Below are 72089 nucleotides of genomic sequence, written 5' to 3' on the forward strand. Positions count from 1 at the left end.
TAAATTAATAATGTGCAGGGGGGCGGGGCTGAACATTTTCTAAGAAAAAAAAAAAGTAAGTTAAACAGCGCCAAGAGATTAAGGCGATTCCCCAGCAACTAAACACTTAGCCCTGGTTCACACCAGTGCGGCTTTGAAATTGCGCTACTTCAGCACAATTTCAAAGCTGCAGATCAGTGTATTTTGGACCTCCGATTTCACTGCGGCTTGTGACTTTATTTAACAGAAGTCAATGCAAGTTGCAATGCAATCGAAAAAAGTAGTGCAGGAACCTTTTTCAAAGTCGCTGCAACTCGAGTCACACCGATTTGAATGGTTCCATTGTCGGCAACGGGGTGCAACTTTGAACTGTCAAATCACATGACAAATCGCACTAGTGTGATTACAAACCTTCAAACCTTGAATCACTTAATGCAGAAAAGATGTGCCTCATTTGCAAGACATTATGGTAATGTGACTATAAATGCCAGGGAATTCCCTTCTACCAGATGAATTGAAGACGGAACCTGGATGGTTGGTGAAACATTTCCAATAATAATCTGCAAGCCCTGTTGTGTTACTATTACTTATGCTGGCCATACATTGATAGAAAATTGTTCATCAAAAACAAAAAAATCTGTTGAACGTGCATGCAATAATGCCTTCATTGTATCCATAGATGTCACCCAATTATCGGCATATTATCGATCGAAAACAACATAAACGGTAGATTTTTTTTTGTCAATCAATTACACGGTCTGGGGTTAAATTTTACACGCACATGTGCTGTAGATTTGTTTGAACTGTTTTCGATTGATTCCACTACTAAATGTTTTGAAAATCGTTTGTTTCGGCACAAAAAATCTGACACGGTTCGTTTTTTTTGGCATAAAATTTGCATTTCGAGAATCAAAATTTGCCCGCTAACATTTTGAAAGTCGAATGATCGAGCGCATTGAACGATTTTTCTAACCGTGTATGGCCAGCATGAGGCTAGGTTCACACCTGTGCAGGCGATTGCACCTATTCCCACAGCCGCAACCACTAGCACAGAAAAATGTCCAATATTCCTGATGGCACCCTCACGCACTGGAAACCGCTGCACGGTTTCCCGCACTGCGCTGGCGGTTTCAATGCAGGCAGAGTTTTTAAAGATGGAGCAGGGACCTTTTGCCTGCATTTACAGGAGACACAGCAGCCTTTTACTCTTTACATCATCTATGTACAGAACGCCTCCAGGTAGCCATATTGCATCTTACAGAAAATGACAGCAGTGCAGATTGATGAAGAAAGGTCATTTTTAATAACATTAAATAACAATATGACTTGTGTTGCAATTGTATATGATATATTATTATTATTATTATTTTTTTTTTGCTACTTTTTTTTCCCCATGAAAATGGAGTTACCCCTTACAAGCCTCGCACATGCAAACAAAGATGTACTTTTTTTTTGCTTTCAATTTATTTTTTATTGTTTCCGGTTTCGGAACTGCAAATGAACAGCAATAAAGACAGAGAGTACCGTATTTTTCGCTCCATAAGACACACCTGACCATAAGACGCACCTAGGTTTTAGAGGAGGAAAACAAGAAAAAAATATTCTGAACCAATTGGTGTCCTAAAATTTTTACCAGTGCCCATGAAATGCAGCCTGACCAGTGCCATAAATGTAGCCTGATAATTGCACATAAATGCAGACTGATCATTGCACATAAATGCAGCCTCTCTGTGCCCACCAATTGCAGCCTCTTTGCCCACCAATTGCAGCCTCTCTGCCTACCAATTGCAGCCTCTGTGTGCCCACCAATTGCAACCTCTGTGCCAATTGCAGCCTCTCTGCCCACCAATTGCAACCTCTGTGCCCATTGCAGCCTCTCTGCCCACCAATTGCAGCCTCTGTGCTCACTAATGTCAGCCTCACCATTTTCTGGATAACACAGCGCTCTCCTCCCTCTGTCCTCCGGCGCTCGCATGTCACTGAGCTGGGTCTGTGTGCAAGGTCCCGCCCCCCTAGACCGGCTCATGTGATAGGCAGAACACTGATTCAATCTATTATCACACGAGCCGGTCTAGGGGGGCAGGACATTGTACACAGACCCAGCTCCGTGACATACGAGCGCCAGAGGACAGAGGGAGGAGAGCGCTGCAGTCGCCGGAAGGCCAGTCCCAGCCCTGCTCACAGGGGCTTCAGATGTCTGTCCTCCGCTCTCCTGCCTCTCTTCTAGTGGTGGCGGGGGGGCGTGGCCATTGGCGGCAGTTCCTAGCATGCATTCGCTCCATAAAACGCAGAGACATTTCCCCACATATTTCTGGGGGAAAAAAGTGCATCTTATGGTGCAGAAAATATGGTAATAGTAGTGTCTTTTCTTGGAATATACTTTTTTTGTAAATCAAAATAATGGTGTGCTTTCATAACAGAAATAAAGGCGGTAACAATATGCACATGGAATCTTTGGCTTCGGGAATCTGGTGTGACACTGGCGGCTGAGGCGAACGAAAAGTGAAGCATATTCCTGGCTGTGACATTCTGGATTTGGAAGCCCTATGTGACAATGCTGTCAGCCAAAGAAATATTCCAGGAGAACAAGACAATTTATGCCAATTGGAAATCAAAGGGGAAAAAAATTACATTTCAAAAGTTTTGAGTAGAAGAAACCAAGCATGGAAAAGAAAAAAGTTACAGCGCTCTCTGCAGGGACAACTCAATCCATACACCAGGTCCACTTACAGGTGCCGAGGCTCGATGTGGCCCAACACACTCCAATGCAACAGTAGTAAGAAGAGCCGGCAAAACTGTAGTCCTTGACGTGTCGTTTATTGGTACATCAGAGTGACAATAAAACAAAGCTGACACGTTTCGACATTAGCCTTAGTTGTAGCTGCTATGACTAAGGCTATTGCCGAAACGCGTCAGTTTTATTGTCACTCTGATGTACCAATAAACGACACTTCAAGGGCTACAGTTTTGCCGGCTCTTCTTACAACTGAAGAAACAAAGCTGTCCAACCTCAGAGGATATCAAGCTAAAAACTGAGCTCTCAGAACTGAGAAATGTTATGCCTATAAGTAGACATGTCTTGCTCACTGCCTAGTGGCAATCCTCCTAGAAATAGGGCTAATACAGATCTGTCTTCACCCAATAATTAGGAAACACATACAGTGCCTTGAAAAAGTATTCATACCCCTTGAAATTTTCCACGATTTGTCAGGTTACAACCAAAACCGTAAATGTATTTTATTGGGATTATATGTGATAGACCAACACAAAGTGGCACATAATTGTGAAGTTGAAGGGAAATGATAAATTGCTTTCAAAATTTTTACAAATAAATATCTGAAAAGTGTGGCGTGCATTTGTATTCAGCCGCCCCGAATCAATACTTTGTAGAACCACCTTTCACTGCAATTACAGCTGCACGTCTTTTTGGGGATGTCTCTACCAGCTTTGCACATCTAGAGAGTGACATTTTTGCCCATTTTTCTTTGCAAAATATCTCAAGCTCTGTCAGATTGGATGGAGAGTGTCTGAACAGTCTTGCCACAGATTCTCAATTGGATTTAGGTCTAGACTTTGACTGGGCCATTCTAACACATGAATAAGCTTTGCCCTAAACCATGGGTGCTCAACCTGTGGCCCTCCAGCTGTTGCAGAACTAAAAATCCCATGAGGCATTGCAAGGCTGACAGTTACAAGCCTAATTCCTAAAGACAGTGGCATGATGGGATTTGTAGTTCCAGAACAGCTGGAGGGCCACAGGTTGAGCACCCATGACCTAAACCATTCCATTGTAGCTCTGGCTGTATGTTTAGGGTCGTTGTCCTACTGGAAGGTGAACCTCCGCCCCAGTCTCAAGTCTTTTGCAGACTCTAATGCCCTGTACACACGACCGGTTTTGCCGCCGGAATAAACTCCGACGGAATTCCATTCAAGTGGTCTTGCCTACACACGGTCAAACCAAAGTCCGACCGTCCAGAACGCGGTGACATACAACATGTACGACGGGACTAGAAAAAGGAAGTTCAATAGCCAGTAGCCAATAGCTTCCGTCTCGCACTTGCTTCAGAGCATGCGTCGTTTTTGGTCCGTCGGAACAGCATACAGACGATCGGATTTCCCGATAGGGATTGGTTCAGTCGGAAATATTTAGAACATGTTCTATTTCTAGGTCTGTCAGAATTTTCTAAAAAAAAAAAAGTCAGATGAGGCATACACATGATCGGAATATACGATGAAAAGCTTCCGTCTGACTTTTTCTGTCGGACATTCCACTCGCGTGTAAGCGGCATAACAGGTTTTCTTCTAAGATTGCCCTGTATTTGGCTCCATTCATCTTCCCATCAACTCTGTTATGTGCCACTTTGCGTTGGTCTATCACATAAAATCCCAATAAAATACATATACATTTTTAGTTAGTAACATGAGGAAAATTTCAAGGGGTGTGAATACTTTCCAAGAAAAATTCCCACGTTAGTTCATGAATATGGCTTCTCACTCTGTGAACCTTTTCATGTTTGATAACAGATAAAAGTTCTCCGCTGTGTGATTTGTTTGGTGTCTAGCAACTTCTGATTTTCCAACAAAGCATTTCCTCCATTCCTAACATGAATATGGCGCCTACCCCATATGAACTTTTTCATGGTTTTTAAAACTTGATTTCTGAGTAAAATGGCAATTTTTTTTACCCTGTGTGGGTTCTTATGTTCAAAAAGAATAGTAGTCTAAGTGAAACCTTTCCCACATTCTGAATATGAAAACAATTTCTCTCCACTCAACTCATATGAGACAAGATTGTCTCTCTGGGAAAAAAACTTTTCTCACCTTCCGAACACAAATATGGCTGCTGTTCTTTTGTGCGATTCCCATGATGTGAGATAAGATATAACCTTCTGGAAAAACATTTCCAACATTCAGAACACGTATAATTCCGCGTACACATGATCAGACATTCCGACAACAAAATCCTGGATTTATTTCAGACGGATGTTGGCTCAAACTTGTCTTGCATACACACAGTTGCACAAATGTTGTCAGAAATTCCAAACGTGAGAACGCGGTGACGTACAACTAGCCGACAAAAATTGAGTTCAATAGCCAGTGCGGCTTTTCTGCTTGATTCTGAGCATGCGTGGAACTCTGTGCGTCGGAATTGTGTACACACACTTGGAATTTACGAGAACGGATTTTGTTGTCGGAAGATTTGAGAACCAGCTCTCAAATTTTTGTTGTTGGAAATTTCGACAGCTAATGTCCGATGGAGCCTACACATGGTCGGAATTTCCAACAACAAGCTCACTTCGAACATTTGTTGTCGTAAATTCCGTTCGTGTGTACGCGGGCATTAGGCTTCGCCCCAGTGTGAATATGACTATATGCGACCAGGCTGGATTTTTTGGAAAAACCTTTTCCACATTCAGAACACGAATGCATGCAACCACCTGTGTGAACACTTTGATGGGCAACAAGATTTACCTTTCGTGTATAACATTTTCCACAATCATCGTAAGCATGTGGCTTTACTCCCATATGAACTTTTTCATGCCATTCACTCCAGTTGGAGGGAGAAGACTGCTTAATCCCTTTATGAGTTTTCTGATGAATAGCAAGATACAATCTCATTTTAAAACATTTTCCACATTCCAGACATAGATTTCTCATAAGTGTGACTTTTATTTTGTGAATGAGAATTAATTGTCACAGAAAAAAAAAAAAAAACACATTTCCCACATTCCGAACACAAGTGCAACTTCTCCTCGTACGTCTTCTGGTGGGACAGAAAATACTACTTCTGGGCAAAGTATTTTCTACATTCTGAACAGGAAAATGGCTTTTCTATCGTTTGAGTTTCGCTGGTGATTGATAAGCAACTGTTTTGTTTTAAAACTTCTCCCACATTCTGAAGATTAACACGGCTTCCCCCCATGTTAGATCTCTGATGTACAATAAAAATATTTCTCACTTTCAGAGCATAAAAATGGTTTGTCTCTTGTGCGAGTCATCTGACCCAAGATACATTGGTGTCTTTCAATAAGACTTTTTACACATTCTGAACATAAAAAATGACCTCTCTCCTGTGTGTGTTCCCTGATGTTTCATAAAACGTAATCTCCGAATAAAATATTTCCCACATACTGAGCATGAATACGGCTTCTCACCCGTGCAAGTTCTCTCTAATGTTCAAAACAGCTCGATCTTCTCGTAGGACACATACCACATTGTGAACATGAATGTGGCTTCTCCTCTGTGTGAGATTTCTTATGCTTAATAAGACTGGTCCTCCATGTAAAATATTTCCCACACTCTGAACATGAAAATGGTTCCTCCCCCCCGTGTGAATGATCTGATGTGAGATCAGGTAGCCTCTTTCAGTAAAAGATTTCCCACATTTGGAACATTAAAAACATTTTTTTTTTTTTAAAAAACCTCTCCCCTGAGAGGAATTTGACAATTAGCACTGTGAGGTGTTGGAAGATTTAGGTCGATAGAGTTTTCTTCTGAAAAATCCGATGTGGTGTCATCTTTTTCACCAGGTGGAGTGAAATTTGCATGTTTGTCCTTGTCATTCCTACTGTGCTGTCCATCTAGAGGAAATAAAAGTATTAAAGGATTAATTCACCAAAAAATTGCATATGCAGGTAATGGCGCCTATAAATAAGAACAAACTGTGTAGCTTTGGCCAAAGTTGAATCATGCCCTTGCATTAGGTGTAGACCATTTACATACGTCATAAAGCCTGGCCAGAAAAACCCCAGAGATGGCATCTTCCTGTCCTATCCTTGTTGCTAGGACGTTGCTAAGACACTCCCAGCCATTACTGCTCACCCCCACGATCACAGGAGCGAGGCATACCAGTAATACCTTATTTTGGACTGAAAAGGATAGATGCCCATGATAGAAATAGAAGTCACATAAATGTTTACTATATTTGTATGTATTATACGATTATTGTGATATTGTTTTCTCATAGATGGATTAATCCTTCAAGAATTAAAGTGATATTATAGACACATTTTTTCCTGTTTTTTTAAATAACAAACATGTCATACTTACCTGCTCTGTGTAATGGTTTTGCACAGAGCAGCCTGATCCTTCTCTTCTCGGTTCCCTCGCCAGCGCTCCTGGACCCTCCTTCCTGCCAAGTGCCACCAGAGCAAGCAGCTTGCAATGGAGGTGTGTCAATTCACACACAGAGCCGTCCCCCCCCCCTTCCCTCATTGGCTCACTGGCTACCGCTACTCTTAGCCAATAAAGAAGAGTCCCTGGAGAGCCAAGACGCTCGTGCTGGAGGAAGATTGGGCTCAGGTAAGTATTAAAAAGTGTTACTAAACCCAGAAATATAAAAATAGTTCATCCGCCCGAGCGCGCCCCCCCCCCCCCCCCCCAGTGCCCACATCTTATAAATCTTTTTACATTAAAATACTGCCACTATATACCTTTTTGGATGATCTGTATACCACGATTACATGATAAACTGCAGACTTTCTCCAGTGCTGAGAGTTCAGGAAGAAGGAGATTTCCACTGCAGCCTGTATAGACACCCACATGTGTGATGTCAATATCATGTGACCTGGCTAGCTCTGATCAACAAGTAAATATGTTCTTCAGCATAAAAGACACAACTGAGCATATGAAGGTCCGCTACTCTGCCTGTGTTAGCTGACTTCCCCAGATAGACAGTACAGGAGGGGGAGGATCTGTGCATACAGAATAAAACAGTCTTTTTACACAATGCAGAGGATTAACCCCTTAAGTTCCACATTGAGTATAACAAGCATGCTATGCTGCATATACAGACTGATTTTACTGTTGTGGGTTTAGTAAAACTTTAAGGGGGGCTGACACACACACGTTTTTTTTACCTTCATGTTCATCCATTACAAACACTTTAACCGCTTCCGGACCGCCGCACGCCAATGTACGTCCTCACTTTGAGAACTGATATTGTTGTTATGGCAGCAGCTAGCTGCCATAACCCTGGTATCCCCGTGTTCGGCCGGCAGTCCAGTACAAGATAAAAGTGGTCTCTGCGGCGGATTCGCCGCAAGATCACTTTTAACGGCGGCGGGAGACGCCCCCCCTCTCCTGCGGTGATCCGGTGTCCTCCACCGCTTACGGCGGAGACAAATCGGATCCTTCCGGGGGGTGTGCATGGAAACGAGTGAGGGGAAGATGGCCCCCACCCGTCTCCAAGACACTGCAGGGCGGAAGCAATGTCAAAACGTCACTTCCGCCCATAACTCTTAAAGGGACAATTTTTTTTTTACATTTTTTTAAATTACTTTTTTTTTCTTTTCTTTTTTTTTTTATTGCGTTTTAGTGTAAATATGAGATCGGAGGTCTTTTTGACCCCAGATCTCATACTTAAGAGGTCCTGTCATGCTTTTTTTCTATTACAAGGGATGTTTACATTCCTTGTAATAGGAATAAAAGTGACACTTTTTTTTTTTTTTAAACAGTGTAAAAATAAAAAAAGGTAAAATAAATAAGAAAAAAAAAAATTTAAATGCGCCCCGTCCCGCCGAGCTCGCATGTAGAAGTGAACGCACACGTGAGTAGCGCCCGCATATGAAAACAGTGTTCAAACCACACATGTGAGGTATCGCCGCGATCGGTAGAGCGAGAGCAATAATTCTAGCCCTAGACCTCCTATGTAATGCAAAACATGCAACCTGTAGATTTTTTAAATGTCCCCTAAGAAGATTTTTAAGGTTAAAAGTTTGTCGCCATTCCACGAGCGGGTGCAATTTTGAAGCGTGACATGTTGGGTATATAACTTTACTGTTGTCTTATTTTTTAATTCAAAATTTTTTTTTTTTTTAAAGTGCACTTGTAAGACCGCTGCGCAAATACGGTGTGACAGAAAGTATTGCAAAGACTGCCATTTTATTCTCTAGGGTGTTAGAAAAAAAATGTATAATGTTTGGGGGTTCTAAGTAATTTTCTAGCAAAAAAAACCAAACTGTTTTTAACTTGTAAGCAACACATCTAAAAAAGAGGCTCGGTCCTTAAGTGGTTAATGTGTCTTATATTTGGCCCAGCCCTGAAGAAGCAGTGAAACCACGAAACACGTTGAGAAAGATTGACAGTGCTATATGGGTAGTCAATCAACATAACGTATATGTGTTTTTAAACAACTATTATGGAGGTTTTATGTATTTCGTTATATTTCTGACAAAGTGAATTTTTTTTCCTGTTTGCCAGTTTCGCCCTCCCATAGGTCAGAGTATTACTACATTCCTGTGTCTGCAATGGTTAATAAAGAAATCTTTATTCTTACAAAAAACAGTTGAAATATTCAAGATGAAAACACAAAACATATTACTCACCTGCAGGGATAAAACTCAAGTAACTCTAAGGCATAACAGTTGGAGATGCAATGAAGATAGGTTTCCCATTTAGGACATTTAGTGCCTATGATCAGAAATCCAACCCTGTAGGTCAGTTTCTTCTCCTTCAGATGGTCCAGCTTTCTATCGTTTACACCACACTTCCTGTATAATATAAAGTAGAAGAAGTCACTTCCCGTTTCTTGTCTGTGTTAGTGAAAGATTCTTGCACACATTTTTCTTTTCCCCCCTTGGGTAGCATACGCCACACCACTCCAATGTTCCTGTCTCAGTTCTTAACCGGTTGACTTCCAAAAGGTTTTACCCCCTTTAGAACCAAAGCATTTTTGCTATTCAGCACTGCGCTATTTACCATATTTATTGGCGTATAACACGCAATTTTTCCCCCTTAAAATCAGGGGAAAATCGCGGGTGCGTGTTATACGCCGATCCCCTCACTGACTGTGAGCGGAGGAGCGAGTGCCGCCGACATACATACATAACCGAGTGTACTCGGCTAGGTTCGGCTAGCTCCGCTCACAGTCACGCCCAGTCCCGCCCTATGATGGACATAACACAGGGACTGGTCATGACTGAGCGGAGCTAGCCGAACCTAGCCGAGTACACTCGGCTATGTATGTATATCAGTGGCGCTCGGCTCCGCCCATAGGACTACGAGAGGAGCCGAAAGCAGCCGAGAGACACAGGACCGTCTCTGTGTCTCTCGGCGGCGCCATATTTAAAAACTGCAGTGACACTGACAAGTCTGTAGATGACACTACAAGGCTGCAGATGACACTACAAGGCTGCAGATGACACTACAAGGCTGCAAATGACACTACAAGGATGCAAATGACACTACAAGGCTGCAGATGACACTACAAGGCTGCAGATGACACTACAAGGCTGCAGATGACACTACAAGGCTGCAGATGACACTACAAGGCTGCAGATGACACTACAAGACTGCAGATGACACTACAAGGCTGCAAATGACACTACAAGGCTGCAGATGACACTACAAGGCTGCAAATGACACTACAAGGCTGCAAATGACACTACAAGGCTGCAGATGGACACTGATAAGGCTGCAGATGGACACTGATAAGGCTGCATTGATGGGCATTTAACTGTATGTTTCCTTAAGTTTTTTTCCTTAAAATTCCCTCCTAAACTTGGGGTGCGTGTTATACGCCGATAAATATGGTAACTGGTAATTGCTCGGTCATGCAACACTGTACGCCAAAGAAATTGATATCACTTTTTTTTCACACAAATAGTGCTTTCATTTGGTGGTATTTGATTACCACTGGGTTTTTATTTTTTATTATATAAAACAAAAAAAAAAAGACCAAACATTTTGAAAGAAAAAAGGATATTTTCTACTTTCTGCTATAAAACCTTTCCAATAAAAAATCGAATTTCTTAAGTTTATGCCAAAATGTATTCTGCTACCTGTATTTAGTAAAAAAAAAAAAAAAAAAAAAAAAAAAAATCCAAATAATGTGTATATAAATTGCTTTGTGTGAAAGTTATAGCATCTACAAACTATGGTATATATACTGGAAATGACTCAGCTATAGACGCTATATTGGTAATGGCGGTGATCAGCGACTTATAGTGTGACTGTGATAGTGTCTTAGGGCCAGATTGCCTGGCACCCTATCTGGGAGGGTCACTGATGTTGCTAGTGACACTAATACAGTGATAATACCGTACACGGACACTGTACTAAGGACAGTGGCTGGGAAGGGGTTAACATTTAGGGGCAATCAAGGGGGTTATCTGTGTGCCTAATGAGTGCTGCTTTACCTTTCTCTCTAGCTGTTTTTTTCTCCCTGAAACAGCCAGATTGCTGTTTACAAAAGCAGAGAACTATTTGTACTGTGAACACAGAACTCTGTGTGATTGGCCACAGCTGATCAGCTGACTTCAGCCAAAATCATTGGCTGAAATCAACTGCCAAACATGTGCACACGCCCCAAACCCAGAAGCAAGCTGGCAACGTACCAGTACCTTGTCTGGCCTGCCTGTGCCGCAGTAAATCTATTGTAGGTGGGCAGCAAGCAGTTAATGTTGCATTCCCTTACACTGTGGCCTCTTCTTCCTTGTCTATCTTGTTCTGTCTGTCTGCCATTTTTCTCCAAATAGTGTTCCCCTTTGTGTACTTACCTGCTTTCATCCTGTTCTCAAACTCATCCCATTCTCTCTCTATCTCAGGGTCATTGTTCTTTGCTTTCTTTCCCTGGTTTTTGAATGTCTCCCTTGCTTGTACCCGCTATGCTTCTTCTACCCACATTTTCTTTTAAGTGTCCCTCTTCTGCCCAAAGTTCTTTGTGCCTCCTATCAATCCCTAATGCTGCGTACAGACGATCGGATTTTCGGCCCGCAAAAGACCGATGAGAGTTTTCCGTCGGAAAATGTGACCGTGTGTATGCTCCATCGGTCTTTTGCTGGTGGAATGCCAGCCAGCAAAAAATTGAGAGCATGCTCTCAATTTTCCGGTCGGGAAAAGTTCCTATCTGAAAATGCAATCGTCTATGGCAATTGCGACGCGCAAAGCCCCTAAGCATGCTCGGAAACAATTCGACGCATGCTCGGAATCATTGAACTTAATTTTCTCGGCTCGTCGTAGTGTTGTACGTCACCGCGTTCTTGACGGTTGTAATTTCAGCAAACTTTTGCGTGACCGTGTGTATGCAAGGCAAGCTTGAGCGGAATCCCGTCGGAAAAGCCGTCATATCTTTTTCCAACGAGAAGTCCAATCGTGTGTACGCGGCATTAGAATCTCTTCAATATCACTCTCTCATTCAGCTAATGTAAGACATTTTTACAAAACGTATAAAAAAAAAGGTAAACAAAAAAAAAAAAAGAAAGAAATTCAAAACTAATCTGTGTGAGGAAAGTTTTAAGTGACATTAAAGTTCAGTTAAAAATAAATAATAAGCATGTTATACTTACCTGCTCTGTGCAGCGGTTTTGTACAGAGCAGCCCCAATCCTCTTCTAAGGTCCCCCACTGGTGTTTCTGGCTCATCCTTCTGCCAAGTGCCCCCAGAGCAAGCAGCTTGCTATGGGTGCTCCCGATCCACTGCTCTGTGCACCCCCTCTCTCTTCTCATTGGCTGTGATTGACAGTAACGGGAGCCAGTGCTGTCTCAGCCAATGAGGAGGGAGAGTCCCTGGAGAGCTGAGAATCACATGCACATTGCTGGATCGTGAGTTTTTAAGCCTACTTTTGGTCTAAATAAAATTCTCGTTGTTGAAGACTTCATTCTAACTTAAGTGAACATGCCTATACACTATTTAGGATTATCTGGATCCCTGATGCCCAGCCTGTGTTTCGAGGGTCACATTCAGCCCTCTGGACTTCTACAGACACTGATCTGTGTTTCCCTATTGCTCGGTTATAATAGTGATATAGCGGACAGCTAATTATAGGAGGTAAAGGTATTCCCTTCCCCCACAGACACACGTATACGAGGGATGAGTATATGTGTGGCGGCAGGGCAGGGAATGCATCTACCACCTCTAATTGGCTGTTCGTTTTCACAGCTTGCCAGGGGATAGCTTAGGTGGGTTTGGACTTGTGTCTGAACACACTTGAGCTCATCCCTGATGCCTACAGTCTATAACCATTGCATGTATGATACTCACAGTCTCTAACCATTTCTTTCATCATGCCCACAGTCCCTGACCATTTCTTGTATCATGCTGTTGTATGTCTATGGTCTCAGAGATTGAATATTCAAATTTTATGTGTGGCCCTTTGGTGATATGGGGTCTGCACTTGAAGCCCCCATATCAAGAAAGTTGACTACCACTGATCTAAATGGAACTGAAGACCACACAGACCAATCCCTCATGCCAAACAGATGCCTTTATTTTTACCTATTCGGTTTGAGGTTCAACAAATGCAAGGCTAATTTGTGTGACAGGATAAATGACTGCATCACCTGTGATTAAGAAATAACTAGCTTAAAGTGGTATTAAAGGTTTGCCCTTTTTTTTCACTTGCTTACTAGGAACTTAAACCCCCCTCCTGTCTAGACCAATTTTCAGCTTTTAGCGCTGATGCACTTTGAATGACGATTGCGCGGTCTGACAACACTGTACCCAAATGAAATTTTTATCATTTTTTTTTCCCACAAATAGAGCTTTCTTTTGGTGGTATTTTATCACCTCTGCGGTTTTTATTTTTGTTAAAAAAAAAAAAAATTAAAAAGACCGAATTTAAAGAAAAAAATAAATATTTTTTTTATATTTTGTTATAAAATTTTGCAAACAGGTAATTTTTCTCCTTCATTTATGTACGCTGATGAGGCGGCACTGATGGGCACCGATAGGTGGCAGTGATGGGCACTGATGGGTGGCAATAATGGGCACTGATTGGTTTCACTGATAGGCAGAACTACTAGGTGGTTCTGATTGGCACCACTGGTGGGCATTGATAGGTGGCACTGGCAGGGGGTACTGGTGGGCACAGATGAGGCAGAATTGCCTCTCTCTTCGGGACCGATGTCCCTTGCAGATAAACCGGTGATCTGCTTTTTTTTTTCTCCTCACGCTGTTAGTGTGAGGAGAAAAAAAAAAAACGATTACCAAGCTTTTGTTTACATCATGTGATCAGCTGTTATTGGCTGAGAGCTGATCACGTGGTAAGGGTCTGGGATCGGCCACTTACTCGGATCTGCGATCACCTGAGTCTCAGTGACTAAGTGACCTGCAGGGTGTGCGCGGGGAGCATGCAAAGGGGAGGCGGCGGAAATTCAGGTCAGCGCTGTGGCCATCATTCGGCTATAGCGCAGACGCCAAGTTGTTAAATAACAAACATGTCATACTTACCTGCTCTGCGCAGTGGGTTTTGCACAGAACAGCCCTGCGCCTCTTCTTCTCTGGTCCCCCCCCGCTGGCGCTCCTGGCTCCTCCCCTTGACCTCAGCCTCACCCCCTACTCTCTCCTCATTGGCTCACTGCTGTCTCAGCCAATGAAGAGAGGGAGTTTCGGACAGCACATCGTTGGATCGAGAGGGGGCTCAGGTGAGTATTAGGGGTGTGGGGGGGAGCAGCACACAGAAGGTTTTTTTACCTTCATGCATGAATGCATGAGGGTAATTCAGCCTTTACAACCACTTTAATGTTTTACCAAGTTCCAGACATATATAACTTACCAATATTTCAAAATCTAGCACTCATCCTTCATGATCTTATTGACCATATGAGGACTTTACTATGGAAGAAATGTTGCTAAGGCCCGGTTCAGACTGGTGCAACATGCGCTCTGACTTTGAGAACCTATGTTGCATCACAAGTCGCACCCAATTAAGTGCAATGGAACCGTTCTAATAGGAGACTTGAGTCGCTCCGACTTAGAAAAAGGTTTGGACTGCACTACATTTGGTTCGATTTTGGCATGACTTGCATTGACTTCTGGTAAAGAATTCGTATGCAAGTCGCGCCGAAGGTGCGCTGGGATGTCGCGCAAAAGTCACGGCAGTGTGAAACAGGCCTAAAGCGAATAAGTACTGCATACAGAGGTCTGGCTTATCCGTTTCATATTAGGAAACACAAAGACGGTGACCAAATTATATTTCTTTACTACCTTTACTTAAGGCTGGTCCATCTCAAGTCTCATTTGGGCAAGGAGAAAATTCATGATGCAGTGTCTCTTACCCAGAAATGACTGGTTTATAATGATAACCTGTTTAGCTCCACACGCATCTATCACCGTACACTGTCCCTTATTTGTCCTCACTATACCTGCAGGAACAGTGCCAAGTCCTCTCTTGTGCAATTAGATATATCGTTAATGGATATTGAGAGAATAACAGCCACACACAAAAATTTAAAGTTAGGTTTTTACACATGAACAATGAGCAAAGAAATCACTAAAGTAAGAGACTCTGCTGTTCTTGGCTCACCTGTGCTGATTTTTGGAGGATTTCCTCTTTAATCCTTGCGTGTCCTTCTTCCTTCTCCTCAACTTTGATGTCTCTCTGAGTGTCTCCAAGGTCTGTGAAAAAGGATGAGAGTGAAACCCCCTGTACTGAGATGTATGAGAGACCCCAGAGAGTGTGTTTGGGGGGGGGGGGGGAGAGACATAAAATGACACGATGTGAGAAGGAGACCCGGAGTTAAGGCTACATTTATACGGCAATTTAGACCAATGTGAATTGTAGCAGCAGGAGTCTTCAAAGCCTAACCACTTGCCGACCGCAATACGCACATATACATTGCAGATTGCAAGTGGTTTACTGGGTTTATGGCTGAAGATACAGTGCCTTGAAAAAGTATTCACACCCCTTGAAATTTTCCACATTTTGCCATGTTACAACCAAAAATGTAACTGTATTTTATTGGGATTTTATGTGATAGACCAACACAAAAGTGGCACATAATTGTGAAGTGGAAGGAAAATGATAAATGGTTAATTTTTTTACAAATAAATATGTGAAAAGTGTGGGGTACATTTGTATTCAGCCCCCCTGAGTCAATTCTTTGTAGAACCGCCTTTCACTGCAATTACAGCTGCAAGTCTTTAAGTCTTGGGGATGTCTCTACCAGCTTTGCACATCTAGAGAGAGTGACATTTTTGCCCATTGTTTGCAAAATAGCACAAGCTCTGTCAGATTGGATGGAGAGCGTCTGTGAACAGCAACTTTCAAGTCTTTCCACAGATTTTCAATTGGATTTAGGTCTGGACTTTGACTGGGCCATTCTAACACATGAATATGCTTTGATCTAAACCATTCCATTGTAGCTCTGGCTGTATGTTTAAGGTCGTTGTCCTGCTGGAAGGTGAACCTCAGCTTAATGGCGCGTACACACGGTCGGACTTTGCGACCGGACTGGTCCGACGGACCGAATCCGGCGGACAATGCGACCGTGTGTGGGCTCCATCGGACCTGCAGCGGACTTTTTCGGTCAAAAGTCTGACGGATTTTAGATTTGGAACATGTTTCAAATTTGTCTGACGGACTCGAGTCGAAAAATCTGCTTGTCTGTATGCTAGTCCGACGAATGAAAACCCACGCTAGGGCAGCTATTGGCTACCGGCTATAAAATTCCTTATTTTAGTCCGGTCGTACGTCATCACGTACGAATCTGTTGGACTTTGGTGTAATCGTGTGTAGGCAAGTCCGTTCGTTCAAAAGTCAGTCGGAAAGTCCGTCAGACCAGTCCGGTCAAAAAGTCCGCCCGTGTGTACGCGGCATAAGTCTCAAGCCTTTTGCAGACTCTAACAGGTTTTATTCTAAGATTGCCCTGTATTTAGCTCCATCCATTTTCCTATCAACTCTGACCAGCTTTCCTGTCCCTGCTGAAGAGACGCTTCCCCACAACATGATGCTGCCACCACCATTTTTCATGGTGGGGATGGTGTGTTCAGGGCGATGTGCAGTGTTAGTTTTCTGCCACACAGAGTTCTTCTTTCAGACCAAAAGTTCAATTTTGGTTTGACCAGAACCAGAGCATCTTCTTCCACATGTTTGCTGTGTCCCCTACATGGCTTCTCGCAAGCTGCAAACGGGACTTCTTATGGCTTTCTTTCAACAATGACTTTCTTCTTGCCACTCTTCCATAAAGGGCAGATTTGTGGAGAGCACGACTAATAGTTGTCCTGTGGACAGATTCTCCCACCTGAGCTGTGGATCTCTGCAGCTCCTCCAGAGTTACCATGAGCCTCTTGGCTGCTTCTCTGATGAATGCTCTCCTTGCCCGGCCTGTCAGTTTAGGTGGACGGCCATGTCTTGGTAGGTTTGCAGTTGTGCCATACTCTTTCCATTTTCGGATGATGGATTGAACAGTGCTCCGTGAGATGTTCAAAGCTTTGGGATATTTTTCTATAACCTAACCCTGCTTTAAAACTTCTCCACCACTTCATCCCTGACCTGTCCGGTGTGTTCCTTGGCCTTCAAGATGCTGTTTGTTCACTAAGGTTCTCTAACAAACCTCTGAGGGCTTCACAGAACAGCTGTATTTTTACTAAGATTAAATTACACACAGGTGTATTTTATTTACTAATTAGGTGACTTCTGAAGGCAATTGGTTCCACTAGATTTTAGTTAGGGGTATCAGAGTAAAGGGGGCTGAATACAAATGCACGCCACACTTTTCAGATATTTATTTGTAAAAATGTGTTGAAAACCATTTATCATTTTCCTTCCACTTCACAATGATGTGCCACTTTGTGTTGGTCTATCACATAAAATACATTTATGTTTTTGATTGTAACATGACAAAATGTGGAAAATTTCAAGGGGTATGAATACTTTTTTCAAGGCACTGTATCAGCCATAACCCTGGTACTGTTTGTTGCAGCCGACAGGTGACTCTCTCATGAAAGCATTCCGAGCGGCTCATGAGCTGCTAAAATGCTTCCTGAAGCGGCAGTGTTTCTCTGGCTTACGGTTTTCGCTGGTTCGCCAGAGAAACGATCCAACGGTGCGGCCGGCAGCTCCCTTAGCTGATCAAAGAGTAGATTCTCTTCGATTGAGTCTATGGCCTTGGAGGACCGGAGCAATGTCATGATGTCACTTTCAGTCCAGGGTGGAAGAAAACAATTTTTTTAAAGCGAAAGGTAAAGAAGAGATTTGGGGTCTTTTTGACCCCAGATTTCTCCATAAAGAGGACCTGTCATCCTTATTTCTATTACAAGGGATGTTTACATTCCTTGTACTAGGAATAAAAGTAATAAGAAAAAAAACAATTCAAAAAGGGACAGTGTAAAAATAAAATAAATAAAAAAAAAAAATTAAAAAAATGCAAGCTCCCCATCCCTCCATGCTCCCACGCAGAAGCAAACACATACGTAAACAGTGTTTGCACCAGACATGTGAGGTATTGCCATGAACGTTAAAGTCTAGCACAAAAACTATTGTTCTCGCTCTGTCTGTAACTCTAAACAGGTAACCTTTAAAGGCGTTTAAAGCATCGCCTATATGGATTTTTAAGTACCGTAGTTTGTAGCCATTCCACGAGCTTGCACAATTTTAAAGCGTGACATGTTAGGCATCTATTTACTTGTTATAACATTATCTTTCACATTTTACAAAAAAACTGGGGAGTTTTATTTTTTATTTTTAACTCATAAAAATGTATTTTTTCTAGGAGGTGCCCCGAAATTTTGGCCGTTGAAACATATCGGCCGAAAGACAAAAAGGTGGCGATAATGGCACCGAAAAGGGGGCGTTTTGCCCCGGATGCCGCACATTAAAAGGGGTGTCATCCTGGCGTACCCCAGTCCTCCCCTCCATGTCACGCCGAGCGGCAATCTCCCTGTCACGAGCTGCTGTAACAAGGTCCCGCCTCCTGTGATAGGCGGCACACTGATTCAATGCCAGGAAATTTAATCAGGGTGACCTCTATCATAGGAGGCGGGACATTGTTACTGCGGGCGCCCGGCCTGGGCAATTCAAATCCAGCTCGGTGACACAGCGGGAGATCGCTGCTCTGTGTGATCCGGGCACTGGTAGGCTGCATCTGAGGCACTGGTGAGGCTGCATTGATCTCTTGTATCATGTCTGCAGTCTCTGATCATTTCCTGTACTATGTCTGCAGTCTCTGACCATCTCCTGTATCATGTCTGCTAGAGGTGCACCGAATGAAAATTTTGCTAATACAGGCAAGATAGGGTCTGTAGGTTTGTTCTTAAGTTAAATCTGTAAGTCGAAACAGGTACATTTTTTTTAAGTGTAGTTCCAGCCACAAAAACTATTTTTAAGCTTTTTGGATAGCATAGGGAAGGGGTAACACCACTGTAACGTCTGTTTTGCTGTCTGTGCCCCTGTTCAGAAGATTTCACCTCACTTTCTGTCCCAATGACAATTGGAGTTTGAAAATTTTGGGTTATTAGGGAAACAAGGTTTGGTGATAAAGCATCAGTGGAGACATCTTTTTCCCATATTAACTCTTACAGGAGAGAATTTCCCTTCCTAGGGGTAGATTTCATCTCACTTCCTGTTGTCTCCTTCCGTTTGTAAGTCAGATGTTTGTAACTAGGGGACCGCCTGTACTGTTAGCAATGTGTTTAAGTAAAAGATTGCAGACATGATACAAGAGATGGTTAGAGACTGCAGACTGCATTTTTATTGAGCTTTTCTTGCACTAAAAGGTGCCAATAATGGCCAACAATAAATTCATATTCATATAAATTGATTTTAATTAAAAAGTCAAATATAATACAATTACATATAAAAATCCTGCATATTCGGTACCAAAATTCCCATTTGGTGCACCTCAAATTCTTTCCAAAAAAAAATGCGTTCGAAAAACCGTTGCGCAAATACAGTGTGAGATAAAAAAATTGCAGTTAGACAAAGAAATCCTGGACAGCCGCACTCCAAAAATATTTGCCTTTATTCAATAAAGTGTCATCCAAAATACAGGTCACAGCAGAGTGGAACAAAGCTTACGCGTTTCACACTACACAGAGTGCTTAGTCATATGACTAAGCACTCTGTGTAGTGCGAAACGCGTAAGCTTTGTTCCACTCTGCTGTGACCTGTATTTTGGATGACACTTTATTGAATAAAGGCAAATATTTTTGGAGTGCGGCTGTCCAGGATTTCTTTGATGTCTAACTGCTACAGCATTGCCAGCACCTGGACTTCTAGACTGAAGGAGATGCCTTTTGCTTTGATCTGACCCACCTGGAGCGGTGATAGTCTCTCTCTCTCTCTACTTCGAGTTCTGGACTTTATAAAAAAATTGAAACAATCGCCATTTTATTACCCAGGGTCTATGCTAAATTTATATATATATATATATATATATATATATATATATATATATATATATATATATATATATATATATATATATATATATATACACACACACACATACACACACACACATATATATATATATATATATATATATATATATATATATACACACATACATACATATATTTATTTGGGGGTTCTAAGCAATTTTCTAGCAATATATACTGATTTAAACTTGTGAACAAAAAGTGCCAGAAGCTTGGTCGGGAAGTGGTTAATTGAACAAGCTGAAGGTAAAAGCAGATTGACAACCATGCACAGCTGCACCAGATTCTGAGTGCATTCATTTTAAGTAAATCTCCCCACACTGTCTACTGACAGAGGAGGGGAGAGGAAGAGATCACCGTAGTGACTGAACAGGAATTAAGTGTACTACTCACATGTTACAATCTCTTGAGGCATTTCCTCTTTAATTTTCATTTGTGTGTCCTCCTCAGATTTACAATCTTTTGGGGTTGTGCTGGTCTCTCCGGGGTCTGTGAACAAAGACAAGAGTGAAGCCCCCTGTACTGAGATTAATGAAGGACCCCAGAGGCCGTGTTTTGGAGGGGGGGGGGGGGACTGCTAACTGTCTCCCTATAACTTTCTACTGACAGATAAGGGAGGTGAGAAGAAGATAGCATTGTATTGACTAAGCATGGATAATCTAGGATTCTTATATTTCTATTTAGTGTTTTACTACTCACCTATATCCATCTCTAGAGGAGTTTCTTCCTTACACAGTTCATTACCCCTCACACATGTCTCACCATCATTTGTATCTTCAGGTTTAAATGTGCTCTGTATTTCTTCCTGCATAGCCAATAGAACAAAAAGGACAATATTTGGTTTTGTGGCCTGGTTTTGAACACAAGACCTACATTGCTTCCCAGTACATTCCATTTACCTGATAATCTTGTGAGATCACATGATGTTCTGGGATGGAATCCTGGGAATATACAGGAGTGGGACATCTGTTTGGGATATTTTTGTTACTGGATTCACCTGCTGGAAACATATCCAACAAAACATTACCTGAAGAATGAAAATCATTTGTAGGGGGGCATCGGTGGTTTGGCGCGTGAGGGGAGGAAGAGTGCTGAAAGAGAAGTACAGATGGCAGCAGGGTGGTAAGGACATGGGGCAACATGTGTGGAGTGGAGGTTGTGCAGCAGAGTGGTGAGAGAAGGGTGAACGGTCAAGTACATCAATCACGATGCCTGCCGCCACCGCCGACTGAAAAAAAAGAAAAAAAAGTCAACTGGCGCTGAAGGCTTCCACTCTCCTGGCTCCGCCGCCTGACAGTTCTTAAAATGTTACTAAACCCACGACAGTAAAATCGCTCTGTATATGCAGTAAAGCATGCTTGTTATACTCACTGTGGAACCTAGGGGGTTAATCCTCTGCATTGTGTAAAAAGGCTGTTTGATCTTGTATGCACAGATCCTCCCCTTCTTGCATTGTCTCCAAAATATGCCAGTTTAGACAGTTACTGGAGTCAGGCTGCACATGCTCAGTTTGGTGTGTATTGCTAGAGAGTTTTTTTTTCTTTGGGAGGGTGCATGTGATCAGCACAGGGCCAATCAGCACTGTCCAGACATGTCCAGAGAGAGGGTCAGGGGTCCTGCATCCTGGACAGCCAGTGTAGTATGAAAACTCTTCCTACAAGCTTTAACCAGGCACTGATAGAAGTCACAAGACTGTTATATACCGCTAATGAGAAAAGGTATTTAGCAGTTTATATTTACTAAAATAATTGCATTCCCATGTTCTGTTTACTGTGTGAGACCAGATATAGTGAATGCACAGTCCTGGGTTTAGTAACACTTTAACTAAGTGGCCCCACCCCCTTGTGACATCATCAACCCAGCATACCTCTGGCCAATGATGTTACAAGGGGAGACATCACTGGGTGAACCCACTCCTTAGTTATTTAAGAACTGTTAGTCGGCAGGATGGCTCTACACCGGGGGGGCATTTATTTTTAAATGGGGGGAGCAGATCTGGGGGCCCCCGGCTGTAGACCCCCACAACCACCAGTCAGGGTTGTCGAAAAGAGGCACTTGTCCCCATCAACATCCTGGTATAGATTTTATTTTTTTAAATTTTTTTTTTAAATGTTGGCATGGGGGTTGGCTTAAAAATTCTTACCAAAGCTGAAGCGCCTGGTATGGATTGGGGGGGGTATTTCCGCGCCATTTATTCACATTTTTTAATGTAACGCTGAGATCACAGGGGAAAGTAAAAAAAAAATTAAATCTAAAAACAAAAAAATCATCTTGTGAGCTCTGTGGTATATAAATAACCGATTGGAAAAAAAAAAAAAAAAAAACACTCCCCAATCCGCTACTTACCCATGTGAAGTCTCTGATGTACAATAAGACTAGATTTTCGCGTAAAAAACTTCCCACACTCCAAACACAAAAATGATTTTGCTCCAGTATGACTCATCTGATGCAAAATAAGATGGTCTCTCGCCGTAAAACATTTCCCGCATTTCAAACATGAAAATGGCTCCCCAGTGTGAGTTTTCTGATGTTCAAAGAGACTTTTTTTCCGAGTGAAGCGTTTCCCACATTCCAGACATGAATATGGCTTCACCCCTGTGTGAGTTTTTTTATGTTCGATAAGACTGGTCCTCCAGGCAAAACATTTTCCACATTCTGAACATGAAAATGGTTTCTCTCCCGTGTGACTCATCTGATGGGAAATCAGATAACCTCTCTCGGTAAAACATTTACCACATTCCGAACATGAATATGGCTTCACCCCCGTGTGAGTCTTCTTATGGTCAACAAGACTGGTTCGCCAAGTGAAACACTTCCCGCACTCTGAACATGAAAATGGCTTCTCCCCCGTGTGGCTCATCTGATGTGAGATCAGATAGCCTCTCTCTGTAAAACTTTTCCCACATTCTGAACATGAAAATGGCTTTTCAGCTGGGTGAGATTTCTGGTGTGTGATAAGATGTTCTTTTTGAGTAAAACATTTCCCGCACTTTGAACATGTATAGGTTTTCTCCCGTGTATGAGCTTCTTTGTGTATGATAAGAGACCGTTTGGTGGAAAAACATTTACCACATATGGCACAGGAAAATGGCTTCTCTCCTGTGTGCGTCCTCTGATGTGCGGTAAGATTCGACCTTCTGGCAAAACATCTCCCACATTCAGGACATGAATATGAAGCCTTTGCGCCTTTGTGAGATCTCTGATGTAAAATAAGACTGGATCTCTGTGTAAAACTTCGACCACATTCTGAACATGAGTGCTTGTTCTCCCTTTCAAATCCTCCCTGATGAGAGAGGAGGTCTGCTTTCCGGGCAAAGCTTTCACCACCCGTAGAATCCAGGAACGGTACACCACTTCTACGCTCTGTATAACCGATAACACAAGGCGGGTGTTTAGGAGAAGAATTGCTGTGTGTGGAAAGATTGGATGATGGATCTACACTGTGAGATAGGGGAGGGGGATTGGGAGCAATGGGACTTTCTTCTGAAGAATCAGTCGTGATATAGTCTTCTATGACTTGATCAGGAGAAATATTGTCTTGTTTTTCCTGGTTATTCCTGCTGTGCTGTTCATCTAGAGGGAAGACAGAATTAATCCTAATCAGAGCAATAAAGCAGAACTCCAGACAAAATATAACAATGTACCTGAGACTGACATGGTTCTTCAAACAAAACTCCAAAATAAAGGAGACAGTGCGGGACTTTGAGTGAGGCACGTAGACACCAGTCAGGGGTCAAGACAAGGTACTTTATTTACATACCATAACATTCATAATAATCAATAAATATGTTACAATATAATTCATTAATATACACAAAAGGAACACGATTGAACATGACAGTGGAAAGGGATTGAGCCTACACAACCTGAGAACTTCCTATTGCAGCAGAATAATTGAACTTCATGAACATTTAAGATTATACATATGAATAATAACCAGATCGGTATGAACATTGCATTACAAAGGTTCTACGCGTTTCGTGAAGTATTTATCCACTCGTCAGGAGCAGCAATATAAACATCTGAAATGAAATGAAACACAGGGGTTTCAAAATCACTGCCTAGGAAAATATGAAAAATAAAACAGTAATTACAAAAGGAGTGTGGATCAAGGAATCTAACCTTATCAGAAAAATACAAATCGCCGTGCAAAAAAATGAGAGCTGGAAACCTCCATTAGGGCATCTTTTCCGGGAGCTGTGGTAGTGTTGTTAGGCATGGCCCCCGCATAGCCACAAGGGGAGAAGACCAAAATCCATAGAGCGATGGTCCATTTTTCTGATAAGGTTAGATTCCTTGATCCACACTCCTTTTGTAATTACTGTTTTATTTGTCATATTTTCCTAGGCAGGGATTTTGAAACCCCTGTGTTTCATTTCATTTCAGATATTTATATTGCTGCTCCAGAAGAGTGGATAAATACTTCACGAAACGCGTAGAGCCTTTGTAATGCAATGTTCATACTGATCTAGTTATTATTTATATGTAAAATCTTAAATGTTCATGAAGTTCAATTATTCTGCTGCAATAGGAAGTTCTCAGGATGTGTAGGCTCAATCCCTTTCCACTGTCATGTTCAATCGTGTTCCTTTTGTGTATATTAAAGAATTATATTGTAACATATTTATTGATTATTATGAATTTCATGGTATGTAAATAAAGTACCTTGTCTTGACCCCTGACTGGTGTCTACGTGCCTCACTCAAAGTCCCGCACTGTCTCCTTTATTTTGTCATATATACAGGGATGGAGGTATGAGACCACACCTGGTCTCTTCCTAATTGAAGTCCCAATCCCCCCCCCCTTTTTTTCAATTCAAACAAAACTCCAGCCTAACCAAACAAACTAATGTAACCCTTTTGCTGCTGCAATTATTAACCCCTTGATGCCACCTATACCCAGACATGCGGCTTCAAAGAAGTGGGTCTTTATCTGTGTGGCTGCATATATACATCTCTTTGTGCTGGAAGCACACCGCAGAGCACGCTCCCAGCACAGAGACCAGGCTCTCGCCGAGCTCCCCAGGTCTCCTATTTACGATTGGGACCTGGGACTCCCGGTTCCCCATCATCTGTTCGCTGTGATAGCCTCTGATTGGCTATCACAGTGATCAGCCACTGTGCAGGCTGCCCCTGTGTTTTCTCTTTTGCATAGAGAGAAAGATACATAGAGGTTGATTTACTACTGTGCATTTCAAGTGCAGTTACTCTAGATCTGAGGGGAAGCTCTGCTGATTTCTATCATCCAATCATGTGTAACCAAAATTTTTTATTTTTTATTTTTCTGGCATGTGATTAAGCAGCCTTTGCAAAGTGATGCTTAACCTCATTTACTAAGCTCTGCTGCAAGTGCACTTGCAGTGCACAGTATATTTGATGTTGTAAATCAACATCATTGTATCTTGCTCTCTTTGCAGGAGAGAAAGATGTAAACAAACAAAAATGTGTAGAAAAAAATAGCTAGATCAAGGCTTGATCTTGGTCAGTGCCAGGGTCAATAAAAGGGTCAAAGGTCATTATATTTTTGGTATGAATTTTTTTTTTTTTTTTAAAGGATAAGTTCACCTTTAAAAAAAAATGATAAATAAATAATAAATGCACATCTTTTTGCAGGTATAAAAAAATTTGCATTTATAATTTTTTTTTTTTATTGGGAGCCTGGAAAGTATTGCTCCCACAATCAGCAGATCGTGGGTGCTATGCAGGGCTCTTGCAGGCTCTGTGTGTAAGCTGTTTGGCTGTACTTCATATGACCAGGCAATTACACATTAACAGGAAGCATCACACACATGGGTTGGACTTGATGGACGTGTTTCTTTTTTCAACCTCACCTACTATGTAACTATCAATGAACTACCCACAGCGCTCAACAGTGCCGTGGTAGTTCATTGAGAACTACAAGCCGACAGCCACAAAGACTGCCCAACCTTGTAGTTTTCAATTCACAGAACTCTGTGATTGAGTGATGCGGCCGGAGCCCTGCAAGGACACCTTCTTAACAGAGAGCCGAGGGGAGAAGATCCCGTGATGTTACAGGTAGGTGGGTGCGGGGGCCAGTGGATTTGTAATATGTTACACCCTGAATATGGGCATAACATGTAACAAAAGGTGAACTTCTCCTTTAAGTATTTTTAAATTAGTATCATAAAAATGCACACTTTCTGAGCATTCCTGATCCCTACCAGGGGTACAAACAACTAAATGTGCGCATATGTGGTATCGCCGTGATCGTCAGGAGCAGGAGAATTTATTTTGGGTTGATCTTTGGTGGTAAGTTATGGTAGTAGAAAGAAATATACAGCTAAATTTAGAAAAAAATATATTATATATATATATATATATATATATATATATATATATATATATATATATATATATATATATATATATATATATATATATATAAAAAAAATTTATTTTGTTACTATTTCGGCCAGTTGATAATAATAAAAAAAAAAACAAAAAAAAAAAAAAAAAAAAAAAACACACACAGGGAATATCGGTTACCATTTACCACTAAAAGAAAGCCCAATTTGTCCTAAAAAAAACAAGGTATAATCCATCTGGATAAACTAAGCAGTTGTGGTGATATGCACAGTTTTACTAACGCATGTCAAAACTGCAAAATTTTGTTCAGGCATTAAGATTTGTTTTACCCTCAGTCACCTCACCAAGGGGTTAAAATCGACAGCGCCATGTAAACAAATTCCCAGCTACTATAACAGCTGGGAGTTGGTTTACATTTTCCTCCTGGCTTTCTGGCTATGTAGTTGAAATAACTCATTGGTCACCTTTGGCCATGTGACCCTCAACTGCTACCAGCTGTCAATGTTTTGTGAGTACTTGAGGCAGTGCTTCTTATAATGGAGTCTTTACGTTGCTTAAAGCGTTTGTGATTTTTACCAACAAGTAAGCCTATAATAAGGACCGGGTGAAGATGAAAGCCCTATCAGCGTGCCACTGGCGGGCTTTGTTCTAAGGTAATGTGCTAGTATGCAATGTTTTTGTTTTTTGTTTTACTGCAGCAGTGTACAACTGCTTTAACAGTGCTGCTGCAGCAGTATGTCTGATTGTAGACATGGATCGGACATCCCCGCTGTAACTGATGCTTTCAACTCACTTTCTACTAACAGGTTGGAGGCTGCTTGCAGCATGCCTACTGATGGTGCCAACATCAGAAGCTTGAAGCTTGCTGTTCCTTACTGTTGGGTGTCTTTTCTCCTCTGAACACTCTTTGGTATTGTCTGGTCCAGGTAGGTTGTCTGGGCTAAGGTTTTCATCATGGTCATGCAGGACTTTATTACCCAGTTCTTCTGACTCTGATTACAGGGGTCACAAGTGTGGCCCTCTCCAACAGATTAATTTACCTGCAACCTTAACAGCTTCTAAACCATCGGCCACAGAAATGTCTGATCCCGAGTCCTTAAATTATTTTTAAATGAGCTTATCCTTGAGGAGTCGCAGCTTATTGCTTTTACTTCCAAGTTTAAGGAGACTGTTTTAGTGGTTATCGATTCAGTGTGCATCACCCTGTTGTTTCTACCAGTGCTTTTTCCAGCCTTGGATCGTATGGGGCCCTGGAGCTGCAAAGACTTTTCCTTTGCATCTGCTTTTTTGGCCGTTTTTACATGAAGATTGGAAGCAGCCTCTGTTGTTTTCTCCCCCTAAACGCTTGCTGGCCTTGTTTCTGCTTGGAAAAGATTTTCTTCAGAAGTGGTTCATTCCCTTTATGGATCCAACCGGGCCTTCTTTTAACAAAAAGAGTACTATACCAGTTGGGGATGCACCCACTTTTATGGGACCAGCTTAATAAGGAGGCCCTCTGTTCTTGCTGGCAGATCCTGCACTGCACCAGATTTAAACCAAGTCAAACTGGGCAGCACAGTGGCTAAGTGGTTAGCACTTCTGCCTGGCAGCACTAGGGTTGCCAGTTTGAAATCCCAGCCACAACACTACCAGCAGAGTTTGCATTATCTACTTAGTGCCTCTGTGGGTTTCCAATGGGTACTCCGGTTTCCTCCCACACTCCAAAAGCATGCTGGTAGGTTAATTGGCTCCTGTCTAAATTGGCCATAGTATATGTATGCATGAATGTGAGTTAGGGACCTTAGATTGTAAGTTCCTTAAGGGCAGGGACTGATGTGAATGTATAATATATATGTAAAGTGTTGCGTAAACTGACAGCTCTATATAAGTACCTATAATAAATAAACTGCTCAATATCCCAGGAAAGCGTGAATAGTTTTTATGTCTTATTGTTACCTGTGTGGATCTCTGGAGGAATTTTGTCTTCCTTAATTCTCACATGTACTTCCTCCTCCTTAGCTTTGACATCTCTCTGAGTGTCTCTGGTGTCTCCGGGGTCTGTGAATAAAGATGAGAGTGAAGCCCCCTGTACTGAGATGTATGAGAGACCCCAGAGAGTGTGTGTGGGGGGAGACTGGTCACGTCTCTTGGCTGGTAACACACAATGACATGATGTGAGGAGGAGAGCCGGAGTCTAATAGAGGCTGATGTCTCCTGACTCCCCCACTGGGCACATACTGTCTCCCCATTACTGTCTACTGACAGAGGAGGGGGGAGAAGAAGAGATTGTTGTAGTGACTTAACAAGGAGAATCTGGGACTCTTCTCTGGATTTAGTGTTTATTACTTACCTGTGCTTATCTCTGGAAGAACTTCCTCCTCCATACATGACTCCTCACCTCTCACATAGGTTTTAAATGTACTCTGACGTTCTTCCTAAAGAACCAAAAAAACCATAAGAATATTGTCATATTTCTGCAAAATAACTTGGGACCTAGAGCTTATTTCCAACTACATTCCATTACCTGATCATCCTGTGAGATCATTTGATGTTCCTGTGTGAAATCCCTGGAATAATGAGGGCTGGAGTAGCTCTCCAATGTGTTTTTGGAAGTGGCTCTATCTAAAGGAAACACACATAACCAACAAGGTGTTATCGAAGCATAGGAAATCTGTAACACTTTTTTTTTCATAATTCTTAGTAAAAAAAAAAAAAAAAATTTCTTTATTACAACCACTTCAATACCGGGCACTTTTACCCTCTTCCTGCCCAGGCCAATTTTCACGCTGTCGCACTTTGAATGACGATTGCACGGTCATGCAACACTGAGCCCAAATTATATGTTTATAATTTTTTTTTTCACACAAATAGAGCTTTCTTTTGGTGGTATTTAACCACTTGCCGACCAGCCGCTACAGTTGTACTGCGGCAGAATGGCACGGTTGGGCGAAACGATGTTATGTAACGTCGCTTCGCCCTGTGGCCACCGCCCGCTGCTTGCCCACGGAGCCGATGCGAGTGCCCGGCAGACACGATCACTGCCGGGCTCCAGCGATCACTCGTAGTACACGGAGAACTGGGATCTGTGTGTGTAAACACACAGTTTTCAGTTCTCTGAGGGGAGAAAAGACAGATCATCTGAACAGCGATCTGTCATCTCCCCTACACAGTCCCCTCCCCCCTTCAGTTAGAACACACACTAGGGAACACAATTACCCCTTGATTGCCCCCTAGTGTTAACCCCTTCACTTCCAGTGACATTTTTACAGTAATCAATGCATTTTTATAGCATTGATCGCAGTATAAATGCCAATGGTCCCAAAAATGTGTCAAAATTGTCTGATGTGTCCGCCATAATGTCGCAGTCCCGATAAAAAAAAAAAAAAAAAAAAAAAAAAATCGCTGATCGCCACTATTACTAGTAAAAAAAAAAAAAATTAATAATAAAAATACCATAAAACTATCCCCTATTTTGTAGACGCTATAACTTTTGTGCAAACCAATCAATATACGCTTATTGTGATTTTTTTTAAACAAAAAATATGTAGAAGAATAGATATCGGCCTAAACTGAGGAAAAAAAATATGTTTTTTTTAATATATTTTTGGGGATATTTATTATAGCAAAAAGTAAAAAAATAATGCATTTTTTTCAAAATTGTCGCTCTTTTTTTGTTTATAGCGCAAAAAATAAAAACTGCAGAGGTGATTGAATACCACCAAAATAAATCTCTATTTGTGGGAAAAAAGGACATCAATCTTGTTTGGGTACAACGTCGCACGATCGTGCAATTGTCAGTTAAAGCAATGCAGTGCTGAAATAAAAGCAGTTAATCACCACTGGGTTTTTTTATTTTTTGCTAAACAAAACAAGACTACAAATTAAAAAAAAAAAAAAAGTTTTTTTTTTTTTTTTTATTATAAAATTTTGCAAATAAATAATTGTTCTTCATAAATTTAGCCCAAAATGTATTCCACTAAATTTATTTCGTGAAAATAACCCAAATCAGTGTATATTATTTAGTCTGTGTGAAAGTTAGAGAGTCCACAAATTATGGTATATATCTGAAATAATCAATCCTGATGTACTGACGGCCAATTTCATTTCTTGAGGCCCAAAAATGTCAGGACAGTAGAAATACTCCCCAAATTACCCCTTTTTGGAAAGTAGACAGTCCAAGGTATTTAGTAAGAGGCATGGCAGGTTTTTTGAAGTTGTAATTTTTTGGGAAAAAAAAAAAATAAATGAAAAATTTCAAAAGAAATTTGACATTTTTTTTTTACATACTGTCACCAGTGCAGTACAGCGTCATCATAGAACTGGTGTGGCAGTGATCAGGGACACAGACTGGTGACAGTACGGAGAAAAAAAAAAAGAGATGTTATAATTGTTTTTTCTATTTATTTTTATTTTTTTATTACATTTGTGTTTATTTTTTTTTTAAACTTAATTATACCACAGTAACATTGTAATACTCTGGGAAAGTGACCAGGATTTTTTTTTTTATGCATTAGGTTTGCTTATAGCAAACATAATGGTCCTGTCTGTACCATGTGATCAAATTGACCAATTACAGCTAGAAACACAAAGTACACAATGGATAGCATGAAAGGAAGCCATCCATTGGTTACAACTGTCATGTGACCTGCTGTGATTCATCGCGGCTGTCACATGGTACCGTCAGCGAGCCAGTACTCTGATCGGTCATTGGCACAGACTGCGCCGCTGCGCAGCCCTGCGATCGCAGCTTTCTGATAGGATGGCATATGAGGTCCAGTCAGGATGAGAGAGCCAACGCTTGGCCATCAATCTGCTATTGGCTGGGTGGGAACGGGTTGAAGTGTGTTTTCCACCTGAATGCCCAATCTATCAAGCCTCCAGTTTAAATCAGCTAAATACATTGCAAGTTCACCAAAACACAAGGTGTGCAAAGTCTTATGCTCTGTACACACGATAGGACTTTCCGATGGAAAATGTGTGATAGGACCTTGTTGTCGGAAATTCCGACCGTGTGTAGGCTCCATCACACATTTTCTATTGGAATTTCCGACACACAAAGTTTGAGAGCAGGCTATAAAATTTTCCGACAACAAAATCCGTTGTCGGAAATTACGATTGTGTGTACACAAATCCGACGCACAAAGTGCCACGCATGCTCAGAATAAATTAAGAAACGAAAGCTATTGGCTACTGCCCCGTTTGTAGTCCCGACGTACGTGTTTTACATCACCGCGTTCAGAACGATCGGATTTTCCAACAACTTTGTGCGACCATGTGTATGCAAGACAAGTTTGAGCCAACATCCATCAGAAAAAAAACATGGGATTGTGTTGTTGGAATGTCCGATCAATGTCCGACCGTGTGTACAGGGCATTACCGTTTGTTTTCTGTAGAGAGCAGTCACAGCCTAAGTAGAAAAGCCTATCTCCTGCCAGCATGCTGCAGAGAAGAACCCTTGCTCTCTATGTGGATGCATGTATTTGCAAATGTGTGAAAACTAAACCCCTGTTTTTAATGTATACTGTTAGACATAATTTGGTTGATTGGAGACTTGTTAGTACATAGAGCTGGGAATCTTCTTTGGTTTTGTTTGACATGCGTTGCCCTTCGTTGTTCTTCTTGCTGCAAAGGCCAGTTATAGGTTGGGGCAGTGGCCATTTATTTGTACTGTGATCTGGCTTTCTGTGTACGATTATCTCTTTTATGTGGGTGATGCACGGCAAACAAAACCAAAGAAAATTTCCAGCTCAACTTACCAGCCAGCCTGCAACCAACCAAATTATCCTGTCTAACAGTATGCTTTAAAAACAGGGGTTTTGTTTCCCTTTCGCCTTGCCCCAGTTACTTCAGAAATACAGAACACCTCCCTTTATGTTACGAAGATGAGAAGAAGTCAAGGTGTCCTGTAGTCCTAACATACTTCCTGTCAGGTGACAACATTGTTCTTTCACAGATACAGTACAGTGAGTGAATGTTGTCACACTAGGACAGAAGATTTGCTGCTGGCAGGGCCACCAGGTGAAAATAAAAAGCCTGGAAAAAAAAGGAAAACAAATGCAGTCACCACATTTATGGACAAGAAGGCTGCAGTATATGGAATCTCTTGTTCCTGGGTGTAGGTACACTCTAATACAGCTGCTCACCTCGGTGAGTTCTAAGGTGTGCAATAAAGCTTGATCTCCGAGTAAAACATTTCCCACATTCTGAGCACGAAAACAGCTTCTCTCCTTTATGAACCATCAGATGTGAGAGAAGGTGGTCTCTATCTGAAAAAGACTTTCCACATTTCACACACAAGAACGGCTTCTCGGCTGTGTGAATTCTCTGGTGTCGAAGGAGTTGCTGTTTCTGAGAAAACGATTTCCCACAATCTGAACAAAAGTAAGGCTTTGTCTCTGTGTGAGTTCTCTGGTGTTCAACAAGACTCGATCTCCGAGTAAAACCTTTACCGCATTCCGAACAGGAATGTGGCTTCACTCCCGTGTGAGCTTTCTTATGTTCAATAAGACTGGTCCTCCATGTAAAACATTTCCCACACTCTGAACATGAAAATGGTTTCTCTCCCGTGTGAATCATCTGATGTGAGATCAGATAGCCCTTTTCAGTAAAACATTTACCACACTCTGAACATGAATATGGCCTCTCGGCTGGGTGAGATTTCTGGTGGTTAATAAGTTGCTCCTTCTGGAAAAAACATTTGCCACATTTGGAACATGCATAGGTCTTCTTCCTTGTATGGGCTTCCTCGTGTATGATAAGAGACAATTTGGTAGAAAAACTTTTATCGCATTTGGAACAGGAGAACGGCTTCTCCCCTGTGTGAGTCCTCTGGTGTGTAGTAAGAGTTGACTTTCTTGCAAAACATCTCCCACATTCGGAACACGAATAAGAAGGCTTCACGAAGCTGTGAGATTTTTTATGTAGAATAAAACTGGATTTCCGAGAAAAACATTTTTCACACTCTGAACATGAATAGTTTTGATCTCTCGCGTGAGCGCTCTGGTGTGAGATGAGGTCTGCTTTCTGTGAAAAGGATTCACCACACTCAAGACATGAGAACATCTCGCTTTCTCTACGATCTGAATGATGGCTGCCACAAGGTTGATCAGAAAACCTTCCCCTGTGAGTGGAGGGATCAGAGAATAGATCTACACTGTGAGACACTGAAAGCATAGTTGGGGTAATGGGGTAGTCTTCCGTTGAATCAGTTGTCACAGCCTCATCTTTTATGTCATCATCTGCAGAGATAAATATAAAATGTATGAGTTTTCTACCTGGAAGAAGGTAAATCATTTATGCTACCAGAGCCATTTTTTGCATTTATTTGCACGTTTAATATTTTAGGCCTGAATATTACATAAAACCCCCAAATATTATATATTTTCTGAAAGCAGATGCCCTAGAGCAGTGGTTCTCAACCCTGCCCTCAAGTACCCCCAACAGGCCATGTTTGCAGGTTTTCCTTCATCTTGCACAGGTCCTACAGGTAAGCCTAGATTAAAGCTTACCTGCAGGTGCAAGAAATATCTCCCAAACCTAATAGGAAATAAAAAATAGAAATAGCGGTACCGATGTCTATGGCGCATGCGCCGTAGACATCGGGCGCAGGCGCACTGAGTGTGCCGTCTCTAACGGCGATCATGCCGTTAGTGGTGGCACCAGCGTGCATGCGAGGGAGTGACGTCATTGCGGCTCCGGCCAGTCACAGCGCAGGAGCCGCGATACCCAGGAAGATAGATGGCGGCAATGAGCTAGTATGCTATGCATACTAGTTCATTATGCCTTTGTCTTGCAGGGTGTATTTTTTTTTCAGAAGCTTTACTTCCTCTTTAAATCAGTCAATGGTTTAGTATTGTGGACAGCTACGTTATCTAAGATTCCTTTCACACTGGGGCGTTTTTCAGGTGCTTTTGGGCTAAAAATAGCGCCTGTAAAGCGCTTGAAAAACACCTCCCTGCAGTCCCAGTTAGAAAGCCCAAGTGCTTTCACACTAGGGCGCTGCGCTGGCAGGACGTTAAAAAAAAAAAAAAAAAAAGTCCTGCGAGCAGCATCTTTGGAGCAATGAAGGAGTAGTGTATACACCACCCCTGCCCATTGAAATAAGTGGGCACCGCTGCCGAAGTGCCTGCAAAGCACTTCGGCAGCAGCGCTACACGGGCGCATCTAACCCTTTATTATTATTTAAAGGTACTTATATAGCGCCATCAATTTACACAGTGCTTTACTTATACATCGTACATTCACATCAGTCCCTACCCTCAAGGAGCTTACAATCTAAGGTACCTAACTCACATTCATATACTAGGGGACAATTTTAGACAGAAGCCAATTAACCTACCAGCATGTCTTTGAAGTGTGGGTGGAAACCGGAGTATCCGGAGCAAACCCACGCAGGCACAGGGAGAACATGCAAACTCCAGGCAGGTAGTGTCGTGGTTGGGATTCGAACCAGGGACCATTTTTACTGTTAGGCGAGAGTGCTACCCACTACACCACCGTGCCACCCGTTATCCTTTAGGCCCCGCTAAAATGACGGTAAAGTACCGCTAAAACTAGCAGCGTTTTATCGTCAATGCCCGCCCACTCCAGTGTGAAAGCAGCCTAATGCCGCGTACACACGATCGGACGTCTCGTCGAAAAAAGATATGACTGCTTTTCCGACGGGATTCCGCTCAAGTTTGCCTTGCATACACACGGTCATGCAAAAGTATGCTGAAATTACGACTGTCAAGAACGCGGTGACGTACAACACTACGACAAGCCGACAAAACTAAGTTCAATGCTTCCGAGCATGCGTCGAATTGTTCCCGAGCATGCGTAGGGATTTTGCGCATCAAAATTGACACAGACGATCGCATTTTCGGATAGGAACTTTTCCCAACTGAAAAATTGAGAGCATGCTCTCAATCTTTTGCTGGCTGGAATTCGGCCAGCAAAAAACCGATGGAGCATACACGCGGTCGCATTTTGCGATGAAAAACTCTCATCGGTCTTTTGCGGGTCGAAATTCCGATCGTGTGTACGCTGCATAAGAGAAATTCCCAAAACCTGTCCTGCCAGGGTTGAGAACCACTGCCCTAGAAAATAAAATAGTGGTAGCTCCAATTTTATGTCACTTGATACTACCCCAAAAGGTCTAGGGCCGGGATCAGCAACCTTTTTCCACTTAAGGGCCGGATTCAATGTATGTGAATGCATGCAGGGTTGCATTGACCTGCCAATAAATGAAGATAATATTCTGGACTCCCTTACATTACACAGCCCCCCCTGCATATCACACAGCCCCCCACCTACCCAGCCCCCCCTGCATATTTTACAGCCCCCCCATGTTATGCTTTAAAATTGTGCACACTCGTGGGATAGCGACAAACTATGGTACCTAAAAATCTCCATAGGCAACGCTTTAAAAATTTCTACAGGTTACCAGTTTAGAGTTTACAGAGAAGGTCTATAGTGCTAGAATTATTGCTCTCGCTCTAACGATTGTGGGGATACCTCACAAGTGTGGTTTGAACACGAAATATGTTTGTGATTGTGACTTATGTATGTGTTCACTTCTGCGCGCAAACACGGAGGGATGGGGTGCTTTCATTATTTTTTTTTTTTTTTTTTTTTTTTTACACTGTCCCTTTAAAAAAAAAAATTTTGATCACTTTTATTGCTGTCAGAAGGAATGTAAACATCCCTTGTGACAGTAATAGGCACTCTTTATGGAGGAATCTACTTTGCACTTAAAAGCATTAAAAACGCCAAGTTTGGCTGTTTTTAAAGCTGACATTTTTTAAAATTTGGCGCCTTTAAGTCTTCAGTAAACCGGAAGTGATGTCATGACATCGTTTCCGGGTACTAGATCTAAGACCCGATCGAAGCCAATTGCGTCGACTCCCGCAGCTTTGGATAACAGCTGAGGGGCTTCTTAGCTGCATCGGTTGTTATCCCAAGAAAGCCGACCAGGATTAAATAGTCCACGGGACGGGTGCACGTGAATTAATCATGTGCACTGACGGACTGGACATTTAGCAGTGGCGGGCCTGGGTGCGGCCCGTAGGTTGCCGACCCGTGGTCTAGGAAATGCAAAATTTCAGAAAAAATAAAAAAATACTCTAAAGAGAATTTCAGGGTTTTTTTCCCTTTTGAACTAATGGGAATATGTATGCAGTCCAGAAACAAACTAACATGAGGTAGATCCTAATTCTAGGTTATTCACATTACCCACTTCAGCTCCGCAAGGTTTTACCCCCTTCATGACCGGGGCATTTTTTGCTGTTCAGCACTGTGCTACTTTAACTGGCACTTGTGCGGTCATGCAATGCTGTACCCAAATTAACTTTACATAATTTTTTTTCACACAAATAGAGCTTTCTTTTGGAGGTTTTTGATCACCACTGGGTTTATTTTTTTTCAATCAAAATGAAAAAAAGACCAAAAATGTTTGATAAAAAAAAAAAAAAGATATTACTTTCTGCTATAATTTTTTTTTTTTAATAATTACTTCTATCTGTATGTATCTGATCACAGTTACACACTGTATTTCTTAAAACTTTTCAATAAAAATGTAATGAAAGGGAAAAAAAAAAAAACTTAAACACAAACCACACACATACAGTATCCCACAAAAGTGAGTACACCTCTCACATTTTTGTAAATATTTTATTATACTTTTTCATGTGACAACACTGAAGAAATGGCACTTTGCTACAATGTAAAGTAGTGAGTGTACAGCTTGTATAACAATGTAAATTTACTGTCCCCTCAAAATAACTCAACACACAGCCATTAATGTCTAAACCGCTGGCAGCAAAAGTGAGTACACCCCTAAGTGAAAATGTCCAAATTGAGCCCAAAGTGTCAATATTTTGTGTGGCCACCATTATTTTCCAGCACTGCCTTAACCCTCTTGGGCATGGAGTTCACCCCAGAGCTTCACAGGTTGCCACTGGAGTCCTCTTCCACTCCTCCATGACGACATCACGGAGCTGCTGGATTTTAGAGATCTTGCACTGCCACTTCCGGTTTGCTGAAGACTTAAAGGCGCCAAATTAAAAAAAATGTCAGCTTTAAAAACAGCCAAACTTGGCGTTTTTAATGCTTTTAAGTGCAAAGGAGATTCCTCCATAAAGAGTGCCTATTACTGTCACAAGGGATGTTTACATTCCTTCTGACAGCAATAAAAGTGATCAGAATTTTTTTTTTTTTTAAAGGGACAGTGTAAAAAAAAAAAAAAAAATGAAAGCACCCCATCCCTCCGTGTTTGCGCGCAGAAGTGAATGGTGGCTACACAAAATATTGACACTTTGGGCTCAATTTGGACATTTTCACTTAGGGGTGTACTCACTTTTGTTGCCAGCGGTTTAGACATTAATGTCTGTGTGTTGAGTTATTTTGAGGGGACAGCAAATTTACACTGTTATACAAGCTGTACACTCACTACTTTACATTGTAGCAAAGTGTAATTTCTTCAGTGTTGTCACATGAAAAGATAGAATAAAATAATTACAAAAATGTGAGGGGTGTACTCACTTTTGTGAGATACTAAAATTATATATATATATATATATATATATATATATATATATATATATATATATATATATATATATATATATATATATATATATATATATACACACACACATACACACACACATATTGGAATTTTTATCTTTTTCTTCTGTTATACTGGTAATGGCGGTGATCAGCAACTTATAAGGGGACTGCAGTAGTGTGGCGGACAATCTGACACTGAGGGGAACTGACTAACTGCCACTGACATCACCAGTGATGCTAATACAGTGATCAGTGCTGATAATATGCACTGTCACTGTGGTAATGACACTGGCTGGAAAGAAGTTAACATCTAGTGGTTAAATGTGTGCCTAACAATGTGTAATATGTGTACTGTGAGCTGCTTTTACTAAGCAATCTGCTTACTCCCTGCTTAGCAGGGAGAAACAAACAGCACATTGTTGCTGTCTGTAAAAAGCTCTGCGTTGTTTACCAATAAAGGGCTCTCTTCTGTCATTCGCTCAACGCTGGCCGGGACCCACTGATTTGCTTGTGCTGCAGCAAATGACAACACAGTCTTCCGGGACCGTAGGTGCATATATAAGTGGACCCAGAACACCGTGACGTATAGGTACTGTACGGGATTGGGCTTGTATGAGCCGACCTGCATCAGTAAATGTACTGCAGTAAGCTGGCTGACACTTTCTGTATTTAGGGCTTATGCCTCACCTGTGCTGATGTCTATAGGAGATTCCTCCTCTTTAATCCTCATATGTCCTTCTTCCTCCTCTGAAATTTTGACATCTCTTTGAGTATCTCCGGGGTCTGTGAACAGAGATGAGAGTGAAGCCCCCCGTACTGAGATGTATGAGAGACCCCAGAGAGTGTGTGTGGGGGGAGACTGGTCACGTCTCTTGGCTGGTAACACACAATGATATGATGTGAGGAGGAGAGCCGGAGTCTAATAGAGGCTGATGTCTCCTGACTCCCCCACTGGGCACATACTGTCTCCCCATTACTGTCTACTGACAAAGGAGGGGGGAGAAGAAGAGATTGTTGTAGTGACTGAACAAGGAGAATCTGGGAGTCTTCTCTGGATTTAGTGTTTATTACTCGGGATGAGCTCAGGTGTGTTCGGAGTCCAAACCCTAATGAGCTATCCTGCCAAGAAGCTGTCAAAGTCAACAGCCAATGATAGGTGGCAAAGGCATTCCCCACCCCACAGCCGTATGTATGCAAGGGGCATGTAAATGTGCAGCTGTGGGGTGAAGAATGTCTCTGCTGCCTATGATTGGCTGTAAGCTTTGACAGCTTCTCGGTGGGATAGCTCAGGTGAGTTTGGATTTGTGTCTAAACACAACTGAGCTCATCACTGTTTATAACCCACCTAGGCTGATCTCTGGAGAGACTGCTTTTTCTTAAAAACATTCTCTGAGCTTATTTATACCCACAGATAAGCCTATAATGGCGCTTACCTATAGGTACAATAAACATCTCCTAAATGTGCACTGTTTAGGAGATACTTCCCTTAGTAGCAGCCAGTGATGTCACCGTCACATGCACACTGCTCTCTAAGGACGGCATGCTCTGCCATGGTTGTGACACCTGCGTGTGACGTCATCGTGGTTCAGCCATTCAAATGGCTGAAGCCCACGAACCTGGAATGAAGATCAGGTAAAAATGGAAGCCTTGTCAGTGGTGACAGCTAACTGCTGGAGGACTTCGTTTTAAGGTAAGTCTGTGATAATGTGCTAGAATGTGAACAGAATTATATGACATTACCTACACTGGCCCAATTTTTTCTTTTTGTGGTTCACTACCACCAAGATCAGCGTTTTTGAATACTTTGCATTTTTTTAAAATGCTGTCATTGGTTGCCGAGTAAACCGGAAGGGACGTTGTGACGACACTTCCGGGTTACTACATCCGAGACCCGATCAAATGTTCGGGTCTCCGGCCAGCCATCGCATGTCCCGGCTGGTGACTCAGATCTCCCGGTGGGACGGGAGAGCCCAGGCGAGCCGTGGAAGGTGACAGGACGGGGGAGAACGTCCTCTTCCACTGCCTGTAATAACCGCCAAATGGCTGCTTAGCCGCATCGGTTGTTATTACAAGAAAGCTGACTGTCGGTTCTAAAAAACGGTAGCAGGGTGATGCCCGCAACTGCAGGCATCACCCCGGTACAACCACTTGAAGCCAATAACGTACAAGTATGTGATTTGGCAGCAAGTGGTTAAAGCTGAACTCCAGCTTTTGTACACTTTACATGGCCCCAATAAAATATATACCTCACTAACATGTGAGGGCGCTGGATGTGCGGTATTTGCGGATGTGTTTCAGGTTTGAGCCAAGACCTTCCTGTCCCGTACCCAGAACACACTAGAGTCTATCTGGATGGTGCTCAGCCGCTATTCATAGGAAGCGATGTATTCCAGCAATGAATACAAAGCTTCTTCTGATTGGCCGAGTCAGAGGTTGTGACATCATCAGCTTGGCCCAAATGTAAAGTGTAAACAAAGCCGGAGTTAAGCTTTAATCTTCTCAAATTTTTCCCTTGTTTTTCTTGATCACTCTGGTGTCTGGGAATAATAGAGTGAAACCCCTTTTTCACATATGTATGAGAGACTAGAGAATGCAGAGCATGTTCTTCAATGTCCTTTGTTACAGTATTTAGTGTTTATTGCTCACCTGTGCTGGTCCCTGGGGAAATTTCCTCTTCCTTACATGGCTCATCACCTCCCACATACAGCTCTCCTGATTCTTCTTTTACTTCAACTTTTACTACAAAAAGGTCTTCACCCTAGATAAATGCGGTCTACTTTTAACAAGGTCCGATTTGCGATAAGACAGATCAATATCTTTTTTTTTAATAAGAAAACAAAAACTAACGACAACAATTAAGTCCCATTTACCTGATCCTCCTGAGGGATCTCCTGATGTTCCTGTGTGGAGTCCTGGGAATACAGAGGACGGGGACATCTCTCTGGTGGGTTCCCATTACTGGATCCATCTGTAGGAAACACACACACAGACTGAATACATTGTTTCTATGTCTTTATATCAGAGGATGTGTGTATCTAGGTGGATCCTCAATACTCTTTTTTACAAGATATGAAAGTCTCCTCTTACCCGGTGATGAGAGAGGCGGCCAGATCTCCATCATGATGTCCTTCTACATATCCATGTGTCCTTCTATATAGTCCCACTCCGCTTGCAATAAAAAAAAAAAAAAAAAAAAAACACCATAAAAAAAATGTAAAACAGGAAACGCATAAAAACACCTAGACCAGGGTCCCTCAACTAGGGATCCTCCAGAGGTTTCTAGGGGATCCTTGAGCAATTTTGGCCTCTCAGATAAGTTCCCACAGACACCATTGATCTTTTAAGCATGTGTAAGGGGGTAATTATTCCCAATGACCACAAGTGTAAGGAACATTCTTCCCACTGACCATCACACTAATGTATCATGAGTAGATAGACAGACAGACAGACAGACAGACAGACAGACAGACAGACAGACAGATAGATATTTTCAGCAGGGCTTCCTTGAGACCGGAAAGTTATTTCCAGGGTTCCTCTGTGTTGAAAAGGTTTAGAAAGGCTGAACTATGCAGTCAAACTGTATGGTGTGAATTGTATTTCTCTACACACCGTTACCTAGGAGGGAATTTTCTCTCCTGAACTCCCTATAAAAGATAACAATATTGCTGACATGCAGACACCATAGGATGCCAGTTTTCAACTCCTTTTTCATTCCTTGTGAAGTATTTTAGTTTCTTGGCCCAAGTTTTAAGATTTATAAAAAAATTCCCACTGAACTGGAAACATTTTGATTCTTCTATGGCTGTTTTCACTTGAGAGAAGTCATTCTAATGATCAACTTCTGTTAAACAGGACTGTTGGAGAACATTCATTCAATCAGCTGATGAAGCCCTGATCAGGGTATTCTCACAGCGGAGGGGCTCCATTCACCTTATTTATTTATTTATTTCAGGTACTTATATAGCGCCGTCAATTTACGCAGCGCTTTACATATACATTGTACATTCACATCAGTCCCTACCCTCAAGGAGCTTACAATCTAAGGTCCCTAACTCACATTCATACATACTAGGGACAATTTAGACAGGATCCAATTAACCTACCAGCATGTCTTTACCTTATTTGTGTGGATGGGGGAATATGGTAGTTTTCTTTATTTTCGATCAGCCCGCTATGATAGCCCCTTCTATCTATGGCCAGCCTTACTCTGGCCTTCAGCTTTTCTCAAATTTAAGATTAACCCCCCCCCCTCCCCGATCTACAGCATAAATTATTCCAGATAACCCATAGTATACGGCTAGGTTCACACTGCTGCAGTGCGAATTTACCGCGATTTTACCGTGAATTTACCGCGAATTTACCGCGATTTTACCGCGAATTTCAGGAGTTGGATATAGCTGCGATTGATAGTCTAGCCAATGGAATCATAATGTAAAAAAAAAAAGGGTCTTAACTTCCTGTGTACTTCCTGGTTTTTGTGGAGAGTAGTGTGGTGGAATTCGCACATATGTGAACCATCAATGCGATTCAAGAACGATTTACATTGATGTCTATGGAGACTAAATTCGCAACGCAACGCAGTAAACTCGCACAGGACCTTTTTTTCACGCAGGTTATATTCGCAACGCGTCGATGTGAACGGCACTAATGTTAATCTATGTAATTTAAATGACTTGCGAATTTGAGCGATCGCAACGGCTCAAATTCGCAATAGAATTCGCAGCAGTGTGAACCTAGCCTAAAGCACGGTGCTATGTCGGAGCCACAATAGTGTCCCATTGACTTCTACTGTGAGAACTAATTTCATTCAAACATTGGCAGTGATCAGAAACAACTGCGGGTTCCTTGTCCATTTATTACCACCACTGCCAGTTCCTTGCCCATGTATTACCACCACTGCCAGTTCCTTGCCCATGTATTACCACCACTGCTAGTGCCTTACCCACATATTACCACCATTGCCAGTTCCTTGCCCATGTATTACCACCATTACCAGTTCCTAGCCCATGTATTACCACCATTACCAGTTCCTAGCCCATGTATTACCACCATTGCCTGCTCCTTGCCCGTGTATTACCACCATTGCCAGTTCCTTGCCCATGTATTACTACCATTACCAGTTCCTATCCCATGTATTACCACCATTTCCAGTTTCTTTGCCCATGTATTACCACCACTGCCAGTTCCTTGCCCATGTATTACTATCATTGCCAGCTCCTTACCCATGTATTACTATCATTGCCAGCTCCTTACCCATGTATTACTATCATTGCCAGCTCCTTACCCATGTATTACTATCATTGCCAGCTCCTTACCCATGTATTACTATCATTGCCAGCTCCTGCCCATAAATTACCACCATTGTCAGTTCCCTGCTCATGTATTGCCAGTTCCTACCCCATGTCTTACTACCACTGACAGATCCTTGCCCGTGTATTACTACCATTGCCAGTTCCTCCTCCATGTTTTATCACCCCTGACATTTTTTTGCCCACATCTCACCACCTTTGACAATTTCCCATGTATCGCCGCCATTGCTCGTTCCTTGCCCATGTGTTGCTATGATTGCTCCCCCAATCCCATTACCTTGTGAAGCTGCACCTCTGAAGACACCCATAATTCAGGGCAGGCCCCTATAGACCTGTGTGCTACAACTCCTCTGCTGCCAGAATGTATTTGTATTAGGTATGGACTTACGTAGCTTTTCGAGGAATACAATCCCCATCATCCCCCCTCCCTCAGTAATGCCCCATCCAGTCCATACAGAGTGCTGACACCCCCTTCTCTCATAATAAGAAGTCATTATTTACCTCCCCCTCCACACATCTGCTGGAAGTAAAATGCCCCTGTGACGTGCCACTGCCACCTCTTAAAGGCCTTTCCACAAAAATGTCGGCAGACCTTTCTCCTGTCTGCGCGCGCACGTTTCTATAGCAACCAGGCACATCTAGTCAGCCAGGGAGCGCGCTGAGGAAAATCAACCATTCCAACCGACCGCCCCTCAGTAAAGCGGCCCCGCCCACCGAGCGACTGCGCGCAGACTGGCCGCTAGAGGCCAAATCTCCCCGCCTATTTCTTGTATAATTACTTTACATTTCCATGAAGGAGGCTACGTATTATTTTGAGTCCTAGTAATTCTCCAACAATCTATGACATATTTTGTTTTTCGGAAGCCGCGCTCAATGCTGGGGGGGGGGGGGGCGGCCATTTTGTTGTAGCCTTCAAGAAGCTAGCTAGTATTGTATGGATCTTTCTGCAGAGTGTGTGTCTCTTTGTCCAGTCAGTGAGGAGGAGGTGGTAATCTTATTATGAGAGAAGGGGGTCCCAGCACTGTGTGTGTTCTGGATGGGGGCTCATGTCACCTCCACACATCATCATCTTCCTGCAATTCCTCCGATGTGTAGAATTATTGCAACTAAGGATGAGCACACCCCATGTGCAGAGTCTGCCCTGGAAGTCGGCACTGCACTGCTCTAATCACAGGCAGTGAGACATTGTCCCGAGATCGGGAAATAGGGTGACCACATTTCCAAACTGCCATTCAGGGACAGCCCCCCCAGCATGCACCAGTCGGTGATGTCACAGGGGGGTGGTGCCACCGTGTGACATCACCAGGTGGCCCTGCCCCTTACCTATTTAAGAAATGTCACTGACAGTCTGCGGGTGGCCCTGCTTGAGAGTGGAGCAAGGTTTATATACTACTTAGTGCCTTAGATAGAAAAAGCATTTGTTTCATGTATGTGAGCTCAACATTGCAGTTACAGGCGGCCACTTAGTTTCAAAAAGTGTAATTGTTCTTTCAATGTCAGGCTAAAGTACATGAAACAAATGCTCTTTATTTCTAAAGCAATAAAGTTGCATAGAAGAAAAAACCCTATACTTTACACTACAAAAGGAATACAAATGACCTGAGGGATCTGGAGTAATCATTGGACATACACCGAGCTACCTGTCCACTACACTGCCTCCACCTGTCCACTACACTGCCCCCACCTGTCCACTACACTGCCCCCACCTGTCCACTACACTGCCCCCACCTGTCCACTACACTAACCCACCTGACCACTGCACTGCCCCCACCTGTCCACTACACTGCCCCCACCTGTCCACTACACTGCCCCCACCTGTCCACTACACTAACCCACCTGACCACTACACTGCCCCCACCTGTCCACTACACTGCCCCTACCTGTCCACTACACTGCCCCCACCTGTCCACTACACTAACCCACCTGACCACTACACTGCCCCCACCTGTCCACTACACTGCCCCCACCTGTCCACTACACTGCCCCCACCTGTCCACTACACTAACCCACCTGACCACTATACTGCCCCCACCTGTCCACTACACTGTCCCCACCTGTCCACTACACTGCCCCTACCTGTCCACTACACTGCCCCCACCTGTCCACTACACTAACCCACCTGACCACTACACTGCCCCCACCTGTCCACTACACTGCCCCCAGTTGTCCACTACACTAACCCACCTGACCATTACACTGCCCCCACCTGTCCACTACACTAACCCACCTGTCCACTACACTGCCCCCACCTGACCACTAAACTGTCCCCACCTGTCCACTACACTGCCCCCACCTGTCCACTACACTGCCCCCACCTGTCCACTACAATAACCCACCTGACCACTACACTAACCCACCTGACCACTACACTGCCCCCACCTGTCCACTACACTGCCCCCACCTGTCCACTACACTAACCCACCTGACCGCTACACTGCCCCCACCTGTCCACTACACTAACCCACCTGTCCACTACACTGCCCCCACCTGTCCACTACACTAACCCACCTGACCACTACACTGCCCCCACCTGTCCACTACACTGCCCCAACCTGTCTACTACACTAACCCACCTGTCAACTACACTGCCCCCACCTGACCACTACACTGCCCCGACCTGTCCACTACACTGCCCCCACCTGTCCACTACACTAACCCACCTGTCCACTACACTGCCTCCACCTGTCCACTACACTGCCCCTACCTGTCCACTACACTGCCCCCACCTAACCACTACACTGCCCCCACCTGTCCACTACACTAACCCACCTGACCACTACACTGCCCCCACCTGTCCACTACACTGCCCCTACCTGTCCACTACACTGCCCCCACCTGTCCACTACACTGCCCCCACCTGTCGACTACACTACTCCACCTGACCACTACACTGCTCCTACCTGTCCACTACACTGCCCCCACCTGTCCACTACACTGCCCCCACCTATTGACTACACTAACCCACCTGACCAATACACTGCCCCCACCTGTCGACTACACTGCCCCCACCTGTCCACTACACTGCCCCCACCTGTCCACTACACTAACCCACCTGACCACTACACTGCCCCCACCTGTCCACTACACTGCTCCCACCTGTCCACTACACTGCCCCTACCTGTCCACTACACTGCCCCACCTGTCCACTACACTAACCCACCTGACCACTACACTGCCCCCACCTGTCCACTACACTGCCCCCACCTGTCCACTACACTAACCCACCTGACCATTACACTGCCCCCACCTGTCCACTACACTGCCCCCACCTGTCCACTACACTAACCCACCTGTCCACTACACTGCCCCTACCTGTCCACTACACTGCCCCTACCTGTCCACTACACTGCCCCCACCTAACCACTACACTGCCCCCACCTGTCCACTACACTAACCCACCTGACCACTACACTGCCCCCACCTGTCCACTACACTGCCCCTACCTGTCCACTACACTGCCCCCACCTGTCCACTACACTGCCCCCACCTGTCCACTACACTGTACCCACCTGTCGACTACACTAACCCACCTGACCACTACACTGCCCCTACCTGTCCACTACACTGCCCCCACCTGTCCACTACACTGCCCCCACCTGTCGACTACACTAACCCACCTGACCAATACACTGCCCCCACCTGTCGACTACACTGCCCCCACCTGTCCACTACACTGCCCCCACCTGTCCACTACACTAACCCACCTGACCACTACACTGCCCCCACCTGTCCACTACACTGCTCCCACCTGTCCACTACACTGCCCCTACCTGTCCACTACACTGCCCCCACCTGTCCACTACACTAACCCACCTGACCACTACACTGCCCCCACCTGTCCACTACACTGCCCCCACCTGACCATTACACTGCCCCCACCTGTCCACTACACTGCCCCCAACTGTCCACTACACTAACCCACCTGTCCACTACACTGCCCCCACCTGACCACTACACTGTCCCCACCTGTCCACTACACTGCCCCCACCTGTCCACTACACTGCCCCCACCTGTCCACTACACTAACCCACCTGACCACTACACTAACCCACCTGACCACTACACTGCCCCCACCTGTCCACTACACTGCCCCCACCTGTCCACTACACTGCCCCCACCTGTCCACTACACTAACCCACCTGTCCACTACACTGCCCCCACCTGTCCACTACACTAACCCACCTGACCACTACACTGCCCCCACCTGTCCACTACACTGCCCCAACCTGTCCACTACACTAACCCACCTGTCCACTACACTGCCCCCACCTGACCACTACACTGCCCCCACCTGTCCACTACACTGCCCCTACCTGTCCACTACACTGCCCCCACCTGTCCACTAAACTAACCCACCTGTCCACTACACTGCCCCCTCCTGACCACTACACTGCCCCCACCTGTCCACTACACTGCCCCTACCTGTCCACTACACTGCCCACCTGACCACTACACTGCCCCCACCTGTCCACTACACTGCCCCTACCTGTCCACTACACTGCCCCCACCTGTCCACTACACTAACCCACCCGACCACTACACTGCCCCCCACCTGTCCACTACACTGCCCCTACCTGTCCACTACACTGCACCTACTTGTCCACTACACTGCCCCCACCTGTCCACTACACTGCCCCTACCTGTCCACTACACTGCCCCCACCTGTCCACTACACTGCCCCCACCTGTCCACTACACTGCCCCCACCTGTCCACTACACTGCCCCTACCTGTCCACTACACTGCCCCCACCTGTCCACTACACTGCCCCCACCTGTCGACTACACTAACCCACCTGACCACTACACTGCCCCCACCTGTCCACTACACTGCCCCCACCTGTCCACTACACTGCCCCTACCTGTCCACTACACTGCCCCCACCTGTCCACTACACTGCCCCCAACCTGTCCACTACACTAACCCACCTGACCACTACACTGCCCCCACCTGTCCACTACACTGCCCCCACCTGTCCACTACACTGCCCCTACCTGTCCACTACACTGCCCCCACCTGTCCACTACACTAACCCACCTGACCACTACACTGCCCCCACCTGACCACTACACTGTCCCCACCTGTCCACTACACTGCCCCCACCTGTCCACTACACTGCCCCCACCTGTCCACTACACTAACCCACCTTACCACTACACTAACCCACCTGACCACTACACTGCCCCCACCTGTAGACTACACTGCCTCCACCTGTCCACTACACTGCCCCCACCTGTCCACTACACTAACCCACCTGACCGCTACACTGCCCCCACCTGTCCACTACACTGCCCCCACCTGTCCACTACACTAACCCACCTGACCACTACACTGCCCCTACCTGTCCACTACACTGCCCCCACCTGTCCACTACACTAACCCACCTGACCACTACACTGCCCCCACCTGTCAACTACACTGCCCCCACCTGTCCACTACACTAACATACCTGACCATTACACTGCCCCCACCTGTCCACTACACTAACCCACCTGTCCACTACACTGCCCCTACCTGTCCACTACACTGCCCCTACCTGTCCACTACACTGCCCCTACCTGTCCACTACACTGCCCCCACCTAACCACTACACTGCCCCCACCTGTCCACTACACTAACCCACCTGACCACTACACTGCCCCTACCTGTCCACTACACTGCCCCCACCTGTCCACTACACTGCCCCCACCTGTCAACTACACTGCCCCCACCTGTCGACTACACTAACCCACCTGACCACTACACTGCCCCTACCTGTCCACTACACTGCCCCCACCTGTCCACTACACTGCCCCCACCTGTCCACTACACTAACCCTCCTGACCAATACACTGCCCCCACCTGTCGAATACACTGCCCCCACCTGTCCACTACACTGCCCCCACCTGTCCACTACACTAACCCACCTGACCACTACACTGCCCCCACCTGTCCACTACACTGCTCCCACCTGTCCACTACACTGCCCCTACCTGTCCACTACACTGCCCCCACCTGTCCACTACACTAACCCACCTGACCACTACACTGCCCCCACCTGTCCACTACACTGCCCCCACCTGTCCACTACACTAACCCACCTGACCATTACACTGCCCCCACCTGTCCACTACACTGCCCCCACCTGTCCACTACACTAACCCACCTGTCCACTACACTGCCCCCACCTGACCACTACACTGTCCCCACCTGTCCACTACACTGCCCCCACCTGTCCACTACACTGCCCCCACCTGTCCACTACACTAACCCACCTGTCCACTACACTGCCCCCACCTGTCCACTACACTGCCCCTACCTGTCCACTACACTGCCCCTACCTGTCCACTACACTGCCCCCACCTAACCACTACACTGCCCCCACCTGTCCACTACACTAACCCACCTGACCACTACACTGCCCCCACCTGTCCACTACACTGCCCCTACCTGTCCACTACACTGCCCCCACCTGTCCACTACACTGCCCCCACCTGTCCACTACACTGCCCCCACCTGTCGACTACACTAACCCACCTGTCCACTACACTGCCCCTACCTGTCCACTACACTGCCCCTACCTGTCCACTACACTGCCCCTACCTGTCCACTACACTGCCCCCACCTGTCCACTACACTGCCCCACCTGTCCACTACACTGCCCCCACCTGTCCACTACACTGCCCCTACCTGTCCACTACACTGCCCACCTGACCACTACACTGCCCCGACCTGTCCACTACACTGCCCCTACCTGTCCACTACACTGCCCCTACCTGTCCACTACACTGCCCCCACCTGTCCACTTCACTAACCCACCCGACCACTACACTGCCCCCCACCTGTCCGCTACACTGCCCCTACCTGTCCACTACACTGCACCTAGCTGTCCACTACACTGCCCCCACCTGTCCACTACACTAACCCACCTGACCACTACACTGCCCCCACCTGTCCACTACACTGCCTCTACCTGTCCACTACACTGCCCCTACCTGTCCACTACACTGCCCCACCTGACCACTACACTGCCCCCACCTGTCCACTACACTGCCCCACCTTACCGCTACACTGCCCCCACCTATCCACTACACTGCCCCCACCTGTCCACTACACTAACCCCACCTGTCCACTACACTGACCCCACCTGACCACTACACTGCCCCCACCTGACCACTACACTGACCCTACCTTTGCACTACACTGCCCCCACCTGTCCACTACACTGCCCCCACCTGACCACTACACTGCCCCCACCTGACCACTACACTGCCCCCACCTGACCACTACACTGCCCCCACCTGTCCACTACACTGCCCCCCACCTGTCCACTACACTAACCCACCTGTCCACTACACTGCCCCCACCTGACCACTACACTGCCCCCACCTGTCCACTACACTGCCCCCACCTGTCCACTACACTGCCCCTACCTGTCCACTACACTGCCCCCACCTGTCCACTACACTAACCCACCTGTCCACTACACTGCCCCTACCTGTCCACTACACTAACCCACCTGTCCACTACACTGCCCCTACCTGTCCACTACACTGCCCCTACCTGTCCACTACACTACCCCTACCTGTCCACTACACTAACCTACCTGTCCATTACACTGCCCCCACCTGTCCACTACACTGCCCCTACCTGTCCACTACACTGCCCCTACCTGTCAACTACACTGCCCCACCTGACCACTACACTGCCCCCACCTGTCCACTACACTGCCCCCACCTGTCCACTACACTGCCCCCACCTGTCCACTACAATGCCCCCACCTGTCCACTACACTAACCCACCTGTCCACTACACTGCCCACACCTGACCACTACACTGCCCCCACCTGTCCACTACACTGCCCCTACCTGTCCACTACACTGCCCCCACCTGTCCACTACACTAACCCACTTGTCCACTACACTGCCCCTACCTGTCCACTACACTAACCCACCTGTCCACTACACTGCCCCTACCTGTCCACTACACTTCCCCACCTGTCCACTACACTGCCCCTACCTGTCCACTACACTGCCCCTACCTGCCCACTACACTGCCCCACCTGTCCACTACGCTGCCCCTACCTGTCCACTACACTGCCCCCACCTGTCCACTACACTAACCCACCCGGCCACTACACTGCCCCCCACCTGTCCACTACACTGCCCCTACCTGTCCACTACACTGCACCTACCTGTCCACTACACTGCCCCCACCTGTCCACTACACTAACCCACCTGACCACTACACTGCCCCTACCTGTCCACTACACTGCCTCTACCTGTCCACTACACTGCCCCTACCTGTCAACTACACTGCCCCACCTGACCAGTACACTGCCCCCACCTGTCCACTACACTGCCCCCACCTGTCCACTACACTGCCCCACCTGACCTTTACACTGCCCCCACCTGTCCACTACACTGCCCCCACCTGTCCACTACACTAACCCCACCTGTCCACTACACTGCCCCCACCTGACCACTACACTGCCCCCACCTGACCACTACACTGACCCTACCTGTGCACTACACTGCCCCCACCTGTCCACTACACTGCCCCCACCTGTCCACTACACTAACCCACCTGTCCACTACACTGCCCCCACCTGTCCACTACACTGCCCCCACCTGTCCACTACACTGCCCCTACCTGTCCACTACACTGCCCCCACCTGTCCACTACACTAACCCACCTGTCCACTAAACTGCCCCTACCTGTCCACTACACTAACCCACCTGTCCACTACACTGCCCCTACCTGTCCACTACACTGCCCCTACCTGTCCACTACACTAACCTACCTGTCCATTACACTGCCCCCACCTGTCCACTACACTGCCCCTACCTGTCCACTACACTGCCCCTACCTGTCCACTACACTGCCCCTACCTGTCAACTACACTGCCCCACCTGACCACTACACTGCCCCCACCTGTCCACTACACTGCCCCCACCTGTCCACTACACTGCCCTCACCTGTCCACTACACTGTCCCCACCTGTCCACTACACTAACCCACCTGTCCACTACACTGCCCCCACCTGACCACTACACTGCCCCCACCTGTCCACTACACTGCCCCTACCTGTCCACTACACTGCCCCTACCTGTCCACTACACTAACCTACCTGTCCATTACACTGCCCCCACCTGTCCACTACACTGCCCCTACCTGTCCACTACACTTCCCCACCTGTCCACTACACTTCCCCACCTGTCCACTACACTGCCCCTACCTGTCCACTACGCTGCCCCTACCTGCCCACTACGCTGCCCCTACCTGTCCACTACACTGCCCCCACCTGTCCACTACACTGCCCCTACCTGTCCACTACACTGCCCCCACCTGTCCACTACACTGCCCCCACCTGTCCACTACACTGCCCCCACCTGTCCACTACACTGCCCCCACCTGTCCACTACACTGCCCCCACCTGTCCACTACACTGCCCCCACCTGTCCACTACACTGCCCCTACCTGTCCACTACACTGCCCCCACCTGTCCACTACACTGCCCCCACCTGTCGACTACACAAACCCACCTGACCACTACACTGCCCCCACCTGTCCACTACACTGCCCCCACCTGTCCACTACACTGCCCCCACCTGTCCACTACACTGCCCCCACCTGTCCACTACACTGCCCCCAACCTGTCCACTACACTAACCCACCTGACCACTACACTGCCCCCACCTGTCCACTACACTGCCCCCACCTGTCCACAACACTGCCCCTACCTGTCCACTACACTGCCCCCACCTGTCCACTACACTAACCCACCTGACCACTACACTGCCCCCACCTGACCACTACACTGTCCCCACCTGTCCACTACACTGCCCCCACCTGTCCACTACACTGCCCCCACCTGTCCACTACACTAACCCACCTTACCACTACACTAACCCACCTGACCACTACACTGCCCCCACCTGTAGACTACACTGCCCCCACCTGTCGACTACACTAACCCACCTGACCACTACACTGCCCCTACCTGTCCACTACACTGCCCCCACCTGTCCACTACACTGCCCCCACCTGTCCACTACACTAACCCTCCTGACCAATACACTGCCCCCACCTGTCGAATACACTGCCCCCACCTGTCCACTACACTGCCCCCACCTGTCCACTACACTAACCCACCTGACCACTACACTGCCCCCACCTGTCCACTACACTGCTCCCACCTGTCCACTACACTGCCCCTACCTGTCCACTACACTGCCCCCACCTGTCCACTACACTAACCCACCTGACCACTACACTGCCCCCACCTGTCCACTACACTGCCCCCACCTGTCCACTACACTAACCCACCTGACCATTACACTGCCCCCACCTGTCCACTACACTGCCCCCACCTGTCCACTACACTAACCCACCTGTCCACTACACTGCCCCCACCTGACCACTACACTGTCCCCACCTGTCCACTACACTGCCCCCACCTGTCCACTACACTGCCCCCACCTGTCCACTACACTAACCCACCTGTCCACTACACTGCCCCCACCTGTCCACTACACTAACCCACCTGACCACTACACTGCCCCCACCTGTCCACTACACTGCCCCAACCTGTCCACTACACTAACCCACCTGTCCACTACACTGCCCCCACCTGTCCACTACACTGCCCCCACCTGTCCACTACACTAACCCACCTGTCCACTACACTGCCCCCACCTGTCCACTACACTGCCCCTACCTGTCCACTACACTGCCCCTACCTGTCCACTACACTGCCCCCACCTAACCACTACACTGCCCCCACCTGTCCACTACACTAACCCACCTGACCACTACACTGCCCCCACCTGTCCACTACACTGCCCCTACCTGTCCACTACACTGCCCCCACCTGTCCACTACACTGCCCCCACCTGTCCACTACACTGCCCCCACCTGTCGACTACACTAACCCACCTGTCCACTACACTGCCCCTACCTGTCCACTACACTGCCCCTACCTGTCCACTACACTGCCCCTACCTGTCCACTACACTGCCCCCACCTGTCCACTACACTGCCCCCACCTGTCCACTACACTGCCCCCACCTGTCGACTACACTAACCCACCTGTCCACTACACTGCCCCTACCTGTCCACTACACTGCCCCCACCTGACCACTACACTGCCCCCACCTGTCCACTACACTGCCCCTACCTGTCCACTACACTGCCCACCTGACCACTACACTGCCCCGACCTGTCCACTACACTGCCCCTACCTGTCCACTACACTGCCCCTACCTGTCCACTACACTGCCCCCACCTGTCCACTACACTAACCCACCCGACCACTACACTGCCCCCCACCTGTCCGCTACACTGCCCCTACCTGTCCACTACACTGCACCTAGCTGTCCACTACACTGCCCCCACCTGTCCACTACACTAACCCACCTGACCACTACACTGCCCCCACCTGTCCACTACACTGCCTCTACCTGTCCACTACACTGCCCCTACCTGTCCACTACACTGCCCCACCTGACCACTACACTGCCCCCACCTGTCCACTACACTGCCCCACCTTACCGCTACACTGCCCCCACCTATCCACTACACTGCCCCCACCTGTCCACTACACTAACCCCACCTGTCCACTACACTGCCCCCACCTGACCACTACACTGCCCCCACCTGACCACTACACTGACCCTACCTTTGCACTACACTGCCCCCACCTGTCCACTACACTGCCCCCACCTGACCACTACACTGCCCCCACCTGACCACTACACTGCCCCCACCTGACCACTACACTGCCCCCACCTGTCCACTACACTGCCCCCCACCTGTCCACTACACTAACCCACCTGTCCACTACACTGCCCCCACCTGACCACTACACTGCCCCCACCTGACCACTACACTGCCCCCACCTGTCCACTACACTGCCCCCACCTGTCCACTACACTGCCCCTACCTGTCCACTACACTGCCCCCACCTGTCCACTACACTAACCCACCTGTCCACTACACTGCCCCTACCTGTCCACTACACTAACCCACCTGTCCACTACACTGCCCCTACCTGTCCACTACACTGCCCCTACCTGTCCACTACACTGCCCCTACCTGTCCACTACACTAACCTACCTGTCCATTACACTGCCCCCACCTGTCCACTACACTGCCCCTACCTGTCCACTACACTGCCCCTACCTGTCAACTACACTGCCCCACCTGACCACTACACTGCCCCCACCTGTCCACTACACTGCCCCCACCTGTCCACTACACTGCCTCCACCTGTCCACTACAATGCCCCCACCTGTCCACTACACTAACCCACCTGTCCACTACACTGCCCACTCCTGACCACTACACTGCCCCCACCTGTCCACTACACTGCCCCTACCTGTCCACTACACTGCCCCCACCTGTCCACTACACTAACCCACTTGTCCACTACACTGCCCCTACCTGTCCACTACACTAACCCACCTGTCCACTACACTGCCCCTACCTGTCCACTACACTTCCCCACCTGTCCACTACACTGCCCCTACCTGTCCACTACACTGCCCCTACCTGCCCACTACACTGCCCCACCTGTCCACTACGCTGCCCCTACCTGTCCACTACACTGCCCCCACCTGTCCACTACACTAACCCACCCGGCCACTACACTGCCCCCCACCTGTCCACTACACTGCCCCTACCTGTCCACTACACTGCACCTACCTGTCCACTACACTGCCCCCACCTGTCCACTACACTAACCCACCTGACCACTACACTGCCCCTACCTGTCCACTACACTGCCTCTACCTGTCCACTACACTGCCCCTACCTGTCAACTACACTGCCCCACCTGACCAGTACACTGCCCCCACCTGTCCACTACACTGCCCCCACCTGTCCACTACACTGCCCCACCTGACCTTTACACTGCTCCCACCTGACCACTACACTGCCCCCACCTGACCACTACACTGACCCTACCTGTGCACTACACTGCCCCCACCTGTCCACTACACTGCCCCCACCTGTCCACTACACTAACCCACCTGTCCACTACACTGCCCCCACCTGTCCACTACACTGCCCCCACCTGTCCACTACACTGCCCCTACCTGTCCACTACACTGCCCCCACCTGTCCACTACACTAACCCACCTGTCCACTAAACTGCCCCTACCTGTCCACTACACTAACCCACCTGTCCACTACACTGCCCCTACCTGTCCACTACACTGCCCCTACCTGTCCACTACACTAACCTACCTGTCCATTACACTGCCCCCACCTGTCCACTACACTGCCCCTACCTGTCCACTACACTGCCCCTACCTGTCCACTACACTGCCCCTACCTGTCAACTACACTGCCCCACCTGACCACTACACTGCCCCCACCTGACCACTACACTGCCCCCACCTGACCACTACACTGACCCTACCTGTGCACTACACTGCCCCCACCTGTCCACTACACTGCCCCCACCTGTCCACTACACTAACCCACCTGTCCACTACACTGCCCCCACCTGTCCACTACACTGCCCCCACCTGTCCACTACACTGCCCCTACCTGTCCACTACACTGCCCCCACCTGTCCACTACACTAACCCACCTGTCCACTAAACTGCCCCTACCTGTCCACTACACTAACCCACCTGTCCACTACACTGCCCCTACCTGTCCACTACACTGCCCCTACCTGTCCACTACACTAACCTACCTGTCCATTACACTGCCCCCACCTGTCCACTACACTGCCCCTACCTGTCCACTACACTGCCCCTACCTGTCCACTACACTGCCCCTACCTGTCAACTACACTGCCCCACCTGACCACTACACTGCCCCCACCTGTCCACTACACTGCCCCCACCTGTCCACTACACTGCCCTCACCTGTCCACTACACTGTCCCCACCTGTCCACTACACTAACCCACCTGTCCACTACACTGCCCCCACCTGACCACTACACTGCCCCCACCTGTCCACTACACTGCCCCTACCTGTCCACTACACTGCCCCTACCTGTCCACTACACTAACCTACCTGTCCATTACACTGCCCCCACCTGTCCACTACACTGCCCCTACCTGTCCACTACACTTCCCCACCTGTCCACTACACTTCCCCACCTGTCCACTACACTGCCCCTACCTGTCCACTACGCTGCCCCTACCTGCCCACTACGCTGCCCCTACCTGTCCACTACACTGCCCCCACCTGTCCACTACACTGCCCCTACCTGTCCACTACACTGCCCCCACCTGTCCACTACACTGCCCCCACCTGTCCACTACACTGCCCCCACCTGTCCACTACACTGCCCCCACCTGTCCACTACACTGCCCCCACCTGTCCACTACACTGCCCCCACCTGTCCACTACACTGCCCCTACCTGTCCACTACACTGCCCCCACCTGTCCACTACACTGCCCCCACCTGTCGACTACACAAACCCACCTGACCACTACACTGCCCCCACCTGTCCACTACACTGCCCCCACCTGTCCACTACACTGCCCCTACCTGTCCACTACACTGCCCCCACCTGTCCACTACACTGCCCCCAACCTGTCCACTACACTAACCCACCTGACCACTACACTGCCCCCACCTGTCCACTACACTGCCCCCACCTGTCCACAACACTGCCCCTACCTGTCCACTACACTGCCCCCACCTGTCCACTACACTAACCCACCTGACCACTACACTGCCCCCACCTGACCACTACACTGTCCCCACCTGTCCACTACACTGCCCCCACCTGTCCACTACACTGCCCCCACCTGTCCACTACACTAACCCACCTTACCACTACACTAACCCACCTGACCACTACACTGCCCCCACCTGTAGACTACACTGCCCCCACCTGTCGACTACACTAACCCACCTGACCACTACACTGCCCCTACCTGTCCACTACACTGCCCCCACCTGTCCACTACACTGCCCCCACCTGTCCACTACACTAACCCTCCTGACCAATACACTGCCCCCACCTGTCGAATACACTGCCCCCACCTGTCCACTACACTGCCCCCACCTGTCCACTACACTAACCCACCTGACCACTACACTGCCCCCACCTGTCCACTACACTGCTCCCACCTGTCCACTACACTGCCCCTACCTGTCCACTACACTGCCCCCACCTGTCCACTACACTAACCCACCTGACCACTACACTGCCCCCACCTGTCCACTACACTGCCCCCACCTGTCCACTACACTAACCCACCTGACCATTACACTGCCCCCACCTGTCCACTACACTGCCCCCACCTGTCCACTACACTAACCCACCTGTCCACTACACTGCCCCCACCTGACCACTACACTGTCCCCACCTGTCCACTACACTGCCCCCACCTGTCCACTACACTGCCCCCACCTGTCCACTACACTAACCCACCTGTCCACTACACTGCCCCCACCTGTCCACTACACTAACCCACCTGACCACTACACTGCCCCCACCTGTCCACTACACTGCCCCAACCTGTCCACTACACTAACCCACCTGTCCACTACACTGCCCCCACCTGTCCACTACACTGCCCCCACCTGTCCACTACACTAACCCACCTGTCCACTACACTGCCCCCACCTGTCCACTACACTGCCCCTACCTGTCCACTACACTGCCCCTACCTGTCCACTACACTGCCCCCACCTAACCACTACACTGCCCCCACCTGTCCACTACACTAACCCACCTGACCACTACACTGCCCCCACCTGTCCACTACACTGCCCCTACCTGTCCACTACACTGCCCCCACCTGTCCACTACACTGCCCCCACCTGTCCACTACACTGCCCCCACCTGTCGACTACACTAACCCACCTGTCCACTACACTGCCCCTACCTGTCCACTACACTGCCCCTACCTGTCCACTACACTGCCCCTACCTGTCCACTACACTGCCCCCACCTGTCCACTACACTGCCCCCACCTGTCCACTACACTGCCCCCACCTGTCGACTACACTAACCCACCTGTCCACTACACTGCCCCTACCTGTCCACTACACTGCCCCCACCTGACCACTACACTGCCCCCACCTGTCCACTACACTGCCCCTACCTGTCCACTACACTGCCCACCTGACCACTACACTGCCCCGACCTGTCCACTACACTGCCCCTACCTGTCCACTACACTGCCCCTACCTGTCCACTACACTGCCCCCACCTGTCCACTACACTAACCCACCCGACCACTACACTGCCCCCCACCTGTCCGCTACACTGCCCCTACCTGTCCACTACACTGCACCTAGCTGTCCACTACACTGCCCCCACCTGTCCACTACACTAACCCACCTGACCACTACACTGCCCCCACCTGTCCACTACACTGCCTCTACCTGTCCACTACACTGCCCCTACCTGTCCACTACACTGCCCCACCTGACCACTACACTGCCCCCACCTGTCCACTACACTGCCCCACCTTACCGCTACACTGCCCCCACCTATCCACTACACTGCCCCCACCTGTCCACTACACTAACCCCACCTGTCCACTACACTGCCCCCACCTGACCACTACACTGCCCCCACCTGACCACTACACTGACCCTACCTTTGCACTACACTGCCCCCACCTGTCCACTACACTGCCCCCACCTGACCACTACACTGCCCCCACCTGACCACTACACTGCCCCCACCTGACCACTACACTGCCCCCACCTGTCCACTACACTGCCCCCCACCTGTCCACTACACTAACCCACCTGTCCACTACACTGCCCCCACCTGACCACTACACTGCCCCCACCTGACCACTACACTGCCCCCACCTGTCCACTACACTGCCCCCACCTGTCCACTACACTGCCCCTACCTGTCCACTACACTGCCCCCACCTGTCCACTACACTAACCCACCTGTCCACTACACTGCCCCTACCTGTCCACTACACTAACCCACCTGTCCACTACACTGCCCCTACCTGTCCACTACACTGCCCCTACCTGTCCACTACACTGCCCCTACCTGTCCACTACACTAACCTACCTGTCCATTACACTGCCCCCACCTGTCCACTACACTGCCCCTACCTGTCCACTACACTGCCCCTACCTGTCAACTACACTGCCCCACCTGACCACTACACTGCCCCCACCTGTCCACTACACTGCCCCCACCTGTCCACTACACTGCCTCCACCTGTCCACTACAATGCCCCCACCTGTCCACTACACTAACCCACCTGTCCACTACACTGCCCACTCCTGACCACTACACTGCCCCCACCTGTCCACTACACTGCCCCTACCTGTCCACTACACTGCCCCCACCTGTCCACTACACTAACCCACTTGTCCACTACACTGCCCCTACCTGTCCACTACACTAACCCACCTGTCCACTACACTGCCCCTACCTGTCCACTACACTTCCCCACCTGTCCACTACACTGCCCCTACCTGTCCACTACACTGCCCCTACCTGCCCACTACACTGCCCCACCTGTCCACTACGCTGCCCCTACCTGTCCACTACACTGCCCCCACCTGTCCACTACACTAACCCACCCGGCCACTACACTGCCCCCCACCTGTCCACTACACTGCCCCTACCTGTCCACTACACTGCACCTACCTGTCCACTACACTGCCCCCACCTGTCCACTACACTAACCCACCTGACCACTACACTGCCCCTACCTGTCCACTACACTGCCTCTACCTGTCCACTACACTGCCCCTACCTGTCAACTACACTGCCCCACCTGACCAGTACACTGCCCCCACCTGTCCACTACACTGCCCCCACCTGTCCACTACACTGCCCCACCTGACCTTTACACTGCTCCCACCTGACCACTACACTGCCCCCACCTGACCACTACACTGACCCTACCTGTGCACTACACTGCCCCCACCTGTCCACTACACTGCCCCCACCTGTCCACTACACTAACCCACCTGTCCACTACACTGCCCCCACCTGTCCACTACACTGCCCCCACCTGTCCACTACACTGCCCCTACCTGTCCACTACACTGCCCCCACCTGTCCACTACACTAACCCACCTGTCCACTAAACTGCCCCTACCTGTCCACTACACTAACCCACCTGTCCACTACACTGCCCCTACCTGTCCACTACACTGCCCCTACCTGTCCACTACACTAACCTACCTGTCCATTACACTGCCCCCACCTGTCCACTACACTGCCCCTACCTGTCCACTACACTGCCCCTACCTGTCCACTACACTGCCCCTACCTGTCAACTACACTGCCCCACCTGACCACTACACTGCCCCCACCTGTCCACTACACTGCCCCCACCTGTCCACTACACTGCCCTCACCTGTCCACTACACTGTCCCCACCTGTCCACTACACTAACCCACCTGTCCACTACACTGCCCCCACCTGACCACTACACTGCCCCCACCTGTCCACTACACTGCCCCTACCTGTCCACTACACTGCCCCCACCTGTCCACTACACTAACCCACTTGTCCACTACACTGCCCCTACCTGTCCACTACACTAACCCACCTGTCCACTACACTGCCCCTACCTGTCCACTACACTGCCCCTACCTGTCCACTACACTGCCCCTACCTGTCCACTACACTAACCTACCTGTCCATTACACTGCCCCCACCTGTCCACTACACTGCCCCTACCTGTCCACTACACTTCCCCACCTGTCCACTACACTGCCCCTACCTGTCCACTACACTGCCCCTACCTGCCCACTACGCTGCCCCTACCTGTCCACTACACTGCCCCTACCTGTCCACTACACTGCCCCTACCTGTCCACTACACTAACCTACCTGTCCATTACACTGCCCCCACCTGTCCACTACACTGCCCCTACCTGTCCACTACACTGCCCCTACCTGCCCACTACACTGTCCCACCTGTCCACTACGCTGCCCCTACCTGTCCACTACACTAACCTACCTGTCCATTACACTGCCCCCACCTGTCCACTACACTGCCCCACCTGTCCACTACACTGCCCCTACCTGTCCACTACACTGCCCCTACCTGCCCACTACACTGCCCCACCTGTCCACTACACTGCCCCACCTGTCCACTACACTAACCCTCCTGTCCACTACACTAACCTACCTGTCCACTACACTAACCCACCTGTTCACTACACTAACTTACCTGCCCACTACACTCCTTCTTGCACTACTCCCCCACACATGTACAATCCATGTACAATCCACTGCCCCTACCTGTCCACTACACTGCCCCTACCTGTCCACTGCACTAACCCACCTGTCCACTACACTGCCCCCACCTGTCCACTACACTGCCCCCACCTGTCCACTACACTGCCCCATCTGTCCACTACACTGCCCCCACCTGTCCACTACACTAACCCACCTGTCCACTACACTGCCCCTACCTGTCCACTACACTGCCCCACCTGTCCACTACACTGCCCCACCTGTCCACTACACTGCCCCTACCTGTCCACTACACTGCCTCTACCTGTCCACTACACTGCACCTACCTGTTCACTACACTGCCCCACCTGTCCACTACACTAACCTACCTGTCCATTACACTGCCCCCACCTGTCCACTACACTGCCCCTACCACCTGTCCACTACACTGCCCCCACCTGTCCACTACACTGCCCCTACCACCTGTCCACTACACTGCCCCTACCTGTCCACTACACTGCCCCTACCTGTTCACTACACTGCCCCACCTGTCCACTACACTAACCTACCTGTCCATTACACTGCCCCCACCTGTCCACTACACTGCCCCTACCACCTGTCCACTACACTGCCCCTACCTGTCCACTACACTGCCCCTACCTGTCCACTACACTGCCCCTACCTGTTCACTACACTGCCCCACCTGTCCACTACACTGCCCCCACCTGTCCACTACACTAACCTACCTGTCCACTACAATAACTTACCTGCCCATACCTGGAATGAAGGGGCCCGGGACCCGGGACAGACCTGCTAATTGGGGAAATGTCCCGGGCAATCCAGGACGCGTGGGAAATGTCTCACTGCCTGTGATTAGCACAGCTCCGTGCCGACTTCCTGGCGGGCTCTGCACGTAGAGTGTGCGAACACACCGTAGCTCATCCTTAATTGCAACCAGCATACAACTTTCACCATACCTCCCAACATTTTGAGATGGGAATGAGGGACACCTACTAGCAAATGTATGTAGGCATAGGACATGCCCCTGCCACACCCCCTTAAAGGAGAATTAACCAAAAAAAAAAGTTAAATAAATCCACAAGGGCATTTTTTTACCACTACTATTCCTTTATATTGGCTTTTAAAATTTTCAAATGCAGCAATTTAGAATTTAGATGAAAGGTTTAGCGCTGGGAAACACTATTTGAAAGATAAGCAGCCCCAGATCCTACACAACAATAGAAATATGTGTATTCAAGAAAGTTTAACAATCAGCAGATAAAGATTCTCCAAACACCTGGTGTTAGCACTTCAATCATCCCGGCACCATGGCATAGTTGCCAACTGTCCCGTATTTCCTGGGACATTCCTGGGATTTGAACTCCATTCCCGATTTTGTTGTTTCCCGGTAAATGTCCCGGTTCTTCACGGATTTTCGCCGCCGCCTGCCGCTAGAGGTCCGCCGGCCGCCATTTTTCAGAAGACCAGGAAGACGGCTGGGGGGGGGCTAGATGGAGCTCCTGCGTCGCCACCCACCCTCCGCCCCGCTCCGCCTCGCCCCACCCCGCCTACCCCCCGCCCCGCTGCCAGTCTGTTATGGAAAGGGGCGGGGGTTCTAGCCATGCGGCCGGCGGAGGGAGACAGTATACACTGTCTACTACACTACTAGGACACCTGAGGTGGGGGGGGGGGCGCACCGCTGGGGGAATCTGATGTAAGGGGGGCTCCATTGGGGACACCTGATGTGAGGGGGCCCCACTGAGGACACCTAATGTGAGGGGGGCTCCACTGGGGACACCTAATGTGAGGGGGGCTGCACTGGGGACACCTGATGTGAGGGGGGCTCCACTGGGGACACCTGATGTGAGGGGGGGCTCCACTGGGGACACCTAATGTGAGGGGGGCTGCACTGGGGACACCTGATGTGAGGGGGGGGCTGCACTGGGGACACCTGATGTGAGGAGGGCTGCACTGGGGACACCTGATGTGAGGGGGGCTCCGCTGGGGACTCCTGGTGTGAGGGGGGCTCTGCTGGGGAAACCTGATGTAAGGGGGGGCACCGCTGGGGAAACCTGATGCAAGGGGGGGCACCACTGGGGACACCTTATGCAAGTGGGAGCACCGCTGGGGGCACCTGATGCAAGGGCGGACTCTGCTGGGGGCACCTGATGTAAGGACGGATTCTGCTGGGACATCTGACGCAAGGACGGACTCTGCTGGGGGCACTTGCTGCAAGGACGGACTCTGCTGGGACATCTGATGCATGGACGGACTCTGCTGGGACATCTGACGCAAGGACGGACTCTGCTGGGGGCACCTGATGCAAGGACGGATTCTGCTGGGACATCTGACGCAAGGACGGACTCTGCTGGGACATCTGACGCAAGGACGGACTCTGCTGGGGGCACCTGAGGCAAGGACGGACGGCTGGTGGCAGGCGACGTGGCAGGTGACACGCTCAGGGATCCCACTGATTCTGCATTATGGTGAGTTGAATGATTTCATTTTATATTACAATGTAATAATAGAAATAATGCACTTCAATCATCCTGACACCATAACAACCATGATGATTGAAGTGCTGACACCAGGTGTTTGGTGTATCTTTATCTGCTGATTGTTAAACTTTCTAGAATACACATATTTCTATTGTTGTGTAGGATCTGGGGCTGCTGTCCCTCCATCTCTCCCCCCCCCTTTCCCTCTCCATCCCTCATTCATCTCAGACTCTAACCACACCCCCTTTGAGCCACGCCCATTTAAGACATGCCCACGCACCACAAATGCATGCCCCGCCCCCTAATTAACACAAGACTCCGCCTACAGCCAAAAAAGTGTCCCTAAATTTTTTTTTCAATGTTGGCAACTATTTCATGGTTGTTATGGTGTCAGGAAGATTGAAGTGCATTATTTCTATTATTACCTTGTAATATAAAATGAAATCATTCAACTCACCATAATGTCGAATCAGTGGGATCCCTGAGCATGTCACCTGCCATGTCGCCTGCCACCAGCCGTCCGTCCTTGCATCAGGTGCCCCCAGCAGAGTCCGTCCTTGCATCAGGTGTCCCAGCAGAGTCCGTCCTTGCATCAGGTGTCCCAGCAGAGTCCGTCCTTGCATCAGGTGCCCCCAGCAGAATCTGTCCTTGCATCAGGTGCCCCCAGCAGAGTCCTTCTTTGCATCAGGTGCCCCCAGCAGAGTCCGTCCTTGCATCAGGTGCCCCCAGCGGTGCTTCCACTTGCATAAGGTGCCCCCAGCAGTGCCCCCCCTTGCATCAGGTTTCCCCAGTGGTGCCTCCCCTTGCATCAGGTTTCCCCAGCGGTGCCCCCCCTTACATCAGGTTTCCCCAGCGGAGCCCCCCCTTACATCAGGTTTCCCCAGCAGAGCCCCCCCTTACATCAGGTTTCCCCAGCGGAGCCCCCCTTACATCAGGTTTCCCCAGCTGAGCCCCCCCTTACATCAGGAGCTCCATCTAGACAGAGAGGAGGGGGGTGGCTGGAGGGGGGGCAGCACACAGAGAGGAGAGGGGGGGCGGGTGACAGAGGGGAGAGGGGGGGTGGCTGGAGGGGGGGCGGCTGGAGGGGGGGGGCGGCACACAGAGAAGAGAGAGGGGGCGGCTGACAGAGAGGAGAGAGGGGGCGGCTGACAGAGAGGAGAGGGGGGGCGGCTGACAGAGAGGAGAGGGGGGGCGGCTGGAGAGGGGGGGCTGCTGACAGAGAGGAGGGGGGGCGGCTGACAGAGAGGAGGGGGGGAGGCTGACACAGAGGAGGGGGGGCGGCTAACAGAGAGGAGAGGGGTGCGGCTGACAGAGAGCAGAGGGGGGGGTAGCTGACAGAGAGGAGAGGGGGGCGGCTGGAGAGGGGGGGTGGCTGACAGAGAGGAGGGGGGCGGCTGACAGAGAGGAGAGGGGGTGCGGCTGACAGAGAGGAGGGGGGGGCGGCTGACAGAGAGGAGGGGGGGCGGCTGACAGAGAGGAGAGGGGGGGCGGCTGACAGACAGGAGGGGGGGGCGGCTGACAGAGAGGAGAGGGGGGGCGGCTGACAGAGAGGAGAGGGGGGGCGGCTGACAGAGAGGAGGGGGGGCAGCTGACAGAGAGGAGAGGGGGGCGGCTGACAGAGAGCAGAGGGGGGGGTAGCTGACAGACAGGAGAGGAGGGCGGCTGGAGAGGGGGGGTGGCTGACAGAGAGGAGGGGGGCGGCTGACAGAGAGGAGAGAGGGGGCGGCTGACAGAGAGGAGGGGGGGCGGCTGACAGAGAGAAGAGGGGGGCGGCTGACAGAGAGGAGAGGGGGGGCAGCTGACAGACAGGAGGGGGGGGCAGCTGACAGAGAGGAGGGGGGGCGGCTGACAGAGAGGAGGGGGGGGCGGCTGACAGAGAGGAGGGGTGGGGCGGCTGACAGAGAGGAGAGGGGGGCGGCAGACAGAGAGCAGAGGGGGGCGGCTGACAGAGAGGAGAGGGGGGCGGCTGACAGAGAGGAGGGGGGGCGGCTGACAGAGAGGAGAGGGGGGGCGGCTGACAGAGAGGAGGGGGGGCAGCTGACAGAGAGGAGAGGGGGGCGGCTGACAGAGAGGAGAGGGGGGGCGGCTGACAGAGAGGAGAGGGGGGGCAGGTCGCTCGGCCAATCACAGGACACCCACCGCTGCCCATTCATGCTAAGCTCGGCTCAAACACAGAGCGCAGCGGCATGGATTTTAACAGGAACTGTCTACTGGAAAATGGCGGCCGGCGGAGACATTATCTCCGCCGGCCGCGGTCCTCTACCAAAAAAAAAAAATTGTGAAAAAAGGGATTTCCTGGGACATTTGCAGGGAAACCCTAAAATCGGGAAAAGGGTTTAAATCTGTGAATGTCCCAATGTTAACCTAGCATACTTGCCAACAGTCCAGATTTTCCCGGGACAATCCCGATTTTGGGACCCTGGTCCCGATCGGAGCTCATCCCGATTAATTTCCCAGGATTTTGCTTTTGTCCCGGGAAAATTGGAAATGTTTTAAGCAAAAAATGGCCGGCGGGCTACAAAAAGATGGCTGCCGCATTTCAGTGGAGTGGGAAGGGGAAGCCAATCGGCTGCTCTCTTCGGTGTACAGTGGACAATTCTCTTATATACTGAAGCTTATTGGCTGCACGGCCCCTACCCTTTCCACTGAACACACGTGAAAGGAACTGTAGCTTCTGCTGCTGGGGACAAACACTGTAATGAAGGAGATCGTCACTGCTGGGGACGCTGATGTGAGGAGGGCTCTGCTGCGCTGGGGACACCACAGATGTGAGGAGGGCTCTGCTGCGCTGGGGACACCACAGATGTAAGGAGGGGCTCTGCTGTGCTGGGGACACCACAGATGTGAGGAGGGCTCTGCTGCGCTGGGGACACCAGATGTGAGGAGGGCTGCGCTGTGCTGGGGACACCAGATGTGAGGAGGGCTGCGCTGTGCTGGGGACACCAGATGTGAGGAGGGCTGCGCTGTACTGGGGACACCAGATGTGAGGAGGGCTGCGCTGTGCTGGGGACACCAGATGTAAGTAGAGACGCTGCTGCACTGGGGACACCAGATGTAAGGAGGGACTCCACTGCCTAGGGACACCAGATGTAAGGAGGGACTCCGCTTCCTGGGGACACCAGATGTAAGGAGGGGCTCTGCTGCGGACACCAGATGTAAGGAGGGGCTCTGCTGTGCTGGAGACACCAGATGTAAGGAGGACCTCCGCTGCACGGGGGACACCAGATGTACGGAGGGGCTCCACTGTGCTAGAGACACCGGATGTAAGGAGGGCCTCTGCTGCGCTGGAGACACCGGATGTAAGGAGGGCCTCCGCTGCACGGGGGACACCAGATGTACGGAGGGGCTCCGCTGCACTGGGGACACCAGATGTAAGGAGGGGCTCCGCTGTGCTGGAGACACCGGATGTAAGGAGGGCCTCCGCTGCATGGGGGACACCAGATGTAAGGAGGGACTCCGCTGCGCTGGAGACACCGGATGTAAGGAGGGACTCCGCTGCACTGGGGACACCAGGTGTAAGGAGGGGCTCTGCTGGGGATACCAGATGTAAGGAGGGACTCCTGATGTTGGATGAGAAGGTCTGGCCCGCAGTCTCCGCTCTAATTCATCCCAAAGGTGTTCTATTGGGTTAGGATCAGGACTCTTTGCAGGACAGTCAAGTTCCTCCACCCCAAACTTTATGGACCTTGCTTTGTGCACCGGCCTGCCCTCACATCACTGGGTAAGAGGAAACTTTAATTTCTTGTAAAGGAGAGAAGAGTATTGAGGATCCACCTAGATCAGCGTTTCTCAACCAGGGTGCCATCTGTGTGCTGCGATTATGGGATGCAGTTTGCCAGTGTAATGAGTTGCCATGGTGCGGGTGCCAGCACAATAAAGATGAATGATACTCAAAGGCCAGGACATAGAGCATCATTTGTTGCTATGGTGAAGGTGGGTGGCTCAACCGCACCATGGCAGTGCATGGCTCTGATCCAGTACAGGCGACATGCAGGACCACCTCCAGCATTTAGGAAAAGAAGGAAGTCCACCTCCTCCACCTTCCACCATCTGTCACAACAATGTTGGAGCCAAGAGGTAGGGCCATGATGTGAGGAGGGGATTGTGTAATTAGTGGAGCTCTGATGTGAAGTGGGGGCTACATGATTGGGAGTCCCTGTGATGGGGGAATCATGTATAGGGGGTCACTGATGTATAGGGGGGCTCTTTTTTGATGGGGGATCTCTGACATGAAGGGGTGACTCTGATGTAATAGGGAGCATCTGCTTTGAAGGGGAGATCCAATGTGATGGGGGGGGGTCTCTGACATGATGGGGGATCTCTGATGTGATAAGAGGACCTCTGATATGATGGGGACCTCTGACATGATGGGGGATCTCTGATGTGATAGGGGGATCTCTGATGTGATAGGGGGACCTCTGATGTGATAGGGGAATCTCTGATGTGATAGGGGGACCTCTGATGTGATGGGGATTTCTGATGTGATTGGGGGACCTCTGATGTTATGGGGAATCTCTGATGTGATAGGGGGACCTCTGATGTGATGGGGAATCTCTGATATGGTAGGGGGATCTCTGATGTGATAAGGGGACCTCTGATGTGAGTTACTTCATCAGAACATTTGTGCTCATCATCCCAGACTCAGGTTTCCTATCAATAGGTCACTATGAAAACCCAAATAAGAGTGGGCACACCAGCCTAGTGCATTATCCCATAAACAATTTTTTGATAATCCACAAATAAATCTACTCACAAACAGTGTGATAGGCAAAGCGTATCAAAGTAAGCATCAGCTTCAAGGTTGCTCAATCCACACAGCGTACTTGGAAGGACACCACCTGAATCCTGACTGGCTTAATGTCCCGTACACACGGTCGGACTTTGTTCGGACATTCCGACAACAAAATCCTAGGATTTTTTCTGACGGATGTTGGCTCAAACTTGTCTTGCATACACACGGTCACACAAAGTTGTCGGAAAATCCGATCGTTCTAAACGCGGTGACGTAAAACACGTACGTCGGGACTATAAACGGGGCAGTGGCCAATAGCTTTCATCTCTTTATTTATTCTGAGCATGCGTGGCACTTTGTCCGTCGGATTTGTGTACACACGATCGGAATTGCTCGACAACGGATGTTGTTGTCGGAAAATTTTATATCCTGCTCTCAAACTTTGTGTGTCGGAAAATCAGATGGAAAATGTGTGATGGAGCCTACACACGGTCGGAATTTCCGACAACAAGGTCCTATCACACATTTTCCGTCGGGAAATCCGACCGTCTGTACGGGGCATAAGAGTATTCAGGGTATTGCCCTCTTCCTCAGAGCCAAACTATTCTGACCCTCTAAGCTCAGCAGGAGGTGTTTTGTTTTGATATTAATATCGATAAGTAACATTTTTATTTTTTACATTTTAGACTGGGGTGCCTTGAGATTTTGCATAATTTTAAAAGGTGCCAGGACTGAAAAAAGATTGGGAAACGCTGACCTAGATTACATACATCCTCTGATATAAAGACATAGAAACAATGTATTCAGTCAGTGTGTGTGTTTCCTACAGGTGGATCCAGTAACAGAAATCCCCCAGAGAGATGTCCCCGTCCTCTGTATTTCCAGGACTCCGCACAGGAATATCAGGAGATCCCTCGGGAGGATCAGGTAGATAAAACTGAAGTTTTTATTGGATAATTTAATATTATAAGACCATATCTTATTAAAACAAACCAAAATATTAATCTGTTAACTTTCATATATATTGTATGTCTGTGTTATTTAGACTCTTCTTACTATTAAAGTTGAAGTTAAAGATGAAGCAGAAGAGTCGTATATGATGGGTGTCCCCAGAGACACCAGACACCCTCAGAGAGACATCAAAACTGAGGAGGACGAAGAAGATCATGCAAGGATAAAAGAGGAGGAAATTCCAACAGAGATCAGCACAGGTGAGTAATACACACTAAATATAGTACAGTAATGATCTTTAGATCTATGCCCCTATACTGTCAAAACATATTTTTCTAATTATGGATTCCATTCTTACATAGCCAAAAAGGAAGTCAGAGGAAATGCCTCCAAAGTGATGGAATCCCCAGTTGTTACTAGTGTCTTCATTCGAAAAATTCTGATTGCAGCCCCAAATTTGGTATTTTTTTTAACTTTTAATTTCAGTGATAATGGTAAACAGGACAAATAAAGAGGGTGAATTTCCCTAACGGGCACAAACAGTAAAAATTGGTTAACAGGTGTTCTAATCCCTCTCCACACTATACTATACAAAAAAAAAAAAAAAAAAAGATTTGCCTTTAGTTATACTTTAACTGTTAGCCAAAAGAACAGAGATGAACCAGAAGAGTTTTGAGGGGCAACCCCTTTTCTTCAGAGCCAAAAGCATGGATGGCTGAGCACAGATTGTAAAGAGGGGTTGCTCCTCAAGGGTCTTCGTGTGTTACAAGCTAAGCGATGTAGGTCTGGCAGCAGTCTCACTTTCTCTTATTTGTTGAAACACCTGTGTAATGCATTTGTAATACTTGTCTTTATTCATTTAATAAAGTGTTATAGTAATGTGCTAGGCTGGTGCACCCTCTCTCTGTTGTTTTGTAGTGCTTCGTGAAAAGTTTTTGTAGCTGTCGCCTTTGGGTATTTTCACCATCTCTATTAGTCCTGGTGACTATTGTGAAAGAGACAAAAAGTGATATATTTAAGTTGTCACCAGAGCTAGAGGGAGGGTCGATTTTCTAATTTGGGTGAGTCCATGCAGCTACTGCATCTCCATTTATTAACATAGGCAGCCACATTTTGCATTCATTGTGAAAGCGCAAAATGTTCTTGAATGGAGCTCATGCCAACCGGGCAACCTTATGTGTTCAGTAAGTTGCAGTGCAGCTGCTCAGCATGGGACCGGGAGCTAGTGGAGATCACTAAGGATGAGCCGAACACCCCCAGTTCGGTTCGCACCAGAACTTGTGAACAGACCAAAACTTTGCACGAACGTTAGAATCGCATTGAAGTCTATGGGACTCGAACGTTCTAAATCAAAAGTGCTCATTTTAAAGGCTAATTTGCATGGTATTGTCCTAAAAAGTGTTTGGGGACCTGGGTCCTGCCCCAGGGGACATGGATCAATGCAAAAAAAAGTTTTAAAAACGTCCGTATTTTCGGGAGCAGTGATTTTAATAATACTTAAAGTCAAACAATAAAAGTGTAATATTCCTTTAAATTTCGTACCT

The 72089-nt window shown here is 47.9% G+C and overlaps 1 protein-coding gene and 1 pseudogene across 5 annotated transcripts; one reads left to right on the top strand and one right to left on the bottom strand.

Moving 5' to 3' along the window:
- Positions 1 to 6398: 6398 nt before the first annotated feature.
- LOC141104501 (uncharacterized) lies at positions 6399 to 43964 on the bottom strand. Of its 5 annotated transcripts, none has more exons than XM_073594061.1 (16): positions 43739 to 43964; positions 41016 to 41096; positions 40799 to 40896; positions 40575 to 40686; positions 38616 to 38711; positions 32525 to 33619; positions 28906 to 29003; positions 28732 to 28816; positions 28338 to 28439; positions 22423 to 23649; positions 20976 to 21073; positions 20776 to 20881; positions 20470 to 20565; positions 15224 to 15315; positions 9306 to 9470; positions 6399 to 6560 (listed from the first exon to the last, which is right to left on the bottom strand). In XM_073594061.1, exons 2-15 carry the CDS (start codon positions 41047 to 41049, stop codon positions 9450 to 9452), a joined length of 3360 nt encoding a protein of 1119 aa, XP_073450162.1. In that variant the 5' UTR covers positions 41050 to 41096; positions 43739 to 43964; the 3' UTR covers positions 6399 to 6560; positions 9306 to 9449. The 5 variants fall into 5 exon arrangements, with proteins under 5 accessions (XP_073450162.1, XP_073450160.1, XP_073450164.1 ...); XM_073594059.1 differs by having other exon boundaries at positions 20976 to 21076; positions 43739 to 43963; XM_073594060.1 differs by lacking the exon at positions 6399 to 6560 and adding an exon at positions 7413 to 7505 and having other exon boundaries at positions 20976 to 21076; positions 43739 to 43963.
- Positions 43965 to 66985: 23021 nt separating this feature from the next.
- The window catches only part of LOC141104521 (uncharacterized), a 19712-nt pseudogene continuing 14608 nt past the window's right edge, over positions 66986 to 72089 (top strand).

This window comes from Aquarana catesbeiana, linkage group LG08 (genome assembly GCF_042186555.1).
Source record: "Aquarana catesbeiana isolate 2022-GZ linkage group LG08, ASM4218655v1, whole genome shotgun sequence".
Classification (NCBI taxonomy): Eukaryota; Metazoa; Chordata; class Amphibia; order Anura; family Ranidae; genus Aquarana; species Aquarana catesbeiana.

Coding starts and splice junctions, on each gene's coding strand:
- LOC141104501 (XM_073594059.1), bottom strand. CDS start 41,049: ATGATGGAGATCTGGCCGCCTCTCTCATCACCGG. Junction 38,712..40,574: donor TTCCCCAGGGACCAGCACAG/GTGAGCAATAAA, acceptor CTCTGTTCACAG/ACCCCGGAGATACTCAAAGA. Junction 20,882..20,975: donor TGATCTCACAAGATTATCAG/GTAAATGGAATG, acceptor TTGGCTATGCAG/GAAGAAATACAGAGCACATT.